The 59,353-nt window shown below is 46.3% G+C and overlaps 1 protein-coding gene, 1 non-coding gene and 1 pseudogene across 4 annotated transcripts; 2 read left to right on the forward strand and 1 right to left on the reverse strand.

The window, feature by feature from the left end:
• Positions 1–389: 389 nt before the first annotated feature.
• On the forward strand, positions 390–581 carry LOC113186991 (translation machinery-associated protein 7 pseudogene; annotated as a pseudogene).
• A 1,064-nt stretch (positions 582–1,645) lies between these two features.
• Positions 1,646–1,718, reverse strand: Trnaa-cgc (transfer RNA alanine (anticodon CGC)). The gene has a single exon. It is a non-coding gene; the product is annotated as a tRNA-Ala (tRNA).
• A 6,190-nt stretch (positions 1,719–7,908) lies between these two features.
• Positions 7,909–56,432, forward strand: Hkdc1 (hexokinase domain containing 1). 3 transcript variants are annotated; one of them, XM_026394650.2, is made up of 18 exons: positions 7,909–7,971; positions 13,815–13,977; positions 20,639–20,787; positions 20,872–20,991; positions 27,122–27,217; positions 28,294–28,393; positions 30,383–30,566; positions 35,400–35,555; positions 36,206–36,439; positions 37,311–37,615; positions 39,880–40,025; positions 40,114–40,233; positions 42,753–42,848; positions 42,970–43,069; positions 44,767–44,950; positions 47,086–47,241; positions 50,566–50,799; positions 56,285–56,432. In XM_026394650.2, exons 1-18 carry the CDS (start codon positions 7,909–7,911, stop codon positions 56,430–56,432), a joined length of 2,754 nt encoding a protein of 917 aa, XP_026250435.2. The 3 variants fall into 3 exon arrangements, with proteins under 3 accessions (XP_026250435.2, XP_026250436.2, XP_077654487.1); XM_026394651.2 differs by lacking the exon at positions 27,122–27,217; XM_077798361.1 differs by lacking the exon at positions 20,872–20,991.
• Positions 56,433–59,353: the final 2,921 nt, after the last annotated feature.

Raw genomic sequence — 59,353 nt, forward strand, 5'->3', positions numbered from 1 at the left:
TGCTACCAATGTCATTGCATCTACGGCCTCTCAGATGACAAAGCTAGGCAACACACGTGTGCCTGCTTTCCTATGTATGGACACATGTCTATAAATATTTATATAACACAAAACATCTGTGGCTATATTAAGCTAAACAGGAGTCTTGCCGATGTCCAGTAACAGGAATGGGTTTAGCCTTCTCCTTTGCTTGATTGAAACCTCTCCCTTCAATGGTGAGAAACCACCTTTACCATCCACCATCCATTTACTTAATTTAATTAATCAGTTCCAGTATGCATGGGCAGTGGTTTCAGAACTGCTAAGCCATGCTCTTGGGCATGTCCCCTGAGCCCAGCTGGGAATGACTTTTTAAAATACATTAACTTGGGGTCGGGGCTACAGTCACCATGTCCGGCCAGGAAGGTGGCAAGAAGCAGCCCCTGAGCAGCCTAAGGAGCAGGCCAAGGAGAGGATGAGGGAGAGAAGACTTTCAAACAAAACACAGAGAGGAGTAGAAGAAGCTTGAGGAGCTAAAAGTGAAGCCCGCAGGGAAGGGCCCCCTGCCCACGGGTGGAATTAAGAAATCTGGCAAAGAGTAAGCCTCTTCTTGTGCCTGAAATGGTGGTGACTGTTGATGCCATTCCTATTAAATATTAGATTCCCTGCTGTAACATCTTTTGCCACCTATAGCTAAAATCAAGTGTTGTGTTGGAGTCTGTTGTAAACTTAATAAACTTTTGTAAAATAATAATACACACACACACACACACACACACACACACGCATGCACGCACACACACACACACACACACGGGCTCATTGTCTCTTGAGTCTCATTCAGCCATTCCTACCTCAGCTGTGAATTTCAAGTAGACCCATCCTAGAATCTCGCCAGAATTTGGATTCTGTATCACTTGGAATTAAACTAGTTCACCTGAAAAAAAAAAATACATTGACTCAACTTTAGTACATTAAAGTTCATCCTTTGCTCTGAGAATTTCTGTGGGTTCTGGTGGGAGTGTTATGCCAGGTTTTCACCTTAAGGTGGAATAACACTCCCTCAGAAGGCCCCTGTGCTTTGCTTATTTGATTCTCTCCAAATGGTTCTCTCCCTGGCAAGCATTACTTTGTTTGCTGCCTCTGATTTTTGCCTTTTCTTTCTTTCCTTCCTTCCTTCCTTCTTTCTTTTTTTTTTTTTTTTGGTTGTTTTTTTTTTGGCAGGGGGCAGGGGCAGGGGTACCAGGGATTGAACTCAGGGGCACTCAGGCACTGAGCCACACCCCCAGCCCTATTTTGTATTTTACATAGAAACAGGGTCTCACTGAGTTGCTTGATGCCTCATTTTTTTTTTTTTTTTTTGAGGCTGGTTTTGAATTAACAATCCTCCTGTTTCAGCCTCCGAGCAGCAGGGATTACAGGCGTGTGCCACTGAGCCTCGCCTGGTTCTGACTATTCCACATGTGTGGTTTTTTTTTTTTTCTCTTCTTTTTTTTTGGTGCTGGGGATCGAACTCAGGGCCTTGTGAACTGAGCTACATCCCAGCCCCAGCATGTGTGGGTTTTAAATGTTTCCTCTGAGGCCATTTAGTTTTACCAGAGGGAATTCGAGGTTCCCCATCTCCTCCAAGTGAGGAGGAAAGGAGCACACATGGGTCGGTGTCTTGCGGTGGTGCTGGGGATTGAACCCAGGGCCTTGTGCCTGCGAGGCAAGCACTCTACCCACTGAGCTACACCCCCAGCCCCTATAATATAGATTTTTAACCATTGTATTCAACTCCATGTCCTGCCCCCTGTTTTTCTGAAGTAGCTGGACCTCAGATCCTGAGTATTTCTAGAATTTTACAAGTGTCATTAGTTCACGTAGCAGAATCAACCTGTGCAAGCACCTAGGTTTCAATGTCTCATCTGTGAAGCTATTACTTTTCTTTTTTTGGGGGGTGGTACAAAGGATTAAGCTCAGGGGCACTCAACCACTGAGCCACATCCCCAGCCCTTTTTTGTATTTTATTTAGAGACAGGGTCTCACTGAGTTGCTTAGCCCCTGACCGTTACTGAGGCTGGCTCCAAACTGGTGATCCTTCTGTCTCAGCCTCCTGAGCCGCTGGGATTACAGACATGTGTTACTGTGCCCCATGAAGCTATTACTTTTCTGTGTCCAAAATTATGTTAATGACTCTTATTGACCACTATTTATTTCCCTTTTTCATCTCCAGCCCTTTTTATGTTTAATTTGATACAGAAAACCTCACTTGTTAAGTTGCTGAGGCGGGTCTTGAACTTGAAATCCTCCTACCTAAGCCTCCTGAGCTGCTGGAATTACAGGTGTGTACCACCAAACCCAGTTATTTCCTTTCATTTTTGTGTCCTCTTGAATTTATGCCATGTTTAACCAAAAGTCTCGTACACTTTCTGAAGTTGGTTATTTTGTGCAGTTGAGATTGAAATTATGCTGAGAATTATTAAAAGCCATCTGAATTACATTTCCTTGTCTCTTATCTTTCTAAATATGTGTTTTGAAAATAGGGCTTTTAATGTACAGTTGTGATTAAAAAATAGTCCTGTCATAGTTTCTTTGTGAGCATTCCCTGTCTTCCCTGGGCATGCAACAAACCTATAAAAAGATCAGTAGTATTCTTTTGAAACTTGCTGAGGCTGACATTTCTGTTTCATTTGTGGTTGCTCCATGGAGACTCCATAGTAACTGTAACCAGTGGCAGAGTTTGGAAGTTTTTACATTGATTTTCTTTTTATGGACATTTGTTCTCACTCACTTTTACTCTTTTACAGCAAATGGAATGCCAGCAGGTCAGACTGATTTATGTTTTGGACAACTTAAATTTGGACTTGCCATTTAAAAGAACACAGGGCACAACTCAAGATCTGTTTTCTTAAGTAACAGGAGTACAATTAAAAAAAAAAATTCCTAACTGCTCCTATAATACCCGTAAATAAAATTGGTGCCTAAAAGGACTACACTTTATCTTTTTGGTGTCAGAGAGTGAATTCAGGGGCATTCGACCACTGAGCCACATCCCTATTTTGTATTTTATTTAGAGACAGGGTCTCGCTGAGCTACCTAGTGCTTTGAACTTGAGATCCTCCTGTCTCAGCCTCCTGAGCTGCTGGGATTACAGGTGACACTGCGCCCAGCTACATTTTCTTAGCCTAAGTGACCAAGTGGGATGAGATGAAATACAGGTTTTTAGGAAGGGTCCCTGGCCTGGTGAAGGCTTAGATTCAGGAGATGCATTTAGTGTGCCTTCCCTTGGGTGATCTCAGTAACTTACCCTTCACATAGTGACCAACAAGGTGGCCACAAACTCTTTACAGAGATGAACTTGCCTGTCACCTTCAGGGAGAGCAGAGTTGAGGTAACCCAGGGCCTCCGCACTTTCCACTGTGCTACCTGGGGCTTTGGGCCAGTTTTCTAGCCTAAGTCCCCTGTCTCCCTGTGCTTGGCCTCCAGATCAGGGACAGCCAGTGCAGCCCAATTAAGTGCGGACTCCAGAGCCAGAACACCTGCATTCACATCTCTAGTCCACCAGGTGCCAGGGCCAGTGCTCTGGGCCTCTGCTTCTCCATTCGTAGATCAGGAGAATGGAAGTGGCTGCAGGAGTTAATCTTAAACACCTAGTTAACACCATATATGTGCTTGCTGAATGAACAGGTCAATTTTTCTGGACTTCTGGTGCTCCTACAAGCTTGGTCCTTAAAGGAAAGCAGATATTATCTTTGGGCCTAGCTGGAAAACCAGGCCAAATTTGAGTGTGGTATTATGTGTGGGTACACTGCATGCTTTTAAATATAATGTATTTATGTATATATGTATAAATGTCATATTCATTTATATACATATGTTTACCACTGATATGTATGTATGTATGTATGTATGTGTGTGTGTGTATTTCAAATTGAATATATATATAGACACACACACACAGATTTTTACCAATGGTTCTTAGATTTGTAGAATTTACTTGGAACCTACTTATGTGGTGTACATTTCACTATTAATTTTCTGTTCTTTTCAATAATATTGTATTCCCTTGAAGGCAGGAACTATCTTAAGCTTATTGGATTGACTGAGTCAGCAACATTTGTCAAAATTTTTTGATGCTAAAGATAAATTACATACACACACACACATATACTTATATATAATTAATACATATATATTGTACTAAGCTAATGTCAGACATAAATTAGAAAACTCCAATTTGAATTAAGACTATACCTTTGATTTAGTGTTTGTAGCTTTTATAATTTAACCTGATAAATCATTTTCACTCCTCTTATATGGTTCACAGTATATATAAATCATATCATTAATGCACATGAATTTATATACTCAGTCTTAATATTTCTCAAGGGATGTGATGACACAGTGGCATAGCGACTGTATTTAAAATTGAATTTTTATTAAGATTATTGTTGATTTTTTTTTATTGGTTGTTCACAACATTACAAAGCTCTTGACCTATCATATTTCATACATTAGAATCAAGGGATTATTGTTGATTCACATGAAGTTGTAAGAAATAATAGATTGCTGTCTTTTAGCTGTGGGAAAAAAAGGATAAATATTGTTTGTGCATGTTTTTGCCCATCTTTAGGGTCTCCAAAAGGTAACAAAACTTAGAAATTAAAGTTCTGCTTCCTCCTTTCAATTAATATGTTTGGGTCAGTTGAATGAGGGGGAAGATTGTATTATACACATATATGCATATCATTCACATTCACTGTATATGTGCATGCCTTTGTATGAAAGAAAATCATGCTTCTTTTCACCCCACTTTTTATTGATCAAAGTAGTAAAAATCCATGTGGTTTAAAGTAGGGCTCAGTGGAAACAGAGATCTGTATCAAGATGAGTCTCTTTCCTTAGAGGGAAGATTGGGCCAGATGGGTATTATATTTCAACCAAAATGTCACTTGTCAGTAACAACTTCAGTAATAATAATAATATTGATTAACAGTTATTAATAATATTATTTATTAATAATAATAATTATTATTATCATTTTTGGTACTAGGGTCTAACCCAGGGGCACTTTATCATTGAGCTATATCCTCAGGCCTTTTTTTATTTTGTATTTTGAGACAGGGTTTCACTAAGTTGCTGAGGGTCTTGCTAAGTTGCTAAGGGTGGCCTCAAACTTGTGATCCTCCTGTCTCAGCCTCCCAAGTCTCTAAGATTACAGGCATGCACCATTGTGCCTGGCACACACATCTGTTCTTAAGCAAAATCCAAGATTTTCTAAGGCTTACACTCAGATATCATTGAATAGCTACATAGAGCTTAAAGAGGGTGAAACATTCCAAGGATTGGATTGGAATAATCAGATGAGGAATGGTAAAGAAATCTAATTATTTTATCTTGATTCTATAAAATGAGGAGGCCAGGGCTGGGGATGTGGCTCAAGCGGTAGCGCGCTCGCCTGGTATGCGTGCGACCCGGGTTCGATCCTCAGCATCACATACCAACAAAGATGTTGTGTCTGCCGGGAACTGAAAAATAAATATTAAAAATTCTCTCTCTCTCCTCTCTCCTCTCTCACTCTCTCTTAAAAAAAAAAAAATTAAAAAAAAAAATGAGGAGGCCTGGCTAAATGACTCCAAATGCACATGATCTTTAATAATCATGAAACTTCTTGGTTTAGTCACCAGCCCAGACCTAGAACATAGGTGCTCATGTGCTTAGATTAAAAATGAAATGATGTAACAAGTAAAAATCCTCTAGTGCCTGATGAAAATCCAAAGTCTGCCTGTCTGACTCACACAGGCGACTGGGAGACTTCCAAGACCTTTGGTGATGGTTCTGTTTCCTTTTGCCCACTGGACATTGTAACCTCTTATCTTTGTGGTGAATAAATCAGCAATAGCAGGTGCCATACGCACTGCCGAGGTTACTTTTTAAATGGGGGAAAAAGATAGGTAATGTTGTCATTCGAGGTCACTTGACCTGCCCCAGGTGTTATCCTTGGAGGTCCGGAGGGCATTAGCATGTGTATTTCAGACACAAATTCTACTGAGTTTGGGGAACTGATTGGCTTTGGGAACTGAAAATTAACCTTTGTTTGCTTGTATAATTAAAATAGAGGACTTAAAAGTCATAGTTTGAGGAGTAAACACACTGAAAGGACGGAGGTTATCAGTCTGGGAGACTCTTGGGTCAATTTGGCTGAGAAAAGCATCCGGATTGTTTTAACCAAGCAGCCCCTGCTCTGCAGGCCCAGGCAGACTCCCCCCTGGCTCATCTGCATGATGGTCAGGTAGAGATCAGTGGCTTCCTGAGAGGCAGCTGTTGGAGGTCCCCTGACCAGGCCATCGTCAGTCATTGTTTTGGTTAATAAGATTGTACAGGAGAAAAGCAGATGGAGCCCAGGCTGGTGAGCTGACCAGGACAGCACGCTTTAATCAGAGGCCCCTTGTCACTGAAGAGCAGGCGCCACGTAGGAGCAAGAAACACTGGAGCGCCCTGTGTTAACATGTGGTCACTGGCTGGTTTTACAAAGCATTTGATTAATATTTGGGGACATTAGCGCCAAGAATATCTTTATCTGCTTTTTTCCCCTCAAGGAAGACTGGGTTGGAGTGACATCTTTGTACTTCGTTTTCCAAGTAGTTGAAATTCTTTTTTTTTTTTTTAAATATTTTTTAATTGTCAATGGATCTTTATTTTATTTATTTACACTCAGTGCTGAGACTTGAACCCAATGCCTCACACATGCTAGGCAAGCACTCTATCACTGAGCCACAAACCCAGCCCACAGAATGCTGCTAATAACTATCAACTGAGTATCCCATGAAGAAAGTGGAATTTGAGAACCAGAAGGACAGATCAGTTAAAAGCTGGAGCCTGGAGTCCAACTCCTGGGCTAGATCACTGGCTGAAGCATTTACAAGCTTTGTGATTTTGAATAAGTCATTTAACCTCTCTGAGCCTCAGTTTTTCTCATCTATAAAATGGGGCCACAGAGTGTTCCATTCGTATTAGCTGCTGTTTAACCCTGTGAATGATTTTACTAGCCAGCCAATGACCACAGCCGTAGTGTGGAGTTTATCATTCCTTCATCTTGGTGCCTTTCTTGGTCCTTCTCACATCAAGTATGATGAGTGAGATAAGCTGATCAAATAAATATCTCTGGGGAAAGAAAACTTTTCCCATCTGTGATTTCAATTTTCCTCTGGCAGCAGCTTCCCAAAGAGTCATGGCGACTTCATTCTCAAGCATATTTTTTTCCTGGGTCACTACCTGGGAAACAAAGGGTGTCTGCCTTTACATCAGGAATAGATAAACCTTTATCGATCGTTTTCCATTAACCGTGGGCTGTTAGCTAAGAGACTGGATCTTTCACAAATGGAGGAATTTGCTTCAACATTTTTGGTAACTCCCTGACCAATTAAGACAGTCCTTCAGGGGACCAAGGAGGGGGACCAATGAGTCATGGAGTTTTGATACCAGGTAGAGGAGAAAGGGATTAAAGAGGAAAACCCGGGGCTGGACATTTGCAGGCAGCTCCACTGGAAGTTGGCTTTGTTTAGTGCCCAACTTCTTAAAAGATTTTCCTCGGCTGAGTGGGCTTGGTGGAGCCCTGGCCTGAGAGCGTTGCTCAGCAACGAGATTTTGTGGCACTCGCTACTCAAATAGTCAAGCAACCCATCCGTTCCCGGCCTCCCCCTCTACTGGCCCTCAGCTACCACCAGAGCCTCTGTTAGACAATGAAGTGTGTGGCAGAGGGAGGGACCGAGACAGGGGGCGAAGTTTAATCATTGAACCAGGCGGACTGGAAGTATTTAGGCGGCAGCACCCAGCTCAAGGCCTGGACAAGAGGTGTGCAGCGCCCTGAAGTCGTGGGAAAAACACTGCCCTATTCTTTGGTCTTTAGTCTTCGCCTAAATCAGGAGAAACCAAACTTGGGGAAACATGTTTGCGGTGCATTTGCTGGCATTTTACTTCACCAAGCTGAAAGAGGATCAGATCAAGAAGGTAAGGACTCACAAAGCCAAGAGATGTGGGGGCCTTCTGCAGATCTCCTCCTGCATCAGAAAAGGACTCAGGAGCTGGGGGTGTCGCTCAGGAGCAGTGCTGCTTGCCTAGCCCGGGGGAGACCCTGGGTTCCATTCCTAGTTTCAGAGAGCTTATGAAGAACAGCTCTGCGAGCCTCTGACAAGTAAAAACTCAGAGGGGGCAGGAGAGGTACGTCTGCACACCCCTGGGCAGTGCCTTACTGTCCTGAACCCTGAATTTCAGTGGAACTTTCTGGCAGATATCACAAAGCAAGGAGCTGAGGAGAAAGTGTAGGGAATGCTTGAAGGGGTTTGTCTCAGGAATGTAGGAGGAGGCTTGATTCAGGGATGCTTTGGGGGAAAGGCCACATGGAAGAGTCATTTGTAAAGAAGTTTTAAGAACTTCTGAAGAAGATCTGATTATGTATATAAAATATAAGACCCTCAAGAGGAATGTAAAACTTATTTGTTTGCAGTAGCTGGGGATGGAACCTGGGGCCTTGCTCTCTACCACTGAGCTATATCCCCAGTCCCTTTTGTTTTATTGAGACAGCATCTCGATAGGTTGTCCTGGCTGGCCTCAAACTTATGATCCTCCTGCCTCAGCCCCCTACGTAGCTGGGATTATAGTGTTTGCCACTGTGTCTGGCTATATAATTTGCTTATATTATAATGTATATAGTTTACATATATATGTTTGTGTGTATATATATATATATTTTTTTTTTTGAGGGCTCCATATATAGTTCATGCTAGCCTTGAATTTCTGGCCTCAAGCCATTCTCCTGTCTCAGTCTCCCAAATAGCTGAGACTACAGGTGCATACCACTGTGCTTCGTAGTTTTAATGTGTGCTAATTGAAATGTTTATCATTAGCACATGCTATTTGCCAACAGTGCACTATTAAAGGTGTGCATTATTTGGTCACTTTGCCCCAGGAACTAGATTGCAAAATTCATTCCAAATTTGGCTAGTTAAAGGTTGCCAAGGTCAACTGCGGGTAATCAGATCCTCTCCAGGCAGCTGAAACAAGCCTGCCTTTCGGGCTGCAGTGGGCCAACTGGCTGTCAGCAGCAGCAGGGCCACCGAGTGGCATGACTCAATTTATAGATAACAGATGGACTCAGCCAAGGTCACCCAGGTATTTAAGGTGAAATCCAACTAAACCTACATCTGAGATTGCCAATCCCAGCTATCTCTCTATTTACTATGATGTCTTCCTGCTTTTCCAAATAAGAGGATGAAGCCCTCACAGCCTTAGTGTGTTTGGTGAGATAAACTTCCACTAAATTCTATTCATGAGGAAGTTAGGTGAGAGGTACAGCAAACTTAGAAATATAAAGCAGTGAGTTTAACCTTTTAATTTGTATTTGTTGGTTAGACTCACAGAGCCCCCTACTGGAGACTGGAGGAGGTGAACGAATCCTCCGCAGCCCTGCTTGGGATTCCCTTCCTGTTATTACCTTTGCTTGGGAAAGATGCAACTCCCACTCCCAAGAGGGAGTCTTGGAACCCTGAGATCTTTGGTTCTGCAAAGTTCTTTCATTTCCTTGGGCCCTCTGTGGTGGCTGACCTTTTGTTCCACCTTAGGTTAAGGCGAGACATGTTTGTCCACCAGCCCAGGTACAGGATCGGATGGCCTCTGTGGAAATGCAGGCTCCCGGGTCTTTTTGCAAGAAGGATCAGTCTTTGTAAATACCTGGAGTCCACCTGCCCCCTCCCTGTGGGAGGTAAGAAAGTGGAGCATTTTGCAGTTAACCTGGGAACCTAAGCGTTTCTGGGGGAGCCTGCTTTGTGGCTCTTGGGCTGAGTCATAGATTCTGAGAACATTCCTCCATGTGAATGTTCTCAGAAACACATCTGGTCAAAAGGCACCCAGTGGTCCTGTAGCCAGTCCTGTCTTAGCTTGTGCCTCTAGAACGTCTGAGCTCACACATGCCGGCAAGGGTTACTGTTCAGACCCTGGAACGGGTTTTTTTGTTTGTTTGTTTTAAATCTCCTCATTCCAACATTAAAGACAAAAGTAAAACAAAACAAATAAGAAGAATGGAAAAGAGGAACCCTCTGACAGCTTCTTTTCCAATTCAGTATGTTGACATTATTGACCTGTCGATAGCACTGGCCGGGCCTGGTCACTGACCTGCCGACTGCTCTTCCATAAGAACAGGACTGGTCAGGTTTTCAGTGAGTCTTTTTTATGGTTTAGTAAGTGAACATTATGAAAATGTGGAAATGTTGCCTTTATTTTTTATTTTATTTATTTATTTGGTACCAGGGGGATTGAACCTGGAGGGGTTTAACCACTGAGCCACATCCCCAGCCCTTTTAAAATATTTTATTTAGAGACAGGGTCTCACTGAGTTGCTTAGGGCCTTGCTAAGTTGCTGAGGCTGGCTTTGAACTCAAAATTCTCCTGCCTCAGCCTCCCAAGCCACTGGGATTACAGGTGTGTGCCATGGTGCCTAGTGAAATGTTACCTTTAATCTCACCTTTAATTTATCTTTAATAACAAACACGGTCATGTTTGCTATGTGGGTACCCTTGTGGCCATTTTTTCTCCATGATTATAATGATAATGTGCTGTATGTACAGTTCTGCATCTTTCTTTTTTCTTTTTGGTACTGGGGATTGAACCCAGGGGCAATCACTGAGTCACATCCCCAGCCCTTATTTATATTTTATTTATTATTTATATTTTGTTTAGAGACAGGGTCTGACTGAGTTGCTTAGGGTCTCACTAAATTGCTGAGACTGGCTTTGAACTCGAGATCTTCCCGCCTCAGCCTCCCGAGCCTCTGGGATTACAGGCATGCGCCACTGTGCCTGGCTCAGTTCTGCATCTTGATTTTAGCACTTATTATTTTGTTGTAAATGCTTATATCCACTCCTCCACTATCTGAATAATTATTAATTTAATGTCTTCCTAATATTTATTAAGTAGGTATGTCGCATCTTATTTAAACTTTGCCTTATCAATGACATTTGGATCCTCAAAAATATTCTTCTTTAGTAACTAAAATATGGTTACATATGTGAGATCATTTGAGTTCTCTGTTCAAAAATTTTTCCTAATTTGACTCAGAATGAAAGTCGGATTCCTTACAATGAAAAATATATTGCCATGACAAAGATGGGCCTGTGATTATTTTTCTCCATATTTAGCATTATTTAAAAGGTTAAATCTGACTGCTTTATATTTTTAAGTTTGCTGTACCTCTCACCTAACTTTCTCATTTAATAAATAGAATTTGGTGGAAGTTTCTCTCACTGGCTGTCAGCAGCAGCAGCAGCAGCAGGATAGATTCCTGAAGTGAAACCCGTAGGTCAAAGAGCAGAACCTCTTTATGACTCTTGTTTCGTCCCAGGAGACCTCTGGACTAAGTGATCCCTAAGGCCCCATCCAGCTTCTACATTTTGCAGTTCACCAGTTCTGAGCTTCAAGGATTGTTAACAACCCTTGCTGTTTGTGAATTTGCTTTTTCCAAGATAAACGCGATGGTTGCTGGCTCTCCTGTTTAGGTGACATTTCCTATTACAGTTTGTGAGCCCCTCCAAAAGTGGGCTTGCTGCTCTGCAACCCCAGCTCCCTCCTTTGGTGCCTGGGACACGTGTCCCTGGTTACACATGCCCCAGATCACCTGCATGGGTTAAAAAGATAGCTTTTTTTTTTTTTTTCTTCCTGTCCTAACATACATTTCATTCTTCCTGTTTAGCTACTGGGCCAGGGACATAAAGAATAGATAAGAAACTGCTGGGTTGACATTCTTTCCACCATAACTTTGACTTATTGAAAGCAGACGCCACCCATGGGCTAAATGACACTGGCAGGATGCAGTTCACAATGGCCCCCAAAGGGCCTCGTCTTATGGACGAGGATGTCGTTCTGTGGATGCCTGAGAAACTCTATACTCTCAGGCGGAGCAAAAATGATCAGCAGGTTGAGGGGGGCACAGTCTGAGGGGCTTTGATAAAGGACCAAGCTTGGTTCCCACATGGGGCATTCCCACTCTTTCTTCTCCAACCCCAATTACGTGGGTCACGTTCGGTCCGTGCGGTGTTCTGTGATTGTGTGTGGCTGTGCCACCAATTAATCCTCAATGGACGCGGGTGAGTAGGAGGCTCCTAATGAAGCCTGACCTGGTTATCGTCTTTCTTCTCAGACCCTCGGAAAGCTCAGTGCTCCTTTATTGTTAACAACCTCTAATGGTTTTCTGGCCTCTCTCTGGTCCCCAAGTCCCCAGAGCCATGGGGCCCTTTCACTGGATTGGGTCATTCTGTCCCTCTGAGGCCTGGCTGACGGCTGGGCACCCTCCTAGGATAAAGAGGGGAGCCCTGTGCTTCTGGTGTCATTTGTCTGTTGGGCACATGGATCCCCCATGGAGCTGTGAGCCAAAACCCGGCTGCGGAGTGGTCCCGGTGCTGTCCCTAATCTACAGCTCTATGAGTGGTCCTCCATGGCTCCAAGCCTTGTTTCCTCATCTCTCAGTTAGGGACAATAACTGTGGCCTCATCTGGCTGCCTCAAAGGGGTATCATAGGGTTTTCATTTTTTATTTTTTGGTAATGGGAATTGAACCCAGGGGCGCTTAACCTCTGAGCCACATCCCCAGCCCAGGAGCAAACTTTTCTCTAAGGACACGTACTTTTCTCTAAGTACACAGAGTACTTTTGTGTACGTCACCTCATCAAATCTCTATGACAGCTGGGTGCGCTGGCACATGCCTATAATCCCAGAGGCTAGGGAAGCTTTTCTGCCCTTCCTGATGTGGACCTTAACACCAAGTGGACTGAACACACCCGTGCTTTTTATCGCTTCCTTCCTTGGGGGTAGGGTTCCTTTGCCTCAATTTCTTGGTTACTTGAATGACATCCGCTCATTTCCAATAGCAATTTGAGGTGAGTTTTTAAACTTCATTTTAATTAGGACAGCCAGTTAAATCAAAATGGAAATATGTAGGACTAGATTTATTTATTTATTTATTTATTTATTAATTTATTAAGGACTAGTTTATTTTTAAAGGAAATTCTTTTTTTTTTTTGGTGCCAAGGATTGAACCCAGGGGTACTCAACAACTGAGCCATATCCCCAGCCCTTACTATTTAATTTATTTATTTATTGACTTTTTGATACAGGGGATTGAACCCAGGGGTGCTGAATCACATCCCCAGCCCTTTATAATTTTTTATTTTGAGAAAGGGTTTTGCTACATTGCTGAGGCTGGCCTCAAACGTGCAATCCTCCTGCTTCAGTCTCCCCAGTCGCTGGGATTATAGGCATGTGCCACTGCACCCATAAGGACTAGGTTTTAAAGATTGCGGTTGGAAACTAAATTTAGTTCTGAGCTTCCTAACAGCCAATAAACAAAGGGAAATGTTTCTGGATATGTCTGTAATCATAATCGGATCAAAGGAAGTTGCCCTGTTTAGGAATTGAAGATTCAGGCTATCGACTGTCCTTGCCGGTGGAGAGGAAATGGTCCCACAGGGGAGGCCTCGAAGTGGGAACTGGAAGCCCTGCATGCTCCAGGAGGTCCCCACCCCCTGGCTACTGTCCGGTCAGAATAGCAGGAAGTCGATTCTTCCCCAGAGCTTGCCCTTTAGAGGAATAAGCGGGCACCTCTCAGTCTTCCGTTTCATCTGCTCCCCCAGCTCCCCACTTGGTCCCTGGCTGGTGGAGGGCCAGCTAAGGAGACCGTGGGAGAGCCCATCACAAAGCTGTCCCTCAGGTGGGACGCAGCCTCAGGGTGGGAGTGGGAGTTTACAGCCTTGGCTGGAGGGCAAGCACCGCCACCTGCCAACCCTGTCGCCCCAACATCTGTTCCAGGTGGACCGATTCCTGTATCATATGCGGCTCTCTGATGAGACCCTTCTGGACATCATGGCCCGGTTCCAGGTTGAGATGGAGAAGGGCCTGGGGAAGGACACCAACCCCACGGCCTCGGTGAAGATGCTGCCCACCTTTGTCAGGGCCATTCCAGACGGCTCAGGTGAGTGGGGCTGGGGCTCCCGGACCTGGTCCCTGGCTCCTCCTGACTGATGAGTCCCTGATGTTTGCTTTTATATCCATCTTCTCTCCCCACAACCCTTCTCCCTGACCCTCTTGGCTTCAGTGCTGCTGACCGCCTTTGGGTTCCACAATCAAGACACCCTGCATTCTCGCTGCCCATGTTGGCCTCACACATTCTGTCCTCTGTCTCTTTCTCTTTTTGGTACCATGGATTGAACCCAGGGGTGCTTAACCGTTGAGCCACATCCCCAACCCTTTTTATATTTTATTTTGAGGTAGGGTCTCATCTCACCAAGTTGCTTAGGGCCTCGCTGTTGCTGAGACTGGCTTTGAACTTGCAGTCCTCCTGTCTCAGCCTCCTGAGTCGCTGAGATTGCAGGTGTGCACCACTGCACCCGACCTGTCTCCTGTACTGCTGCAGCATCCCACCATTCTCGCCCTGGTGAGCATCACCTTAGCTCTCCAAGAGTAGTCTAGAAAGATCACTCTCTGCCTCAGATGGGAAGCATCCTTGTACTGGGTCAGGTGCTTATCAGAATCCTGGTCACCATGGTGGATGAGCGTCTCCCCTGGACTAATGGCTCCATGAGGCCTGGCACTTATTCACCGCAGTGTTCGGAGCATCTAATGCACTGTGGGCCTGACACAGGAGTTGAAAGAACAATAAATGGCATTCATTCCTAGGTGCCTAGATTCTAGGCTAGAGAAATAATGAAAGGAAGCATGTTGCAATGGAAAGAGAATTAAATGACAATTAAAGAAAATTGGATTGTAGGCCCAGCTCTGTCCCTCCTTGGTGACTTTGGGCAAGTGATGAGCCTTGGTTTCTCCATCTGTAGAATGAGAGCATTGGCCTAGGTATTGGTTTCTATTGTTGTGTTTTATTTTGATCTCACTTAGTTGCTTAGGGCCTTGCTGTTGCTGAGGCTGGCTTTGAACTTGCCTTTGTAGGGGTGAGTGGGAGCAGGCTGGCTGGCCCAGGGGTCTGCATTAGGACTAGGCTCCATATTTGCCTGGGCATAAGATTTAGATTCACCCCGGGCAATTCCTAAACATGTGGTTTCCCAGGTCTTTCCCTGGAGGTCTAGTAAAATTTAGTGGATTCACACGACACAAATGTACGCTCTTACAGTCTGGCGATCAGAACTCTGAAATGGTTCTCGTTGGGCTAAAATCAAAGGGTTGGCAGGGCTGCCTTCCCTCTGGAGGCTCCAGGGAGCACATCTCCCTGCCTTTTCCAGCTTCTTGGAGCCACCGCAATCCTTGCCTTATACTCCCTTCTGTCTTCAAAGCCAGCAGTGTCGCGTCATCAAATCTTTCTCTGGAAGCTGGGTGTGGTGGCTCCTGCCTGTAATTCCAGCAACTTGAGAGGCTGAGACAGGAGGATAGTGAGTTCAAAGCCAGCCTCAGAAACTCAGCAAGGACCTCAGCAATTTAGCAAGATCCTGTCTCTAAATAAAAATAAAAAAGGACTGGATTGTGCCTTGGTACAAAAAACAAAATCAAGCTGGGTACGGTGGCACATGCCTGTAATTCCAGCAACTGGGAGGCGGAGGCAGGAGGAGTTTGAGTTCAAAGCCAGCCTCAGCAAAAAGTGAGGCGCTAAGCAAGTTGGTGAGACCCTGTCTCTAGATAAAATATAAAATAGGACTGGGGATGTGGTTCGGTAGTCGAGTGCCCTGAGTTCAATCCCCTGTACCAAAGGGGGAAAAGAAATCAAATCTTTCCCTATCTCTGACCCTCTGCCTCCCTCTTCCACATTTAGAGACCCTCTGATGACATTAGGCCCATTCAGATTATCCAAGACCATCTCTCAGGCTCAAGGTCCATCGATGATCAATTTTGATTCTATTTAGTTCCCCTTTGCCATTTGCTCTAACATAATCAGGGATTGGGACATGAGGGGATGGGGGCATTATTTGACTACCACAGCCTAGGGCTCTCTAGATGGGATCTGGGAGTTCCTACCTGACTGGTAATTGCTGAGCATCTCCTGCGGTCACGAAACACTAGGACCTCACTGCCCGAGCTCCGCCTAGAACCCTGTGGAGAAGCCGCAGGTCAGATGGGAGCACTGAGGAGCCAGACCCCCCCCATTTTCAAGGCCCCAGTGCTCAGAGCCTCAGGGCCCCAGAAGGAGCAGGGGCTGAGCTTGGGGAGTTCTCGGGGGGCCTTTGATTTGATGAGTTGAATTCTGGGTCACTCTGGGGCAAGGCTGGGGTCAAAGTAGCTTGGCTCTGTGGGTTGAGAGGCCCGGCCTCCTCGCTGGCAGATGTGTGATCGTGATGGGCAGAACACCCCCCTTGAGGAACAGGAGCTTTGGAGGGAGACACCCGTACTTTGAAATCTCAGCCCCACCTCTGGCAGGACTCGATGAGAGTGCGAAGGGGCCTGTGGTCCTTGATGGGTCCTTCCGAGCCATTCTGCAGAAGCCTCTGAGTCACAGGGTGTGCGTGGGGTCCGCGAGGAGCACGAGGGCGAAGTCCTCACTGCTTCCTGAGCTGTGGCCCCACCTCCAGATACCAAGAAGGTGTGGCCCCAACAAGCAAAGAGAGTGGCCTTGGATGATCTGGAGATCTGGGGCTGGCTGCTGCAGATGGTTTGGAAGTGAGGTTGATCATGTTCCAGAAACTCCACCTTCCCTGGGTTTTTCACTGTTCACTTAGAACCTCTCACCTACCACATGGCGCCCAGTGGTTCTGTGGCAGAGAGGTCCCTGGGCCCAAGTATCTCATGAGCCCTTGCAAACCGACCACTGCGTTCCTGTCCTCCTCCGTGCAAGGGGATGGCCAGCATGCCAGTCCAACAGTGGGACTGTCAATGGGGGGGCCACAGGAGTTTCTCCCTTCCTCTCTGAAGGCTTGAATCTTTTCATTTTGTGCAATGAAATGACAATAGAAAGATCCACAGGAGAACTATGTGCAAATTTATTAATGTTCACGGACACACAGGAGCCACACATAATGGGAAACTTGAAGAAGAGCGGGGGTGGCTGTTGTGGCTTAAATACCCTCTTCATAAGGGAGAGGGAAGTGGGGGGTAAGGCAATTTCAGAGGGTAGTAAATGATTTTTTAGGGCCAAAGAGCCCAGAGAGCAGACAATGGCCTGGGACAAAGTTCTTCCAGGCTCTAGGTAGGGTGTTTGGCTTTCGGTCTCCTTGGTGATAAGAGGTAACCTTCCTTGGTTAATGACATCTCGGTAGAGGACTGAAGGCAGACGTGTTCCTTCTCGGCAGATGGGGTCCCTAGGCAGAGGAGGGGACTCCAGGGAAGGCCCTTCCTGAATTTGCTGCTCTCCAGGTGCTCCAGAGTGGCGCATTTGGGGGTCTTGTTTTCTAAGCTGACATTAGGATCTAGTGTGGTTTTGTGAATGAAGTGCTTTAAAATCTCCCAGATGTTGTCCCCAGTCTTCTGTGACTCTTGTGAGCTGATGGTGTCATTTCGTGATTACTGACAAAATCAAATAACCCATTCAGAAATGTATGCAATGTCCCTCGAGCTCCTTCTGCATCTGCTCGCCTCCATAGCTTCCCCTCTCCTGAGGGTGTCAACTGTCTCCTGAGGCCGACTCACCTCCTAGCCTTTTAAATATCTGCCAGGGACCATTCTTAGGACCAAGAGTCTTCACAGTGTTTTATCATCCTCCGCCTCTAGCAGGTGTGGAAGGAGGGGCCCCAGAAGCCCCCAGCCTGGGGTGGGGTGAAGGTGGTTAGAGGGCCTCAGCAGGACCCCAGCTGGCTTCTGCCTCCACGTGCTTCCTAGGCCTGCACGTAGGCCTGGGATGAGCCCGGGGGGCTCTGAGGTTACCTGCCAGCATGGCTGATGGTCCCAGAGGGTTTGTAGTTGTCTGAGAATAAGAATCAGATTCACCTGGAACGATTCCCAAACCCGGTTTTCCTAGCCTCTCCCTCTGGAGATGGAATGTCCAGAATCTCTAAGGCGAGTCACTGTGAGCCTTCAGGAGACACGGCACTGGGGAGTACAGAGGGAAGGAAGGCACGAACCCTGGCATGGCTTAGGAGAAAGGACCCCTGTCTCTGAGGATCATCAGCAGCCAACAGATGATGGAAAAAAGTCTGCACAATTGGGAGGCCCTGAAGGTCCCCCGCTGTCCTGGCCCCCCTCCTCTGCCTGGGCAGGGCCTCCCTCCCTCAGGCTCCAGTGAGTTCTTCCTGTGGGGTTAGAGTCACATCACAGAAGGGATCACACCACGTGGTTTCCATGAAACAGCACCTTGAGTCACCAGAGGAGTGACATGTTTGCACAGTGATAACAGCACTCTGTGTGGTGTGGGGGGTAGGGAGAGGAAGATCTCCGCACTAGCCAGGTCTCACACTCCGGCTGCCATTTGTGCAGCTCCATAGCCTCCTCTTTTGCTAAACCCTCGGGCTGCCCTGATTGGTGCCAGAGGTTTTTTGTTTGCTTTTTTCCCCTCAAAATATCAATCAGACCTTGGCATTCCCTTGCTCAAAATCTGTGAGCCAGGTGCCATGGTGCACACCTGTAGTCCCAGCGGCTCAGGAGGCCAAGGCAGGAGGATCATGAGTTCAAAGCCAGTCCTCAGCAATGCAGTGAGGCCCTCAGCAACTCAGTGAGACCCTGTCTCTAAATAAAATATAAAAAGGGCTGGGGATGGGGCTCAGAGTTTAAGTGCCCCTGGGTTTAATCCTCTGTACCAAAACAACAACAACAACAAAAAACCAAGCAAACAACAACAACAAAACTTTCTGTGGCTCCTGCTCACCTTCTGGATAAAGCCCTAACTCTCTGGGGTAGGGTGACTTTTCTAGATCCTCCTGATTTACCCCAGACTACCTTCCAGGCCCATTTCTGCTTCAGAACCACAGGCGCCCATTCCTTTGCTCATGGTCTCCTCTCCCTGGAACATGGCTGTCCCCTGCCTGGATACCTAACTTGCTCTCGTCCCCACACTCAGCTGTGTCTGCCCCCTCCCAGCTCTGATTTGGGCACCTCTCCCTGTACTTTCCACCCTTAGAGTCCCTGTCCTCCTGATGGAAATGGCTTCCTTCTGCACCTGCACTGCTGATAAACTCCCCAAGGCAGCTGCAGCCTTTCATCTTTGCATTCCTAGCACCAGGCCTGGGACATGGCACTGACAGGTGCCCCATAAATGTTTGTACATGGTGATCTGCTGATTTCCACACCAAGGAAACGTCTGGGTGAGTGTCTCTAGCTGCTGCATGAGACGTGCTCATAAGAGATGGATAAGGTTTGCTCCCTGGAGTCCCCAGCCAGGTATCATGGCTTCACCTGGCTCATTTCAGAGCTGATCTGGGAAGATAATCTCCAGATGTTTCCACAGAAACAAAAGATGAAACTGGCTGAGTCTATCAATGAGGGTTTTCCACCCTGGCAACCCGGGCGCTTGTTTAGAAGTGCAGAATCTCCACCCACTGGATCACTAGCTGTGGGCTAAGGAGCTCTGAGCCAGCTGAGGCTCTACCTCCAGCTCGTTGACTGCCCAGATTGGAGAAACCCACCGGAAAACACGATGTGTGAGGTCATGACACGAGGGACACAAGATCATGTGGGAATCCAAGGGCAGGAGTGGTGGTGTACTCAGGCCTCGAGGGAACTGGGCCTTGTATGCTTTCTGCCTGTGATTGCTACTTGCAGGTGACCCCGTTGGCTTCCTGCCTGACCTCAAGGGTCAGAAGTACTGACGGTTTGGTTTCTACCATCTACTAGCGACTTCCTCTGTGTTTTATTTCATGCTTTACAAGGAGTGACTCTGGCCAGCTGGCTCCTGAGATCCAGGCAGGTGTGACAGCCGTCATGTAGCAGGACACAGGCCTGTGGGTGCTGGGTTTGTGAGTTGGAAGTTTCACTGACCTGTGCTGTGGGCATGTATCCTGAAGCACACCTGGTACTGGAACCTACCCTTCAGGCATGAATAATATGTACAAAGGCTTGTTGTCAAACGAGTACATGCCTGAGTTTGCATTCCATCTCTGGCTGATGCCAAAGGCACTGGCAGGGATCCTGAGTCGATGTGGCCAGGGCAGCCACACCAGCATGTGCGTCATTTCTACCGTTTTGGTAATGGGCGTCTTTCTTGGACCAGGCTGTGTAGCGTTCCATTTTCTCCTTTTGGAATGGCTCTGGCCTGAAACTTAAGCATCCAGTTGGGTGTGGTGGCACATGCCTATAATCCCAGTGACTTGGGAGGCTGAGGCAAGAGGATTGCAAGTTCGAGGCCAGCCTCAGCAACTTAGTGAGGCCCTCAGCATCATAGCAAGACCCTGTCTCAAAATAAAAAATAGAAAGGGCTGGGGATGTGGCTCAGTGGTTGAGCACCCCAGGGTTCAATCCCTGGCACCAAAAATCAAGGGTTCACATGTGTCTTCCCCAAATGAACATTCTCATTTCCTGCAGCTTGGCTGAGTGGGGTGAACTCAGGCTGCAGAGTCGGACATACCTGGGCTCACACCTCACTTCTGTCCCCTGCTGCAGTGGCTCAGACACATGCCACACTCCTCAAGCCCCCCCAAGTGAGCATGCTGACACTCGCCCAGGGGGTGGTCGTGAGCACTAATGGCATTTCCATGTCCACCTTCCAACACTGAGCTCACCACAGCGCAGACCTCAGTGAACGGTGCCTGTCTTTTGTTTCTTAATAGAAAATGGGGAATTCCTTTCCCTGGATCTTGGAGGATCCAAGTTTCGAGTCTTGAAGGTGCAAGTCTCTGAGGAAGGGAAACGAAATGTCCAGATGGAGAGTCAGTTCTACCCAATGCCCAATGAAATCATCCGGGGAAATGGCTCAGAGGTACGGGGCAGGCGGGGAAGTCCTTGTCACCAGGGGTGAGAAGCTGTGCCTTGGGCCCATGTCCTGTGCGTTTTCTTTCTGCAGCTGTTTGACTACGTGGCTGACTGCCTGGCAGATTTCATGAAGACCAAAGACTTGCAGCATAAGAAACTGCCCCTTGGCTTTACTTTTTCTTTTCCCTGCAAACAGACTAAGTTGGAAGAGGTAAGCCTGCAGGGGTGGAGAAGGTGCACTTGCGCAGGAGCCCGGCTGGGCACAGTGGGGACAGCAGGAGCTTTCTGATTTATCTTTCCCTCCACTGTTTGCTAGTGATGAGATGGCACAGACTTGGTTAACACCGTGGCCTTGACTCTGCTCTTAACACGAGCAAAGCTCAAAGGAGGGAGTGGAATGGTTTCCAGTGGCTCTCAAACCTTGGGATGCAGTTTAAGCCCCTGGAGGGCTTGGGACCTAGGTTGCTGGGCTCCACAGAATCACTGGGTCTGCAGACAGGCCCTACATTTGCATTTTTAACAGGTAATAGGAGACACGGAGCTGCTGGTTTGAGGACCAGAGTTAGGACCACTGACACGGCTGCCTAGCATTGGAGTGGGAAGCCTCCGGCATAATCTGTGAAAATAAGTTAAGGGCCAGGGACAATGAGCTTTCTGGGGGCTCAGGGGTTACCGTCAAGAGTGAAGTCTCTCCAGGCCATTCCTGTTTGTGGGGTGGTGGCCTCTGAATCTCCTACTGCACATTCTGGCTAGGACACCCAATGGTTCATCATAAGTGGCTTGGGCCGCTTACTGCTTGGTGCTGGTAGTAGAGCTTCCATATCCCCCAGACCTGGCCTTGAATCACGGTGTCTCCTTGAACAAGTTACTTAACTTCCGAGCCTTTTGTTGTTCATTCATAAAACAAGGGTGAAAATATTTACTTGCTGGTTAAAGGGAAGCTTGACAGATTATTTGTAAAGAGCTTAACGTGGTGCATAAGCCGTAGCCACTGGGTCTCCGTGCTTTTGTGCCGCATTCCAAAGTCAACAGGTGTCTCTGGAGGGCAGGTGCTGTTTGTCTGATTCTCTACCCCCCACCCCCACCTTCACAGGTGTTTGATAACTATCTTACAATTCAAAGGTGCCGTCAATCATGTGATTCCAGTGAGTAGGAACTTGCCCTCCTCTCTGCAGCACAGCAAGGCTGAGGTTTTCTTTCTTTCTTTCATAAATAAAAGGATTGGGGGAAAATAACAGAAAGAAGGTTATGCTTAGATGAGACCTTGATGAACTTGGCTCTGAGCTTCACTGTCCTTGCTGTGTGGAAGAGCAGAGGCGGGCAGTTGGGAATCAGGTGTTCAAGTCAGTCCCAGAGGCTTTGAGCCAAAGATGAATCACCTGTCACCTGGGGCCCAGGAAGCAGGGGGTTTCTCAGGCTTTGTGGGGGTCAGTTTACCCTCAGGATGTGTGATTAAGGGAGCTTCTTTGAGAAATTGAAAGTGATTAAAGAAGATAAGGGCTTGAGAATTAAAAGGCATCTACTGGGTTTGGGGGGTCTATTTGCTTAATTTTTTTGGTGCTGGGGACTGAACCCAGGGCTTCTCTCACTCTAAGCATTTGCTCTGCTACTGAGCTACAGCCTTGATTTTGTGTGTGTCTGAGTATGTTCGGGGTAGGTACTGGGAATTGAACCCAGGGGCCACTGAGCTATACCCCAAACTTTTGTTTTGTTTTGTTTTTGAGATATAGTCTTGCTAAGTTGCTAGACCATAAACTTGCATCCTCCTGCCTCAGCCTCCTAAGTACCTGGGGTTACAGGCATGTGCCACTGTGCCCAGCAATCATTGTTTTCTTTCTCTCTTTCTTTTATTTTTTTAAATGAGAGAGCAGAAAAGCCAAGCCAAAGATAAATTTTTCTGTGTGTTCTCATGATAAAATAGTCATTTTTTTTTGAGAGAGAGAGAGAGAGAGAGAGGGAGGGAATTTTTTTTTAATATTTATTTTTTAGTTTTCGGTGGACACAACATCTTCATTTTATTTTTATGTGGTGCTGAGGATCGAACCCAGCGCCCCACACATGCCAGGCAAGCTCGATACCTCTTGAGCCACATCCCCAGCCCGGTCGTACATTTTTAAAATTTAAAAAAAATGAGGGTTGCCGGGTGCAGTGGTACACACCTGTAAGCCCAGAATTCTTGGGATGCTGAGGCAGGAAGATTAAGAGCTCAAAGCCAATCTCAGTAACTTAGTGAGACCCTAAGCAACTCAGTTAGAGACAGACTAACTTAGAGACAGACTTAAAGAAGAAAATAGAAATCACCTCCAATCCCGGAATTCAGAAATATCTGTTTCTAGAACTGCAGGATTTCTCATCTAGTCACATCTACATTAAATACTAATGTCATGCTGTGAATAGTTTTAAAATAAATAGTTGTATGTTATTATTTATTTTTCCACAAGTTAACATTATACCACAAGCCTTTATCCCTCAGTTTCCCATACACTTTTTCCCTAACGGATCCCACATTTTCCCTGGTATCCTTTGGAGGGAGAAGCCACTCTACCTCACTCTCTCAGATGAACCTGGATCATGAAAAGCCTATGGAGGGAAAAAAAAAAAAGCCTATAAAAAAATAAGTTAGAGAGAGCTACCGCGGGGTGGCGCTGTGGTGCAGCATAGAAACCTGGCGGCGGACGGGAGTCAGAGACCTTGCAAATGAATGGGCTCTGGGTGTCACTCACTGTGAGAACTAGAGCAGTTCCCTGTCTCTAAATAGCAGTTCTTTTTTCTTTTTCTTTTTTCCTCCTCTTCCTCCTCTTTCCCCTCCTCCTCTTCCTGCTTCCCCAACCCTCCCCCTCCCCCTTAACCCCCCTTTCCTCCCTCTCTCCTTCCCCCTCCTTCTTTTTTACTGGATACTGAACCTTTGAGTCACGTCCCCAGTCCCCTTTTTATATTTTATTTAGAATCAGGATCTCACTAAGTTGCCCAGGGCCTTGCTCTGTTGCTGAGGCTGGCTTTGAACTCATGATCCTCCTGCCTCAGCTTCCCCAGCCGCTGGGATTACAAGTGTGTGCCATAGCACCTGGCCTAAATCGAAGTTTCTTTATCCATAAACTGAGGGGATAAGAAGTGTGGTTGGGAGTTTATGAGCTTAGTCACTCTTGACTGGGTGGACTTGGGAGATTCTTTCAACCTCCAGGTTCTCTTCTAGTCTGAAAAATTATATGATTATTTGTGATTTCAGACATGAAACACCTGGGAAACATCATTTGTAAAGAAATTATTGATAATCAGGTGTTGTAACTTATTCCTATAATCCCAGCATCTGGGGAAGCTGAGGCAGGAGGATTGAAATTTGGAAGCCAGCCTGGGCAACCTCGTGAAACTAGTTTCAAGATAAAATTGATGGTACAGAATAGAGGACACAGTAACCAATCCACAAAACTACAACTATCTTATATTTGATAAAGGGGCTAAAAGCATGCAATGGAGGAAGGATAGCATCTTCAACAAATGGTGCTGGGAAAACTGGAAATTCATTTGCACCAAAATGAATCTGAATCCCTATCTCTCGCCGTGCACAAAAGTTAACTCAAAATGGATCAAGGAGCTTGATATTAAATCAGAGACACGGCATCTGATAGAAGAAAAAGTTGGTTATGATCTACACGCTGTGGGATCGGGCTCCAAATTCCTCAATAGGACACCCATAGCGCTAGAGTTAACAAATAGAATCAACAAATGGGACTTACTCAAACTAAAAAGTTTTTTCTCAGCAAAAGAAACAATAAGAGAGATAAACAGGGAGCCTACATCCTGGGAACAAATCTTTACTCCACACACTTCAGATAGAGCCCTAATAACCAGAATATACAAAGAACTCAAAAAATTAGACAATAAGATAACAAATAACCCAATCAATAAATGGGCCAAGGACCTGAACAGACACTTCTCAGAGGAGGACATACAATCAATCAACAAGTACATGAAAAAATGCTCACCATCGCTAGCAGTCAGAGAAATGCAAATCAAAACTACCCTAAGATACCATCTCACTCCAGTAAGACTGGCAGCCATTAGGAAGTCAAACAACAATAAGTGCTGGAGAGGATGCGGGGAAAAGGGCACTCTTGTTCATTGCTGGTGGGACTGCAAATTGGTGCAGCCAATTTGGAAAGCAGTATGGAGATTTCTCGGAAAGCTGGGAATGGAACCACCATTTGACCCAGCTATTCCCCTTCTCGGTCTATTCCCTAAAGCCCTAACAAGAGCATGCTACAGGGACACTGCTACATCGATGTTCATAGCAGCTCAATTCACGATAGCAAGACTGTGGAACCAGCCTAGATGCCCTTCAATAGATGAATGGATAAAAAAAATGTGGCAGTTATACACTATGGAGTATTACTCTGCATTAAAAAATGACAAAATCATAGAATTTGGAGGGAAATGGATGGCATTAGAGCAGATTATGCTAAGTGAAGCTAGTCAATCTTTAAAAAACAAATACCAAATGACTCCTTTGATATAAGGGGTGTAAACAAGGACAGGGTAGGGACGAAGAGCTTGAGAAGAATATTTACAGTAAACAGGGATGAGAGGTGGGAGGGAAAGGGAGTGAGAAGGGAAATTGCATGGAAATGGAAGGCGATCCTCAGGGTTATACAAAATGTCATATAAGAGGAAAGGAGGGGTAAGTCAAGAGAATACAAATGGAAGAAATGATTTACAGTAGAAGGGGTAGAGAGAGAAAAGGGGAGGGGAGGGGAGGGGAGGGGAGGGGGGATAGTAGACAATAGGACAGACAGCAGAATACATCAGACACTAGAAAGGCAATATGTCAATCAATGGAAGGGTAACTGATGTGATACAGCAATTTGTATACGGGGTAAAAGCGGGAGTTCATAATCCACTTGAATCAAACCGTGTAATATGATGTATTAAGAACTATGTAATGTTATGAACGACCAATAAAAAAAAAAAAAAAAAAGATAAAATTGAAAGGGCTGGGAATGTAGCTCAGTAGTAAAGTGCCCTGGGTCCAAAAAAAGAAAAAAGAAAAAAGATTGATACAACTTGAGAACTATTTTTCCAAGTGGAATTAAGTTTTTGAGGGAGTCCTACAAGGTAATACCTTGCCAGTTTTTGTTTTGGGGACCTGCAAATCATACAACATGTAGATACCGTATGCCAGATATTTTCATCAGAGCATGCCTGAGAGAGAGAGAGAGAGAGAGAGAGAGAGAGAGAGAGAGAGAGAGAGAGAAGTGCTATTTCTTCACATCCTCCATAGGAAAGAGATATTCCAGTTATACAGTTGAATAAACGAAGGCTTCAATGTCTCAGGAATCCAAGTGTTCTGTTTTTTTTTTTTTTTTTTGGTACCAGTGATTGAACTCAGGGGCACTTAACCACTGAGCCACATCCTCAGCCCTTTTTTTGTATTTTATTTAGCGATAGGGTCTCACTTGCTAAATTGCTGAGGCTGGCTTTGAACTCTCGATTCTCCTGCCTCAGCCTCCTGAGCCATTGGGATTACAGGCATGCCCCACCACACCCAGTTCTAACTCTTCTGTAATTGCTCTGTTACTATATATCAAGTCTCAGTCTACTCAAATGAGAGGAATAAATACTAAAAAAGTACTCTGAAGTGATATTAGAAGGATCTGTCCTCAATAGCCAAGCTATGGACTCAACTGCAATGTCCACCAACAGATGAATGGATAAAGTGTGTCCCCTGTGCACAATACGATACAGTTCAGCCAAGAAAGGATGAAATCCTATAATGTACAGCAAAGTGGATGAAGCTGAAGGATGTTCAGTGAAATAAGCCAGGCACAGAAGGACAAATACCACACGATCTCACTCATTTTTTTGGAATCTGCAAAAGTTGATCTTGTGGAAGTAGAAAGTAGGATGGTGGTTTCCATCAGCTGGGAAGGGTTAAAAGGAGGGAAGGCTGAGGAGAGAAGGGCCAGTGGGTACAAATTCCCAGCCAAATAGGAGAAATAAATTCTGGTGTTCTATTGCACATACTATTGCACAGTAGGGCAAATATAGTGGATGAAATTATATTATACATTTCAAAAGGACTACAAGACTGAATATTCTAACCACAAAGAAGTGCTCAATGTTTGAGGTGATGGATTTGTTAATTTTCCTGATTGATAATTACACATTAGATACATGCATTCAAACCGTACCCCGTGATCTGAATAGTTTTTATGCATCAATTGGAAACAAAATGAGAGAAAATATTGGGGGTGCTTCAGCCTAGAGAAGAGAAGCCCGTAGGGGGTGTTCTGTGCACTTGATGTTTCTGCTGCTCCGTTGGGACTGGATCTGATGTCTCCCCACAGGGTGTCCTGCTTTCATGGACCAAGAAGTTCAAGGCACGGGGTGTTCAGGACACGGACGTAGTGAGCCGTCTGACCAGAGCCATGAAAAAACACAAGGTGAGGTATTGACTTTGACATGAGGACCTCTCCCAGTCCCAGCCCCTTTCTCTTGGGGGTCTTGTACTGTGCCTGCCCGGAAGGAGAATCAGAGAAGGAACTTCTTCAGGGACATCCCACTGTAGCACAGATGTGGCCATTTTGGATCAACCCACTGGGGACCCTTTGTATGTGGGGTGGCTCCCATCACTGTTGAAAGGCAGCCCAGCACCTCCCTGCACTTCCCTGAGTCCCCCACTGGCCGCAGCCCTTCGGGGGACTTAGTTAAACCCCTCCTCTCTCAGGCTCCACAGATGGCTTGCTCCTTGATGAGCTGGAAAGTGCAGCACAAATAAATCCCAACTGCTTGTTACCTCGAAGGAAAGAGTACACACATATGTGGGTCTGGGTGTGAATGTGTGTGTGTGTGTGTGTGTGTGTGTGTGTGTATTTTTGCTGTGCCAGGGATTGCACCAGGGCCTCTCCAGTGCTAGCTGAGTGCTCTGCCACCGAGCTGCGTCCCCAGAGCAGAGGGCTGTTGTGCTGTGCAGCCTTCTGGTCTTTTTCCTCTTTAAGGCTGGGCTTCTATTCCTTGGTAGCCTTCATTTTTCTCTTAACATTTTCAGTTTATTTAAAAATGTTCCTCCAACCCTGGAGAACCCTGTGCAATGACCCAAGTTGACTTGGCAGAACAGGAAACCATGGCTTGACCCCTGGAGGGGGGCTTGCTAGGGACCAGGTTCCTGTGGCGAGACTTTGGCTTTCTTCCCTAGAGACACCTTTGCGCCCAGCATGGGTGTGCTTTCCTCTGTGCGCTCTCAGGCTTCCTCACACAAGGGTGTGGGAACAGCCCTCCTGATGGCTGTCCCTCCTGATGGGCTGGCTTCATATTCCCTCTGCACAGAGGCCTTCACCCTCAGAGGAGGAGCACAGGTCCCCTCTCCCTCTCCCGGCCCCTGGCCTTCATACACCCCACTTCTCCCCGCAGGCCAGCAGGCGGAATCTAGTGATGTCTCAACTAACTGCTTTCCTAGGGAAGGGGAAGGGTCCTACCTCCTTCCCACCCACTGATGCTCTCGGGGCCTTGTGTTCAACAGGACCTGGATGTGGATATCCTGGCCTTGGTCAATGACACCGTGGGGACCATGATGACATGTGCCTACGATGATCCCTACTGTGAAGTCGGTGTGATCATTGGTAACTCATTTGAACTTATTTTTCGGAGGTGGGAGAAAGGGGCTTGTTTGGAGCTTAGTTTCAGCAAAACCTGAGTAAATGGTGGGGGGCTGACCCTGTCCATTTAGGAGAAGCGACTTAGGGAGGTGGGAAATTGACTCATTCATTCACAAGTGTTTCCTGCCGGCTGTGGTATGTGGGCCCTGGGCTGGGCCCTGGGCTCGCAGCCGCAGCCGGCTCCTGTGCTCTTCTGGAGCTTGCAGAGGGGAGGTGGGGAAGGTCAGGGAGATGGACACTCACCAGGTAATTTCTGGTGGTGGTGAGCATGACGAAGACATTAACACAGGCTGCCACGACAGAGTGAGGGGTGAGGAGGAGAGGAGGACGACAGGGCAGGGTGGAGGCAGAGGGAGAGGTGTCCCTGGCAGGGAGGAGCCTCTGACCTCAGAGATGGGAATGAGTCCAGGCTGCTCGAGGAAGCTCAGAGGCTGAGGGTGCTGCATCAAGCAGGAGAAGGCTGGTGGGGCTGGGGGGAGGGGGAAAGGCCACCAGCTTCTACCCAAGGGGGATGAGAAGCCCTGGAGGACTTTGAGTGGGGGTTGGATAAGTGGAAAAGTATTTTAAAAAGCTTTCCTTGGCTGCTGCATGGAGAATCAATTCCTGGGGACAAGGGTGATCAATCAAGAGGCTGTGCTGTCAGGGGACGTCAGAAGCCCCAGAGATGTCCAGCAGGTGGGAGGGGCTCTGCAGGAGGGCCCATGAGAAGGCAGGAGGGACTGGTCTCTAGGTTGTTCTTGAAGAGCTGCTTCTCCCCTTCCCATCTCTCTACCACGACTGGGAGAGTTTTCTGAATGGATCTGTCTTAATCTCCAAAAGCACCTCCTCGACCTGACTGTCTGGAAGGGCCAGGTCTTTAAACCTGAGCAGCTTCCTGTGCCTTTCCATTTCCAGGAGCCCCACACCTCAGAATGACTGGAAGTCTTTAAACCTGAGCAGCTTCCTGTGCCTTTCCATTTCCAGGAGCCCCACACCTCAGAATGAGGTGGCCTCCACCCATGACATCCAGCTGCTGTCCTGTGGACAGGCTCTCACGGAGTTGCTTAGGGCCTGGCTTTTGCTGAGGCTGGCTTTGAACTCGTGATCCTCCTGCCTCAGCCTCCCAAGCCGCTGGGATTAAGGCATGCGCCACTGAGCCTGGCCACGTTCTGCTTTCTTACATTTCCCATTTTTTCATGTTGGCATTTCAGATACTCAGTCCAGCATATCAGAGAAATAGAAAAAAATATTTTAAAGGCATCTAAAGCAGCTTGTCTGAGGCATATCAATTCTCATGCTACAGGTGTGCCAGTTGAATGGCTTTTCGTAAACTCACAGAGCTTCATCAATGTCCTTTGTAATTTTAGAACATTTCCATCAACCTAAAAGACTCCAAAAAGACTCCCCTTGCAGGGTTCTCCAATACTGAAGTATTTGAGGGACTTTCCTGTAGTGATCTTGTATTTGGATATGAATCGTTACTTTCTTAGGTGCTAGTTAATCACTGTCACAGATAAGATAGTGCGTATGCTAGAGCCACTTATAGCAGGGGGTAAGTAGAGTATTTTTAGTGTCAAATAAAAAGGAATGTCAGTAGCTTACAGAGCAGCTTGCTCTGGGTTGGGTGAGTGGGCTTCTCCCCCAATATTTACAAGATTAGCTTAACTCAGCCTTCTCTTCTAAGTGCGCTTTGTCAGCTTTCATGCATATTCATAAGGGACGGCTTCATAATTGACTCCATTCATAACCGCCATCCATTAACACACTGAGAAGCACGGGCTCGGCATGTCAGCTCTATTCCTCATGAGCTTGAGGCTTGCCAAAGCTGCTCTCCTCTGCCAGCATTAGCCCTGGGGAGTGGATCAAAAGCACTTTGTGTGCATTCTTCAGGACTCCAGGCAGCTGGGTTCTCCATGTCCTGCCCCAGCCGGGCGCCCTTTCCTCTTTGCATATTCTCTCTGATCCCTTTTCCAGGAACTGGCACCAACGCATGTTACATGGAGGACATGAGCAACATTGACCTTGTGGAAGGCGACGAGGGGAGGATGTGCATCAACACAGAGTGGGGGGCCTTCGGGGACGATGGGGCCTTGGAGGACATCCGCACCGAGTTTGACAGGGAGCTGGACCTTGGCTCGCTCAACCCGGGGAAACAACTGTGAGTGCCCACGCGCTCTGATCTGGGCATCGGCACCAGGCACTGCCTGATCCCTGGTGCCCTTGTACCTGGGAGGCTCTCCACGTGTGACTAATCATCTGTCTCAATGAGTTTATAAGGCAAGGCTTGTATTTCAGGTTTATTTGGCAGATGAACAGATGGAAGCCAAGGAAGTGGACTGGCTGTCTCCTAGGTCATATCCCTAGCTCTAGTTCCGCCCGTATTTCTGGAGTAGGATGTGCATCAAGGCATTGGAGATGAGGCCATGAACCAAACCACATGTCTGGCCTTCTTGGAGCACATAGGCAAGCAGCCACAGAAGGAACCCAGGCATGCCAGGTGCGGTGGCACACGCCTGTCATCCCAGAGGCTTGGGAGGCTGAGGCAGGAGGATTGAGAGTTCAAAGCCAGCCTCAGCAACTTAGTGAGACCCCAAGCAACTCAGTGAGACCCTGTCTGTAAATAAAGTACAGAAAAGGGCCTGGCCAGGCCTTCCTTCTGTCCACACCCTTCCCAGCCGTATCCCATACACGTTTCTATACTTAGGTGTCTGCCGCAGCTCTTCATCTACACGCTGAGCTCCCTGAAGGCAGCTTACACAGTTGACCTTCCTTTCCTTTCTACACACTGAGTCTTACACATTATTGAACTTCATTGAGAGTTTGTTAAATGAAAGAATGTTTAAATTAAGAAAAAACCGGGGCTGGGGATGTGGCTCAAGCGGTAGCGCGCTCGCCTGGCATGCGTGCGGCCCGGGTTCGATCCTCAGCACCACAAACAAACAAAGATGTTGTGTCCGCCAAGAACTAAAAATAAATAAATATTAAAAAAAAAAAAGAGTCTCCTCTACAAACTTCAAAAATATTAAAAAAAAAAGAAAAAACATATATATATATATATATATATATATATATATATATATATATATATATTCATTCCCATAGTACCATATATATATATATTTTTTTTCATTCCCCTTGTACCATATATATATGGTACTAGGGGGATGAACCCAGGCTGCTTAACCACTGAGCCACTTTCCTAGCCTTTTTTAAAATTTTATTTTGAGACAAAGTCTTGCTAAGTTCCTTAGGGCCTTGCTAAATTGCTGAGGCTGGCTTTGAACTTGTGATTTTCACCCTCCCAAGTTGCTGGGATTAGAGGTGTGTGCTGCCACACCCCATAAAAATTAATTTTGAATTACAGAAAAGTTGTGAAAGTAGTTTGTTTCCCCATACCCATTCACTCAAATTCCCCAAATAGTAATATTCTCTCTGTATGTATGTATGTCTATGTTTATACACACACATAAAATACACTTACATATGTATGTATAAGATTATTTTTTCTGAGCCAGGTGCAGTGGCACATGCCTATAATTGCAGCAACTTGGGAAGCTGAAGCAAGAGGATTGCAAGTTCAAGGCCAACCTCAGCAACTTATAAATATATATATATTTTTTTGGTATTGGTGATTGGATTCATAGTCTAGCAAAGCTATCACTCTGCCACTGAGCTACATTCTCCACTTTAAAAAAATATTTTTTAAATCAATTTTTTTTATCCCCACTCTTTTTAAAAATTTTTTCTTTGTTGTGGATGGACATAATAAGTTTATTTTATTTATTTATTTTTATGTGGTGCTGAGGATCGAACCCAGTGCCTCACATGTGCTAGGCAAGCGCTCCACCACTGAGCTACCACCCCAGCTTATCCCCACCCTTTTTATTTTTTATTTTGAGACAGAGTCCTGCTAAACTGTTCAGGCGGGCCTTCTATGTGTGATCCTCCTGCCTCTGCCTCCCAAGTAGCTGAGATTACGGTTATGCACCACCGTGCCTGGCCCCCACCAAGGTCTTTTTTTTTTTTTTTCTTTCTGAGCTTTGTAGTTATACATAGTAGTTGGGCTCATCCTGACCAACAAACACATGCAAAGAAATCGATTTCAGTTCATGATCCTCCCTTTCCCTCCCATCCTCCCTCCCCTCTCCCATGCTCCTTCTACTCTACTTCCTTTTGCTTGTCTATTCACCAATGTCTTTTTAAAATATGTTTATCTTAGTTGCAGATAGACACAATACCTTTATTTTATTTATTTTTAAATATTTATTTTTTAGTTTTAGGTGGACACAATATCTTTATTTTACATTTATGTGGTTCTGAGGATTGAACCCAGTGCCTCATGCATGCTAGGCGAGCACTCGACCGCTGAGCCACAACCCCAGCCCCACCAATGTCTTTTATAAGAAAGGAAAGAAATGCCGTGGTCTGGGCTCTCATCCAGAATTGCAGGTTACATTTTACAGTGATGTCTCTTTAGCCTCTTTGAGCCTGGAGCACTTCCTCAGTATCTTCCTTAGTATCTGAGATACTTCTTTAGTATCTGTTTTTTTTTTTTTGTGACTTTGAAGAACAGAGGCTAATATTTTGCAGAATCAATCAATAGCTTTTGGATTTTTATGATGTTTCCTAATGATTAGATTCAGGTGAATTTTTTAAAATTTTTTTTTTTTTTTTTTTTTTTTTTTTTTTTTTAGGTACTGGGGACTGAACTCAGGGGCACTCAGCTGCTGAGCCAAAACCTCAGCCCTATTTTGTATTTTATTTAGAGACAGGTCTCACTGAGTTGCTTAGTGCCTTGCTGTTGCTGAGGCTGGCTTTGAACTCACGATTCTCCTGCCTCAGCCTCCTGAGCTGCTGGGATTACAGGTGTGCCCTACCACACCCTGCCAAGTGCATTTTTCTGCAGGAGTATCCTGCAGGTGGTGCGTGTCTTTCCCAGTGCCCTGTATGTACCAGGAGGCTTGTGGAGTCTGTTCCAAGCCTCCGCTAACCCAAGTCACCGGGTTGAGGGATACCGGCAGGGTTCTCCAGTGTGAGGTCACTCTCATGCCTGTGCGGTGAGCAAGTGTCTGATGGAGAGATTATTGTCAAGCTTTAGCTTCCTACTTTCATATCCACTGATGAATTTCTAAACCCATCATTCCTTCTATGTTTATTAGTAGTTATTCTACTGAAAGGAAGAGCTTTCCTGTCTCCTTCATTTATTTATACTAGTATGGACTCTTGGATTCCTTTTATTTTTTAATATTTGTTTAGTTGTAGATGGACACAATATCTTTATTTATTTATTTACTTTTATGTGGTGCTGAGGGTCGAACCCAGTGCCTCACACGTGCGAAGCAGGCACTCTACCACTGAGCTACAGCCGCAGCCCTCTTCTTTTTTTTTAAATTATGTTTCAATTTCTTCCTATTGTTGTTTATTTTGATGCTCCAAGTTTTTTTCTTCAGATTTAGCCAAAGGAAGCCCCTTCAAGCTGACTCCTGAGTCCTTGTGACATATTTTCATTGCTCTTAAGTAGCTTGTCCTTTAGTGCAGAGAACATGTCCCAGGTTCATTTCCCACTTTCCCAGCCCCAGGCGCCTTGGTGAATGAATATTTAGGCACTTCCTAGAAATCATTCAAACGCTAGAAATGCAAACCCTCACAGCACATTCCTGCCTTGGCTGTACCCACACCCAGCATACCCCGGCTTCCCTGGGGACCCCGGGCAGTCATGTTCCAAGGAAGTGATGCCCATTTTTTTTTTACTTTTATCATTTTTATCCGTTTCCATTTCACTTAAGATAAATTCTATTCTCTCGAATCCAACTTAAATTTTATTTGATTGTCTTCTGTTTCTTCAGTGTTCTAAGATTTTTATTTAATTAATTAATTTATTTATTTTTGGTAGTACTGGAGATTGAACCCAGGGCCTTGTGCATGCAAGGCAAGCACTCTACCAACTGAGCTATCTCCCCAGCCCTTCTAAGATTTTTAAACAGTGAAATATTCAAGGTAGATTATGAAACAGATTGTCCTTGACTTTGTGTCATATCATGCTTGGAAAATGAAACTTGTAGCTCACCTGGTGGGGGGCTGAGGATTATCAGTTGTCTGGTGTGCAGACTCAGAGGTACAGGTGGCCTTCCAGATACTGCATTCGCCTTGTGGTAGATCCTCTGTCTCACAGACAGCACAGTGGTAGCTTCCCATCTCCGTCACAAATACCTGAGACAATTTACTTATGAGGAGAAAAGTTTACTTTGGCTTGCAGTTTGGGAGATTCCAGTCCATGACTGGTTGGCCCCTCTGCTTTTGGGCCCCTGGTGGGCCAGCACATCATGGCGGGAGCATGTGGCAGAGGAGGCCCATTCACCCCCTGGCTGGGTGTGAGAAAGAGAGAGGAAGAGGAAGGGACTAGAATCCCAACATCCCCTCCAAGAGCACTCTGCCAGTGACTGGACGACCCCCCACAAGGTCCTGTTTCTTAAAATCCCACGATTTCCCATCAGCATTACACAGATTGAGCACCAAGCTTATCACACCTGAGCCTTTGGGGGACACGCCAGGACCAAATGACGGCAGCATCTTTTCATGTTTGGATAAAAGCTCAATGTAAGAGATGGAAGTACCTGGAATGTGATTTGTCGTGCAATGGTTATGTGATTCCTAGGAAAGTATCTGAAGCCTATGATGTTGAGTTTCCTTATGCCCAAAGTAAGCATGGCACCCCACAGCCAGGGTGGTTTGAGATAAATATTCTTGGAGCCCAGCATTTTGTGAAGAGGTAGGAATCTTAGATCTTCTCCAACTCAGCCCTTTCCTTGATGAAGAGTGTCGAGAAGAGGATGGTGCTCTTCTGCCAACCGCATGCTTCACCTGGGCTGGGCTGAGGCCTCCTGACCCACAGAGCTCTTATCCTGCTCTTGACCTTGAGCCATGGCTCTTTGGGATATGATGCTGCATAACCAAAGACATGGCTTCCACTGTTGTGTTCACCAAATTGCAGGTTTGAGAAGATGATCAGTGGCTTGTACCTGGGGGAGCTTGTCAGACTCATCTTGCTGAAGATGGCTAAGGCTGGCCTCCTGTTTGGTGGTGTGAAATCCTCTGCTCTCCACACTAAGGGCAAGATCGAGACACAACACGTGGCTGCCATGGAGAAGTAAGTCACTGAGTGTGTCCCTCCCGCCTTGCCTCTGTGAGAGTGGGGTGGCCAGTGGAGCTGCCTTTGGGTTTGGTGATTTGAGTTCTTACACTCAGATCCCTGCAATGGGCTGCTGGTGGAGATGGCTGGCCTTAGTCATCTCAGTGTCCTGTTCCTCAGGCTGAGAATCCCTGGCATTGCCATGGGCTTTGTAATCAGTTTTGATTCAGCAGACTGGCACTCACCCGGAGTCTGGGACTGTGCAGATTTGGGCTATATAGCACAGCGTAGTTAAAAGTATGGGCCATAATCTAATTACCTGAGTTCAAATCTTGGGTCTAGCACTTATTAACTGTGCCACCAGGGACAAGTTACCCTTCTTGTGACTCACCCTTCTCATCTGTACAATTTGGTAGTGATAGTACTTTTCCTTAGTATTTTTGTGGAGATTAAATGTGTTAATACATATAAAATCTTCAGACAAGTACCTGGCATAGAGTAAGTGCTCAATAGATAGTAACTGCTCTTATCAATGTTGATATTGTCATTCCTCTGTCACCATGAACCAGTCTATTTGTATAATCCTGAAAGGTGGGAGAGCTGGTTCCCCCAGGAGGATGTCTGTGGCATGGGGAAGTGTGGTCCTCTCATTCCTGTCCCCTGGACAGGTACAAAGAAGGCCTTGCTAATACAAGAGAGATCCTGGTGGATCTGGGCCTGGAGCCCTCTGAGGCCGACTGCATTGCTGTCCAGCATGTCTGCACCATCGTCTCCTTCCGTTCCGCCAACCTCTGTGCAGCAGCGTTGGCGGCCATCCTGACGCGCCTCCGGGAGAACAAGAAGCTGGCGAGGCTCCGGACCACGGTGGGCATGGATGGCACACTCTACAAGATACACCCCCAGTGAGTGCCTCCTGCCCGCCTACAACCCCTCCAACAGGCCTCTCCTGGGGCCGGGTTCCAGTGTTCTCAATGAACGATGCTGTGTATCTGGGCAGCTGGAACCGAACACCACTGTATAGTCTAAGATTAAAAGGAAAGGTTGAATCCAAAGCCTACTTTCCCCTAAATGGTTGGGTTGCTTTTGGGAATCACTCGCAAAGATATAGTCTGCTCAAGCCAATTGCCTAATTAGGAAGGCCATCTATCCATCTACCCATCCATCTGTATGGGTGTCTGTCCACCCATATAGCCATCCATCCATCCATCTACCCATCCATCCATCCATCCACCATCCATCCATCCATCTACCCATCCATCCATCCATCCACCATCCATCCATTATCCATCTACCCATCCATCCATCTATCTACCCATCCATCCATCCATCTATCCATCCATCCATCCATCCATCCATCATTCATTCATTATTTATTGAAACCTACTAGGTGGTAAGATTGGAAAATAAGATACACCCAGTTAGAGATGGGAAAAAACAGAAGTGGCAGAAAAACAGAATGGAATCCCCTTTGACTAATGGAGGTCAGGCTGGAAGTCGAGTGGGAACACTCTAGAAAGGGCTAAGCAAGAAGATCCTTCTTTAGACGGAGAAGATGCCCAGCTAATACATTATGCATGGATGTACCCCACTGGTGGAATATTAGCTGATCAAATGGGCATTTCCTTGAGCCTCCCGAGTGTCCTCCCACTGTCCCAGCTGTCCTCGTCACCCTCCATAACATTTAGCAACTGCAGATGCAGTCCCCACTCCACCTGGGTCTCTTCCCATTAGTCAGACCTGACTGTTGATATTTTGCATCACCCCTGCCTCCAGGTACCCCAAACGCCTGCACAAGGTGGTGAGGAGACTGGTCCCAAACTGTGATGTCCGCTTCCTCCTGTCAGAGAGTGGCAGCACCAAGGGGGCCGCCATGGTGACGGCGGTGGCTTCCCGTGTGCAGGCCCAGAGGAAACAGATTGATGAGGTGCTGGCCTTGTTCCAGCTGACCCCAGAGCAGCTGGTGGGCGTGCAGCACAAGATGCGGACTGAGTTCGAGTACGGGCTGAAGAGGAAGACGCAGGCGCTGGCCACAGTCAAGATGCTGCCCACCTACGTCTGCGGGATGCCCGACGGCACAGGTGGGTCCGCCAGCCCCCTGCTCTGAAGGGCCGCCCAGAGCTCCCATCAAAACTCCCTAAGCCGGGTGTGGTAGTGTACATCTGGAATCCCAGCAGCTCAGGAGGCTGAGGCAGGAGGATTGTGAGTTCAAAGCCAGCCTCAGCAACTTAGCGAGGACCTAAGCAACTCAGTGAGACCCTGTCTCTAAATAAAATACAGAAGAAGGCTGGGGATATGGCTCAATGAGTAAGTGCCCCTGAGTTCAATCCCCAGCACACACTGTGCCCCCGAAAAAAAACCCTAAATCCAGGGAGGTATTTGGTTTTTAGATCGTTGGATTCATGTCTGTAATGAAAGGAGGAGATGGGGGTTCACTCTCCTTCTGAACTGTGTGCCTCGGTTGACCCAAGGGTGTGTGTGTGTGTGAGCATGTGTGCACGTGTGTCTATGTGTGTAGGTAAAGACGTGAGCAGACAGAAGGCCCAGGTCCTCCTGTCCCTGAGCGTCTGTCTGGGTCACTGGGCTGGTCATCCTGCCGGTCCTCTCCTGGGGCTTGGACTGCTCTCCTTCCTCTCATTGGTTTCTGCTCTGGACTTTTTCAACTCTTGATCCTGGTCCTGCGCCTTGGGCTCAGGGGATAGAAGCCTCTGAAGAGGACAGTAAGTTCTTTAGAAAAAATCTTTTACCTCTTCGAATCTCACGGACTTCTTACTGAAATAACGACCTTTGTGAGATGATTCACATCTTATAATTTGCATTTGAACCTTTACTTCCATTTCATCTCCAAAAACACTTTGTATGTTTCTCAAAGAGGAAATGGTTCCCATTTTATGGATACCCAAACTGAGACTTAGGGGTTTAGTGACCTGCTGAGGTTACCTGTTCTGGATCTCTAAACAACCAAGATCTTTCCGAAGCCCAAATCCTTTGAGTTTACATGAGAAACACAGCCACACATACACATACACACCCACCCACACCAAAACCCCAAATCCAGCTGGGGGTGGTGATGCACACTTAAGATCCTGATGACTCAGAAGGCTTAGGCAGGAGGATCACAAATTTGAGGCCAACCTTCGCCACTTAGAATCTGTGTCAAAATAAAAAGGACTGAGGATGTAGCTCAGTGGCTCAGTGGTAAGTGCCCCTGGGTTCAAGGTTCAATGCATCAAAACAAACAACTCCCCAAAATAAAAACAAAGCAAAATCAAATATATAAAAAAATCTCATAATTACTTAATTATTCATATTCTTCATTTCTTTCATCCTTCTGCCTTCACTCCTCAAAGCTCTGTTACCAACCTACTGCTCTATTCCAGGCACAGTAACAGAGCAGTGAAGTATAGCCCCTGCCCTTGTGGGTGGGGCTCACAGCTGCTAGGCAATGAGGATGGAGAGTTCAAAACCAGCCTCAGCAAAAGAGGCGCAGTAAGCAACTCAGTGAGTCCCCGTCTCTAAATAAAATACAAAAAAGGGCCGAGGATGTGGCTCAGTAGTCGGGTGCCTCTGAGTTCAATCCCCAGTACCCCTGCCCCCCACCAAAAAAAAAAAAGTGAGTGACACTGAGCTCAGGGAGAAGGTTCTCTGGTTAGGAGGCAGATGATGCGGGCAGCAGGGAAGCCCAAGGCTCTGACTGCACATGGGGCCCACAGGTACCGAGGGAGAAGGACTTGACACGGTTTTTCATTAGTCAGACTGGGGTGTGTGGGGATCAGGGGAAGGAGAGGGAGCAAGAAAAATCATCCCATGCTGTGACAAGGACCCCTCTAGGCTGCACAGACAGGATGGAAGCACCTTCCGGAGTCCTTGCGGTCAGGGTCACCTGGCCCAGAGTCACCCTCAGAGGCCTCTTGCAAGTCAGTTTCAGTGTGTCCTTTACCAACGCCCTGTTCCTAGAACACGGCACCTTGGGGCTTCCTAACAGGCCACCGCGGGGTGGAACTCAGAGCCTGAAAGGCCCTCAGAGGCCCAACCTCTTATTCTGCAGGTGTGGAAAGGTAGGGCCTGGCCACCCTTGCTTAAGGCGAAAAGCCATCTTTCAGAACCACTAGGTCCCTTTCCTGCAGTTCAGGGCTCTTTTTGTGGCACCTCACCAGGGATAGCTTAGGGACACCTGGCCTTTGCAGTCTGGCCTCAGACAGGTGCAACCTCCCTGTGCAGGACCCTGACCCTCTGGTCTGGAGCCCAGGTCTGCTGGGCTTGGGCCTCTCCTCCTCCCCCCAGTGCCCTGACACCAGTCCCTGAGTGCATCCTGGAGAACGCAGCCTTCACTTTCTCCCCACAGAGAAAGGAAAGTTCCTGGCCCTGGATTTAGGGGGGACTAACTTCCGGGTCCTCCTGGTGAAGATCAGAAGTGGACGGAGGTCAGTGCGAATGTACAACAAGATCTTTGCCATCCCCCTGGAGATCATGCAGGGCACTGGCGAGGAGGTGAGTGTCGGGAGGGAGTTTCGTGCCCCGTGGGCGCCGCTCGCACCCTGATGGGTGCCCAGTGGCATGGATGTGTCTCTCCCCGCAGCTGTTCGACCACATCGTGCAGTGCATCGCCGACTTCCTGGACTACATGGGCCTCAAGGGAGCCCGGCTGCCTTTGGGCTTCACCTTCTCCTTTCCCTGCAGGCAAATGAGCATTGACAAGGTGAGGCAGCTTGCGGTGGGGGGTTGGGGGGGTGCTCTTCTCCTCTGGGGCAGCTCAGGTTTCCTCCCAGGCACTCTTGACTTGGTTGAGGAGTCGTAATTCAGAGCAGCTAGAAACACATGGTGGAATTTTTTTCTTTTTTTGTACTGGGGATTGAAGTCAGGGACATTCGATCACTGAGCCACATCCCCAGCCCTATTTTGTATTTGATTTAGAGACAAGGTCTCACTGAGTTGCTTAGTGCCTCACTGTGGCTGAGGCTGGCTTTGAACATGGGATCCTCCTGTTTTAGTCTCCTGAGCTGCTGGGATTACAGTTGTGCGTCACTAAGCTGGGCCATGGTGGAATATTTTAACGATTAAAAAAAATGTGTGTGTTTTTTCTTGTTGTTGTTGTTCAAATCCAGAACTTGCTATTTATTAGCCATGTGACTTTGGATGATTTATTTAACTCTCTGTACTTTAATTTCCTCACTTAAACATGAGGAGAGCTGGGCATGGTAGTACACAATTGTAATCCCAGGGTTTGGGAGGTTGAGGCAGGAGGATGAAGAGTTCAAGCCAGCCTCTGCAAAAAATGAGGCCCTAAGCAACTCAGTGAGACCCTGTCTCTAAATAAAATACAAAATAGGGCTGGGGTTGTAGCTCAGTGATCAAGTACCTCTGAGTTCAATCCCTTGTTCCCTTTCCCCTACAAAAATGAGGATAAATATACACCCCTTTTTAAAGGTATGTTTTATGGATTCCAAAATTTATCTGCAATTATATTTGAGGAATATTTTGTTCAGTGAAGGAATGTAACAGATCCCTGTCAAGTGATTTAGAAAGGTCTAGAAGGAGCATCATTGAAGAAGAAAACAAATAGCAATCGTTTATAGTGTATGAATTATTTATTTAAAAACATACATAGGCATAGAGAAAAAGATCTGGAAGGATTCCTACTGGACTAATAGTAGAGGTGACCTCCTATAGTAGAGGTGATGGGGAGTCAGAAGGGAATGCATTCTTGTCGGTCGTGTTTTAGTTCTTTAAAGAGGATCCTATCCCTGTGTCACTGTGGCCCTAGGAATCAATACACTGTGGGGGAGGGGGAGCTGTGTGCAGCTGTCCACGGTCCTGAAGGGCTGATGGGCTCCAGGACACAGTTGTGCTTCTGACCTGGGGCACTGGGTTTCTAGGGCCTCTTCTTCCAGCTGTTCTGACGAGTTTGTTCTGACAAGATGAGCAAGTGGGCAGCCGGGAACAAAACCGCCCAGGGCTGGAGGAAAAATGAGATTAAAAGTAGATAACATTTTTGTGTAACTGCAGTTTACAAGAGAGAGGTATTTCAGTTGGGCTGTCTCTCTGATTTGTCTACACATGTCAAGCAGGAAAGGAGCAAAGTGGCCCAGTTTCTTGAGGACTGAGGAGAAAAGGAGGGAGACCGGGGCTTGCTGGCCGAGGGCCTCAGGGTGAGGTGGCATCGAGCCACAGGGGTGGGGCACTCCCGCCGGGTTTGCTGGCCATGTCTCCTTCCCAAGACCTCTCTTGGCCCAGACACCCCAACTCTGCCAGCTGTCCCCTCTCCTAACTTTCTGGGCTGCAGAGCTAGGGCTAGAGTGCCGTCTGCTTCAGGTGAACAGGACAACCTTGGGCTTCTCTTTAAAATTAAATACTTCTCAAAATTGTAAAATAGCTGGGCATGGTGGCGCATGCCTGTAATCCCAGCTCCGGAGGCTGAGGCAGGAGGATCACCAGTTCAAAGCCAGTCTCAGCAACTTAGCAAGGGCCTAAGCATTTCAGTGAGATCCTGTATCTAAATAAAATATAAAAAAGGGCTGTGGATGTGTCTCAGTGGTTAAGCACCCCTGGGTTCAATCCCTGGTACCAAAACAAAAAACAAACAAACAAACAAATCTAAAATAGTGTTTCAGATCTTTTTCCAGGTTCATGTGCATATGTAATTTTTCAAAATAAAAACAGAATGATTCACTATCTGTATTTGTTTACTGAGCTTTCACTTAACAGTGCCTAAGGGACATTGTTCTCAAACATCCAGTGTTCTCCTGCAGCATACTTTAAGTGGCAGAATGACATTTTTTATATTCCTGCATAAGATGATAGGTCTCCTGGATATTGTTGCAATCATAGGATGCCTCTAGTTTCTTTGTTCTTGTGGAACAATGCTTTGTCAAACATGTTATAACTGCACCTTTGATCCCATCTCAATCCATCCTAGGGTGAATTAGAAGTGGGACTTCTTCTCTGATCCTGGGCTTTGATTCTGTGCAGTAATGGCAGGGAACATGGCTGACCCTTGAAGAACAGGAATCGTGGCAGTGACTCCACACAGTGCTAGACCTTGTCCGGGCATCCTGCTCAGTGACACCTCCGTGCTGTGTTAGGGCTGCAGAGGCAGAAACACAATCAAAAGCTCGCCTGCTTGGCTCGCCATCAAATTGTCAGTGTCTAGTAGAAGTCAAAGTTCGTGGTGGTCCTTGTGAACTATGGCTCAGATGAATTTCCCCTCCTTTCTTTCAGGGAACACTCATAGGGTGGACCAAAGGCTTCAAGGCCACCGACTGTGAAGGGGAGGATGTGGTGGACATGCTCAGAGAAGCCATCAAGAGGAGAAATGTAGGCCATGTGTGGAGTCTCATGCCTGACCTTGCCCCCTTCCCCCAGGCCCTCTGCTCTGCCACCCTAGTCCCCGTGACTCCTCCACATCCTGCTTCCAGTAGAACTTCCTCCTTTGCAGGAGTTCGACCTGGACATAGTTGCGGTTGTGAATGACACAGTGGGGACCATGATGACCTGTGGCTATGAAGATCCTAACTGTGAGATTGGCTTGATTGCAGGTAAGTGGTTAGACAATTGCCTGGACCACTATGTTGAGAGCAGTTCTGAGGCCAGGTCCTAGGCAAGGGAAAAAAATGGTAGTTTACAGATGTCACATGTTTGCTAACCCCATCCCAGTCCTTAAGAGATTCTCACATAGCAAGAGGCGGTGCGGGTGGGGCAACTCACTATTTCTCCATTATGCAGAGGCTCTGTCCAAGGCAGAGAAGAAATTAATTAAGATTGGGATTCCAGGTTGCCTGATTTTGAAATCTCCACTTAGTAGCTTCTTCCATTAAGGGTTCTAAATCAGGTTGATCCTTTTTGTTGAGGAAGGAGATGACATAGAAAGAAGGGACTTTTCAAATGATGGCTTTGGGACAAGACTTTCTTAGGAAGAAAGAGACCAGCATTGAATCACTCTGGACCCCATGTGCACCACCTTGTTTCTCTGGTTCTTAGGGTACGTAGGAAGGAGATGATTTGGAAAGAAAATGAGAAGACGGGAAGAGAGTGGCCTGAAACCATACAGACGTTTTAGGGACCTTTGGAAGAAGTTTGGCAGTGATTAAGGCCCAGGGTAGATTCCAAATAGGAACGACCTTCTCTAAGAGGTTGAGGGACACGTGGGATTTGAACAGGTGAAGATGTGAACAAACGTCACTCCAGGTGACAGGCACAGACTGAGTAGTGACAGAACCTGGGAAGTTGTTCCAGAGGGTTGTTTGGGCATCTTGAACATGAGCAGCAGGCAGAACAAAGAGAGGCAGATTGGCTTCACCTCCCTCAAACCCTTACCTAGTTTGCTTATCCAAGACTAGCTGATTCCTCCTGCTCCCTTCCAGCTTTGGCTTCTAATTCTATGACTCCGGGGAAGCTCTGTGGTTTTGATAAAGATGATGAAAATAAGCCGGGCACGGTGGATCATGCCTGTAATTCCTGTAATCTCCTGTGGCTCAGGCGGCTGAGGCAGGAGGATCATGTGTTCAAAGCCAGCCAAGCACTAAGCAACTCAGTGAGACCCTGACTCTAAATAAAATACAAAAGAGGGCTGGGGATGTGGCTCAGTGGTCGAGTGCCCCTGAGTTCAATCCCTGGTACCAAAAAAAAAAAAAAAAAAAAAAACAGAGAGAGAAATGATGACGACGTCAGGTACCATTTATACTGAATACTTATAAATATCACCTCATTTTTTATTTATAAAAAATTCATAAGTCAGGCCTTATTTCTTTTATTTTTACTTTTTGGGAGGGAGGGTACTGGGGATATACAATATTCAAACAGGCCTTGTCTCGTGGCCCCCTAGATCTAGCTCATCCCTCCTGCAGATGAGAAAACTCAGTCAGACAGAATAAGCAACCTGCCCAGCTCCCAAAGTAGGTAAGGATTTGAGTGAAGTGAGGCCTCTACCTGGCATTGAAGCCATCTCAGCAGATCTGCATCTTTTTGTTCTGCCTGCTGCTTATATTCAAGGTGCCCAGACAACCCTCTGGAACAACTTCCCAGGCCAGCCAGCTGAGTACAGAGCTGGATTCATCCAGTCCTGTGGTGCTGGGGATTGAACCCAGGGCCTTGTGCACTTGTGCATGGGAAACAAGCACTCTACCAACTGAGCTGTATCCCCAGCCCTCCAATCCTGATTCTTATTCACTGTCCCACGCTGCCCAAGACCTCATGGTGTCTTAGAGAATTAAATTCCCTTCACAATTTCTTCTAGGGACAGGAAGCAACATGTGCTACATGGAGGAGTTGCGGAACATCGAGCTGGTGGACGGGGATGAGGGCAAGATGTGTATCAACACAGAGTGGGGAGGATTTGGAGACAATGGCTGCATAGATGACATCCGGACCCAGTACGACAAGGAGGTGGATGAGGGGTCCTTGAATCCTGGCAAACAGAGGTGAAGAGGGCTGATGTGGACACTTATACAGGGTGTGCAGGGAGCAACTTTACAGGGCCTAAGGGCGGGTGCTATTTCTGTATCGTTGACATGATAGCTTTGCATGTTTATTATAGCTCTCCATCAGCTGTCAAAGCAATGAAAGAAAAATATGATGTTTCCCACAGGTAGAAGGAAGGGGTCTCCTTTTCTAATTTCCAGAAGGAACCATAAGGGCTAGTCTTGGCTCTGGAAGCAAGGGAGAGCTGTCAGAGGTCTACTCACTGGGGCTGGGGCCAGAGCAGGGGTGTGCTGGCTTAATGAGCTCTCTGGGACGGACGCTTAATCAGTCCACTTTAGAAATCGACATCCTTGGTCTTTTAAGATCTGCTACCAGGTTGGTGATCTCTGGACTAGGGGACGGGAAAGCGGGCCCCTGTGGTGGATGGGGAGGGAGGGCTTGTTCTCAAGGGCAACAGCATGTCATATCATGGGTCACCATCCATGGCAAGGTATATACCAATTACTCATCACACTAAAAACACTAGAAAAAATGACTTTTAAAAATTGGGACTAGATTTTCTCTTGCACGGTGATATGCCTGCTGGAGTGGGGGAGAGAGTGGTAGATTGGGCTGTTATATGAGGCTTTGATGATTGACGTGGGCCCACAAACTGGAACAGGGGGTGGCAAACCCCTTCTGCAGAGCACCAGGTGGTAACTGTTTTTGCAGGCCAAAGGGTCTTTATTACAATCAAGACTCAGTATCTGCATACCAAATTAAGGGGAAATGCAGATATATTGACACTGGGAGGGTGGGCAGGTAGGACGTGATGAGATGCCTGGGCCAGGGACACCTTCGAGACTGTTCCTAGAATGTTGTCTAGAGGAGGCTCAGGCAAGGCTAGGACCAGCCCTTATGGCCCCTTGCCTGCCTCTGGCATCAGTCTTTGTCCCTGGAAGGTAGGTGAGCTTTGGTAAGGCCGGCTAAACAGGAATTGCTCCAAAAAGAAGGGACTTTCTTCATTTTGGATTTTGTTTTTGGTACCAGGGTTTAAATCCAGGGGTGCTTTACTACTGAGTCACATCCCCAGCCCTTTTGATTTTTTATTTTGAGACAGGGTCTCACTAAGTTGCTGAGGCTGGCTTTGAACTTGCGATCCTCCTACCTCAGCCTCTGGAACTGCTGGGATTACAGGCATGCGCCTCTGCACCTGGTGGGACCTTATCTCTGCATCCCCCAAGTATCAAGGCTCTTCTTGATACTTGGGGCAGATACAAGGGGCAGAGTCCTTGTGTCATAATTTTGTGTTTGTATCCACTGGGGCCCGTGTTTTGGGACTGACAGTTTAAGGGCCGAACACTTGAATTGGCCTCGCCATCACCATTCTTCTTCTGTCCTGGTGTTGGTTTCTTAGGCTGAAAGATCCCGTATCCTTTAGAGAGCAGGAGCCCAGCATGGAAGTCTCAGGCGTGCTCCTATCTCCATTGGCCTCTGCAGCCAATGAGAGCCCAGCTCTGCATGGTTGTTGGGATACCCTGCAGCCATCGTTCACCTACCTGGGCAGAGTGTCTTCCGGGTGCCTCGCTGCTTCCCAAGCCCCCTTTCCCCTTGCTATTTGCCCTCCAGGAGCTCACACTCTGGTGGAAAGAGAGAAGAACTAACATTTTTTGTGCACATTTTATGTGAAGGTAGTTTCAATGTACGTGCAGGTAGATGAATTCTAGTGGAATAAATGGCTTCATACAAAGCCAAGGAGACCCTCTAATAGATCCGATTTGCAGCAAAGCCAGAGAGAATGGGCTTTGGGGCCAAGAGCAGGACTAGGTTTTGCTCAGTGCACCCAGATGCTTGCCTTCTGTTATTCTCTGGGTCCCTGATTGGCAGGAGGGCTCCCAGTCCTTGCTTACCTCTCAGCGGGATGCGGGAGAGCTGGCCTGGTTCCTGGTGCACGTGGTGGAAGCCTGCCTTCCCACAGCACACTCTTTTCTGCCTTGCATCTGGAGAGAGCCTCTCCAGGCCTCCACTGCCCCAGGCCCACCCTGAACCATTGGCAACGGCATGCCTTCCACACCGGGCCCAGGGTGCATTTTCAAAGCCACTTGCCATCACTGATTTTCCTGTCCTTACCCACTTATCCCTGTTCTCCAAACAGATATGAGAAAATGACCAGTGGCATGTACCTGGGGGAGATCGTGCGGCAGATCCTGATTGACCTGACCAAACAGGGTCTCCTCTTCCGAGGGCAGATTTCAGAGCGACTCCGGACCAGGGGCATCTTTGAAACCAAGTTCCTGTCCCAGATTGAAAGGTGACATGTGATCAGGTTTACCTGCTGTGTGTGAAATGTTCCAAATGGGATGTGATGTTATCATGCCAGGCTCCAGTAGGGTTCAGAATTTAAAATTAAAACAGGATGGCCCTATTTGGGTGGGGGCTGATGCCTGGGCTGCTCCCTCTCCCCAGCTGTGTAAGATCACAGTCCCAAGGTCCCTGAGTGTGGCCGAGAGGCCGGCGGATGGCTTGAGTGGGCCTCAGAGTCCTTAGCAGAAATGACCAACTCCAGGAGTTAGATTAAGGCCAAAAAGTAATCTTCTTTTATTCCTGAAATGATGATCTGTCCATAATACAAAAGTCTTACCAAAAAATCACCCATATGTTCACTACCAAATAATGCTATTTTGCTGGGTGTGGTGGTGCATGCCTATAATCCCAACATCTTGGGAAGCTGAGGCAGGAGGATTGCAAGTTCAAAGTCATCTCAGCAACTTAGTGAGGCCCCTAAGCAACTTAGTGAGACCCTGTCTCTAAATAAAATATAAAAAAAGGTTGGGGATGTGGCTCAGGGGTTAAGCACCCCTGAGTTCAATCCCTGGTACCCCAAACAACAACAATAAACAAAAAATAAAAACAAAAAACCAAATATAGTTTTGATTTTTATATATTGTATTTCCTTTTAAGTTCTTGACTACATATAAAGATGTTTTCACAATTGCAGTCATATTATATATATCAGAGGTAGAGGAAATAATAAAATGAACTCAGTGTTTCCATCACCACCATCATTGATGATCAATTCATGGCTGAACTGGGTTCATCTGTACAATTTTGTACCCACCTCTGGGTTAGCTTAATTTGAAATAAATCCCATATTTTATGTCATCTCAAATATAAATATTTCAAAATGTATTTCTAAAATATGAGTTCACTACAAAAGCATGACCACAGCACCTTTATCATGCCTGAATAGAAAATGATAAGCCTTAATCTCAAAATATCTTCTAGTGTTCCCACTTCCTGAATTGCCCAAAGATAGTGATTTAAACAGTTGTTTGCATCTGTAACAAGGTCCATGCATGGCATTTGGCTGATGTTTCTAAAATCTGTTTTCATCTACAGCTTTCCCACCCTCTCTTGTTTCTCTTTAAAACATATTTGTTGAGGAAGCTATCATCTTATGTTTCCTATATTCTAGACTTTTCTGATTATAGCAATTAGCATTTTTCTCTGTCTCTTGTATTTTCTGAAAAACTTACAGCTAGATCGAGATGCTTGGTTAATTCAGTGTTGAATTTTGGACAAGCGTATTTCATAGGTGGTACTGAGCTGTCTTTCTTCTGTGATATCACCAGTCGTTGATGTTCATTGCTCCAACCTCCTGAGTAGCTGGGATTATAGGCATGCGCCACCACACACAGCTAATTTTTTTTTAACCATACAAATGTTACTCACTTATTTTTTTAAAATTTTCTATTTATTTTTTAGTTTTCGGCAGACACATCATCTTTGTATGTGGTGCTGAGGATCGAACCCGGGCCACATGCGTGTCAGGCGAGCGCGCTACCGCTTGAGCCACATTCGCAGCCCCTTCACTTATTTTTTTAAAAAAAGTTTTAAGTACATGGGTAAGCAAAAGGAAGAAAATAAGATGACGGTAATCCTACCAACATATGAATAGCTTTCCTTCTGTTTTCTTGTTTTTGAGTGTGTGGTGGTTTTTTGTTTTATTTTGGCCTGTGCATGACATTAAAACAAACCAAAAACCAAGGGCAAACATAATATTTTATAATCTATTCTTTACTATGTCATGAATATTTTCCATGGCATTAAATATTCTCAAAAACTTAGCAATCTTGGGCTGGGGATGTGGCTCAAGCGGTAGCGCGCTCGCCTGGCATGTGTGCGGCCCGGGTTCGATCCTCAGCACCACATACCAACAAAAGATGTTGTGTCTGCCGAAAACTGGGAAATAAATATTAAAAAGTTCTCTTTCTTCTGTCTCTCTCTCTCTCTCTCTCTCTCTCTCTCTCTCTCTCTCTCTCTCTCTCTCCTCTCTCACTCTCTCTTTAAAAAAAAAAAAAAAAAAAAAAACTTAGCAATCTTGTTAAGTTTCTGAGGCTGGCCTCAAACTTGTAATCCTCCTGCCTCGGCCTCCTGAGTTGCTGGGATTATAGGTACGTACCTGCTCAATCCTTTTTTCTGGCCACGTAAGTTATATCACAGTTATTCTTTCTTGACAACACACATCTTCCCTGAGTATCTCTGAGACAGTCAAGGATTAACTTCACATTGTTTAGGTTGATATTCAGAGCTCTGTGTAAGTATCACCTGTTACCACTAGTTTCCTGGGAAATAATTAGGGTCTAGACTTGAGGCCAGTCTGTCCTATGATGACAGTTTCTCTGCATAAATTTACAGTTCTTTTTGGTGCCCACGCCTTTTCTTATTTGGTACCAGGGATTGAAACCAGGAGTGCTTAACCACTGAGCTATTCCCCAGCTCTTTTTTAATATTTAGAGACTGGGTCTCGCTGAGTTTCTTAGGGCCTCGCTAAGTTGCAGAGACTGGCTTTGAACTTGCAATCCTCCTGCCTCAGCCTGCTGAGCTGCTGAGATGACAGGCTTGCACTACCACACCCAGCTAAATATTTTATCTTCATTTGTTCCCTTACTCATTGAATGTACTCAGCCCTGTGCTGGCTTCGGCTAAGAATATAGCTCTATTGTAGTTAGGAAGAGAAAGCAGATAATCAGAAAAAGTTAAGCAGAGGGACTGGAGTTGTGGCTCAGTGGTACAGCACTTGCCTAGCATGTGTGAAGCACCGGGTTTGATATAAATGAATAAAATAAAGGTCTGTCAACAACTAAAAAATTTTAAAAAAAAGTTAAGCATAAAGAAAATTTGGCTCCCAATGAATGGGGGCAGAGTCCTGGAGCTGGCCCTTGGGAGAGTGCTAGAGTTGGTGGGAGGGGGCTTGTGTTTGAACCTCTCTTCTCTGTTGTCTGAGAAGGCAGGTCTCCAGCACTCTGAACCCCAGACTCTTCTTCTAAAAAATGGGCGTCTGGTATATTGGTTGCTGACTCTAACATTAGTGCCTAGTGAGATGAGGGTTGTGAGCATGCCTCACACCAGAGGTGCTCACGCTTTGCTCTTTAAAGATGATGGAACTTCTTGGGCTGGTGGAGCCTCTTGAGTCTCAGCTTCTAAGCATTCTGTTCCAGCTTCGCCTTTGCCTGGATCATTTTCTCTTTCTTCCTGCCAGGACATGCATGGGGGGCAGGGGAGTATGGTCAAGCTGCCCAGGTTCCAGAGCCCCAGCAAACGGGGGCTGACATCCTCCTCTGCTTGCCCACAGCGACCGGCTGGCCCTCCTCCAGGTCCGGAGGATCCTGCAGCAGCTGGGCCTGGACAGCACATGTGAGGACAGCATCGTGGTGAAGGAGGTGTGTGGAGCCGTGTCCCGCAGGGCGGCCCAGCTCTGTGGCGCAGGCCTGGCTGCCATCGTGGAAAAGAGGAGAGAAGACCAGGGGCTGGAGCACCTGAAGATCACCGTGGGCGTGGACGGCACCCTGTACAAGCTGCACCCTCAGTGAGTGGCCCTGGGAGCCGGGAAGGGGGTGGGGCAGGAGCTGTGCTGGTGGTCAACGTAGGAGAGGTGCCCCCGCCCTTGGCTGGCAGGGGGCTGGCACGGGTAGGAAGGACAGGGTGTCAAATCAGAGACAAGAGGGGAGTCTGGGTGCCTCTGCTTCTTGGTGTCACCGTGTGGGAATATTAGCCAACCTCTCCAAACCCCAGGCTTCTCCTCTGTGACAGGCCAGCCCCAGTGGTCCCTACCTCTCAGGGCAAAATGCACGTGGATTAAATGAATTAATTTGTGTCAAGTGCTCTCTGCATCGTACTTGAAAACCACGTTATTATATTCCCACTTGACCCCACAGGGTAGTAAAGAGACCTGATTATTTTGCAGGGCTCAGAGCTCTTGTCCAATATGAGCTGGTGATAATTTTCTTAGCTCAGAGTCCTGGGACAGAAGGACGAAAAGCCCCTGTTGCAAAACGTGGGTTTGACCCTTGGCTCCACCCAGTGGAGGCTGGGAGGCCTCCGGCTGCTTCGCACCCTCTTTGAGCCTCAGTTCTTTCTGTGGAATGAGGACCGAAATCTTACCCACCTCATCCGTTGTTGTGGGGATTAGTTTTAAATAGCTTTAATAATGAAAGCTATTATTTTATTTAGTGTTTTGCATTTATTTGGCAAAAAATGTGATGAAATAGCTAGCTTCTAAAATTTCCATTTGTGTTGAACTGTATTCACGGAGATATTGATGTTATGGTGAGCCTGAACCCCTAGCCCTTGCTCTGCTGTGGGTAATTGACGGGCATCTTCTCTTGGTGTTCCCTTGGGGGTCACAGAGTTTTGGTCTGGTCCCTTGAATCAAAACTTGAACAAGGGATAGGGACCATATGATTATTTCAATGGGTGCAAAGAACTTGATAAAATCTAACACTCATCATAATAAAAGCCCTCCACAAATTAGGAATAAAGAAATTTCCTTAACCTGGTAAAAAGCATCTGTGTAAACCCACAGCTAACGTCTGTCATGGTAAAAGAGTGGGAGATTTAGCCAGGCACCGTGGCGATCGCCTGTAACCCTAGCAGCTTGGGAGGCTGAGGCAGGAGGATCGCGAGTTCAAAGCCAGCCTCAACAACTGAGGGAGGCCCTAAGCAACTCAGTGAGACCCTATCTCTAAATAAAATACATAATGGCGCTGGGGATGTGGCACAGTGGTCGAGGGCCCCTGAATTCAATCCCAGGTCCCTGCCCTCCAAAAAAGAGCTGGTGTTTTGCTTTTAAGCTCAGGGACAAGTCAAAGAAATACACTCTCACCACTGTTGCTCAGCAATGTCCTGTCTCGAGTGTGGCCACCAGCTGATCACATGGCTTTTTATCTCTCAGACAAGGATTGATTCATGGATGAGGCTTTCAGAATCCAGACTAAACATATGTGACCCTCAAGGGGAAAATCAATATCGAATCTAGCCATGGCAGTTAGGGAAGAAAAGTTTCCAAAGAACATTCTATTGGAAAGGCCAAGGGAAAACTGTCTTTATTTGCAAATGACATGATTTCATATAGAGAAAGTCCTAAGGAATCCACACACACACTCAAAAATAATACTCAAGCTAGTAGACAAGTTCAGCAAAGTTCAGGATGCAAAATGGATACCCAAAAGTCAACTGTAGCTGGATATGGTGGCACATGTAAATCCAGCTCCTCAGCAGGCTGAGACAGGAGGCTCCCACGTTTGAGGCCAGCCTGGGCAATTTGGTGACACCCTGCCTCATAAAATAAAATAAAATGAAGAGGGCTGGGGATGTAGATCAGTGATAGAGCACCCCGGGTTTAGTCCCTGGTACAACAATAAGAACAGTGAAAAAGTCAATCGTACTTTATATACTTTCAATGAACAGCCTAAAAATGAAACTAAGACAGCAATTCCTGGGACTGGGGTTGTGGCTCAGTGGTAGAGTGCTTGCCTAGCACATGTGAGGTACTGGGGTTCGATCCTAAGCATCACATAAAAATAAATAAATAGGGCTGGGGATATAGCTCAGTTGGTAGAGTGCTTGCCTCGCATGCACAAGGCCCTGGGTTCAATCCTCAGCACCACACACACAAAATAATAAATAAAATAAAAATAAAAATAAAAAAAAAAGAAAGCAATTCCACTTACAATAGCATCAAAAGAACAGAATACTTAGGAATACACTTAACCAAAGAAGTATAAGATTTTTACTCTGAAAATTGCAAAACATCTAAAGACAATAAAGAAGAAATAATATAGGTAAATGGAGAGACATCTCATGTTCATGGACTGAAGGACTTAATATTACTATGAGAGCAATAATACCCAAATTGATCTACAGATTCCACATAATCCCTATCAAAATCCCATCTGGGTTGGGTTTGCAGCTCAGTGGTGAAGCACTTGCCCAACATGTGTGAGGCCCTGGGCTCCATCCCCAGCACTGGGGGGAAAAATCCAATTGGTTTTTTTGGAGAAATTGTCAAGCTGCTCCTAAAATTCATATGTATTCAATGTAAGGCCCCAGAACAGCCCCAACAATCTTGAATAATAAGAAAGTTGTAGGGCTGGGGTCATAGTTCAGTGATAAAGCGCTTGCCTAGGATGGTGTGAGCCGCTGGGTTTTATTCTCAGTACTACATGTAAATAAATAAATTAATTAAAGGTCCATTGACAACTAAAAAAAAATATTTTTTAAAGTTTTCAAACTCACATTTCCTGATTTTAAAATCAGTGATTAAGTCAGTATGGTACTGGCATAAATACAGACATATAAATCAATGGAATGTAATTGACAATCCAGAAATAAACCCTTATATATAGGTCAATTGATTTTTGATAAAGGCACCAAAGCCATTCAATGGCAAAAGCCCAGTCTTTTCAACCCACGGTGTGACAACTGGGTAGACACCAACAAGAATACAGAGTAGGACACCTGCCTCCCACCACACATGGCAGTTAACTCAAAATGAATCGAAGCCCTAATGGAGGAGCTAAAACTGAAAAATCTTAGAGGAAAACGTATGTAAATCTTTGTGACCTTGGATGAGATAATGGTTTCTTAAATCTGACATAAAAAGAAAAAAGAAATAAGCAACAATAACCAAAAAAAAAGACAAATTGTACTTTATCAAAAATTAAAAATGGGACTGGGGTTGTGGCTCAGGGGTAGAGCGCTCGCCTAGCATGCATGAGGCATGGGGTTCAACCCTCAGCACCACATAAAAATAAAATAAAGGTAATGTGTCCACCTACAACTTAAAAAAAAATTTAAAATGTGCCAGGTGAGATGGCACATGCCTGTAATCCCAGCGGCTTGGGAGTTTGAGACAGGAGGATCAGGAGTTCAAAGCCAGCCTCAGCAACAGCAAGTTGCTAAGCAATTCAGTGAGACCCTGTCTCTAAATAAAATGCAAAATAGGGCTGGGGGTGTGGCTCAGTGGTTAAGTGCACCTGAGTTCAATCCCTGGTACCCCGCCCCCTGCCCCGCCCCCCAAATTTAAAAATGTTGCTGGGAGCAGTGGCGTATGCCTGTAATCCCAGTGGCTTGAGAGTCTGAGACAGGAGGATTGTGAGTTCAAGGCCAACCTCAGCAACTTAGTGAGGCCCTGAGCAACCCAATGAGGCCCTGTCTCTAAATAAAATACAAAAAATGGGCTGGGGATGTGGTTCAGTGGTTAAGTGACTCTGGGTTCAATCCACTGTACCTAAATAAATAAACAAATAAGAAGAAATGTTGTGCTTCAGAGGGCACCACAAAGAAGAGACAACCCACAAAATAAGAGAAAATATTTGTAAATCATATATCTGACAAGAGACTTATATCTAGAAAAGATTATTTAGGACTCAACTTAAAAAGACAAATTACCCAAATAGCAAATGGATGAAGGCTGTGCAGTCATCTCTAAAGAAGATACACAAATGGCTATGAGCACAGGAAAAGGTGCACAATATCTTAGTCCCTAGGAAAATGCAAATTGGCCATAAGATAACATCTCCCCCCCTGGGGTGTCTATTAGGTGACAGACACAATGGCAACTGTTGCTGAGGATGTGATCCAGTTGGAACCCCCATACACTGAGGAGGGAACACAAACTGATGTGACTACTCTGGGAAACAATTTGACAGTTCCTAAAAGAGATAAACATAGAATCACTCTGTAACCCAGCACAGAATCACTCTATGACCCAGCAATCCTATTCCTAGGTGTACCCAAGAAAACTGAAATCCTATTTCCACAAAAGAACCCATAGCAAGATGATTCGTAAGAGCTAAAAAGTGGAAACAACCCAAGTGTCTATCAGCTGATAAGTCAATAAACAAAATATCATATGGTTATATAATGGAATATTATTGTGCCATAAAAAAAGAGAGTGAAGTACGGACACATGGACAATATTGGTGCCCCTTGAAAATATGTTCAATGACCAAAGTCAGACAGTAAAGGCTACCTAATGAAATTTTGTACAATTTTATTATATGAAATGCCCAGAATAATCAGATCTATTTCGATAGAACATAAATTGGTGGTTGCTAGGGGGGGTCCTGTGGATATGAATGGAGATGACCACTAATAGGTATGGAGTTCTCTTTTAGGCTAATGGAGATAATTGCACAACTTGGTGACAATACTAAAAATTATTGAATTGTGGACTTAAGTGTGTGTGGGGGGCACAAAATGGCTTGACTGCCAAGCCCTTTTCTCCTCTGTCCCTGGCAGTTTGGGGCTCACCACCCCTAAGACCCCAGGGAGCTGCAGTGGTTTCCCCAGGCTGCCCTCTGGCTGGGCGTCTGAGTTGGTTCAGAGCAGGCTGGCCCTCTGAGATGACCAGCACCTGTACCATTCAGGAAACCCAGGGTTCTCTAGCTAGGTGCCCGGGGCCTCTGTTAAACACACCTTGACCCCACACACGAGCCTGACGACTCTAACCCTGAACATGCCCGTTCAGATGGATCTAATACCTCGAAAGACAGCCGAGAAAGGCCAGGGGTCACTGTGACGCAGATGGCGTGACTTACGGAAAATGAGAGGGGGATGGGTGGGTGTCAGTGGATAGAGCAACAGTTTTAACTTGTTGGGTCTGAGTGGAGGGTCACAGGTGTCCACTGGACTATTTTTTTCACTTTTCTGAAAGCCTAAAAATTTTTGAAGTAAAAAGTTGGGGGGAAATTTTAAACCCCAAATTAAAAAATGAATGAAAGTTTTGGAAAAAGGCCAATCTTGATAAACTGATGAGTTGTACAAATTCAGACACATCTCTCAACTGTATCTTTATGTTGTAGAGAGAGTCGTAATTATATCTGAGCGCTATTTGTCATTCTTCGTTACTCTGTAGGTAAGACACCTGGAACGATCCCTGGCAAATTAGTAGTTGCTCAATAAAAGGCACGACTTGAGAAATGAGCTGGGAGGACAAAACTCGATCAGAAGAGTTATAAATGTGCGTCTCCCATCTGCAAGGGCTGACGACGTTTCTCTCCTTTTTACAGCTTTTCCCGGGTGCTGCAGGAAACAGTGAGAGCACTAGCCCCCCAGAGTGACGTGGCGTTCATGCTGTCAGAAGACGGCAGTGGAAAGGGAGCAGCTCTCATCACTGCGGTGGCCAAGAGGACACAGCAGTCACAGAAGGAGAACTAGGAGTCCCCAAGGTCGGGCCTGACACACCTCGGATACTCACCAGCCCTTCCTCTGGCAGATGAGTGGGTCAGGGACCAGAAGGCCACCTCCCGACGGACTTCACCTTCTTGGTGGCTGAAAGAGGACCCAGGTTCTCGGGTACTCTTAGCATCTTGTTACTGGTTTTGCAGTGGCATTATATGACATCTCCATTCGGTATATGTTAGGGCCAACAAGAGCCCAAATTGTGAAATCGAAGTCTCTGGCCTGAGAGATCCGCTTTCTGTGGCTTTGGGTCCGGTGGCTGCTGGGCTTGGGAACACAGTCAGTCTGCCCCCATGGCCCGAGTGACTGAGTTGCTCCCCGAGATGCTCCAGGAGTACCCTGGGTCGTCCACTTGTGGAGGAACAATTCAGAGGATGAGAGACTCATGCACTAAACCAGGGGATTATAATCTAACTTGTGCTCAGCTCATCACGTTGACTTCAAATGTGAGGCAAGAACAAAGACTTTGGAGTGTTCAGCCCGAGAGGCAGAGGGGCTGGTTGGCCAGTGCCCCACGGGAGTCATTCTGTGCTTGCAGGAAGCTGTACAAGCACCCTGTGGGATCTTGTTCCTCAGTGTGTGTCTCGGCATGTGCTTGAGGCATCTTTTTCATGGTTGCGTTGCTGCGTGGATGGCTTTTCAAGGTCTGCTAGTATATGAAATCCAGCCACTGAATAAAAAAATATTTGGTTTCCCAAGAAACTTGGCATGAGGTGTGGATCTTTGCTCTGGGAGGCTCCCTTGTATCTCCTTGTCCTGTTGGAAGGATAAGGAAGCCGTAGAGTCAGGAGGCGCTGAGGATCTCTTTAGTCCAAACTTCATGCCAGCTGGAGGAAATGTTTGGACCGACTGATACAATCCCCTTAGCAGAATAGGCAACCTTCACTTTTGAACTGGAGTTGACTGGGGTCCTCTTTCAACCTCCATGGTTACATTCCCCTCCCTGAACTGGCCCCTCCCCACCCCCATTTATCTCCATTCTGTTCTCCAGAACTGGCCTATCCTTGACTCTTTCTCCAGTGGACATCCCATTTCTCTCTCTCTCTCTTTCATTCTTCCCTCCTACTCTTTCTCTGAACTGTCTGTGACTTTCTTGTTACCTAGTTACATCCTTATCTGGCCTAGCAGATAATAATATCTTTTTCTTGAGCTGGGATTGTGGCTCAGTGGTAGAATGCGGCACTGGGTTCGATCCTCAGCACCACATAAAAATAAATACCATAAAAGTGTTGTGTCCACCTATAACAAAAAAATTAATAATAATAATATCTTTTTCTCCCCCGCCCCTTGGAACTGGGGATTGAATCCAGAGGTGCTCTACAACTGAGCTCTATCTCCAGCCCTTTTATTTTCATTTTGAGACAGGGTCTCATTAAGTTGCTGGGTCTGGCCTCAAACCTGCAATCCTCCTGCCTTAGCCTCCCAAGTTGCTGGGATTACAGGTGTGTGCCATCAGGGTCAGATTATTATAATGTCTTTCTCAGACATTTTTTTTCATCAATTTATTTTATTTTATTATTATTTTTTCTCAGACATTTTTTTAATTGCTCAAGTGTCCCTACTACTGAGTCATTCTTATTTATACTTACTGAAGAGAGGCATGAGGACAAACAAAAGTTTCTAGGAAATCTTCCTTGCAAAAATCGGAGGCTGTCATCCTAGGAAACAAAAAGGAGAAAAATAGTCTTGCAGATGGGCCAGGTTGATTTCAGTTTATGCACTAAATTACATGCTGACTTACTTACATAGTGCTTCAACTCCACAAAGAGTGGCGGTGTACCTCTGCATGAAGAGATGGTTCCCAGTGCCAAATGTCACCCACTGCTGAAGCAGGATGTTCAGACAGACAGAATGCAGGAGGCTGAATCCAAAACAGTGAGAGAGGCTGGGAACAGATGGGGGACCCTGAAGGATGATGTGTGGTGACTCTGCTGAGAGCAGGTCCTATTTAACTAAAATTAACCTAAAAATTTTATTTTGGGGGGCAGGTATCAGGGACCGATCTCAGGAGCACTCAGCCACTGAGCCACATCCCCAGCCCTTTTAAAATTTTATTTAGAGACAGGGTCTCATTGAGTTGCTTAGCGCCTCACTTTTGCTGAGGCTGGCTTTGAACTTGCAATCCTCCTGCCTCAGCCTTTCGAGCTGCTGGGATGACAGGCTTGTGCCACTGCATTGGCTTTTTAAAAAATACTTTAAGGTTACACATCCCTGGAGACATGTACAGATTTGTTCAATTTATCTTTTCATATTTTGAGGTTATTCCTCTTTGGAGAAATGATCACCTTTGAGATTTGTCTTACTGAACCAAGAACCTGTCCTTGTTATCCTTCCCCACTTCTCTCCTCCTTTGGTACCACACCCAGGTTTCCCGTCTTTCTTCCTCCTGGGGTTGAGAGGGTCTCTATTCAGCATCCTTCCTGGAGTGTTGATCTGTCCCAAAGATTCACCTCACTGTGCCACCAAGCCCTTCCGTGACCTGGTCTCCCAGCAAACTTTTGGTAGGTTAAAGGAGATCATCCAGTTTGTCTTCTGCTACACCTGGTCTCTTAGAAGCAAAAAAAAAAAAAAAAAAAAAAAGCCTGGGTTTCTAGGCAACATGGCACATTCTGACTAATTGATGGCATCATAGAATCCTTGAACCAGGACTGGAACTCTAGAGAACTCAGACATCCATCTTGCACCTTTACACCGGCCGGCCCCCGAAACACCTGGGGCGAAGCAGGCCAGCTGCTCAGTTTACTAAGCAAGACCAGCACCCATACAACAGGTGAGCAGGAACCCACACACTTTTCCTCTTAAAACGAGCTTCACGACCTCCTTCTGTTTGTCCTTCTTCAGAAATCTCGTTTTTGTCTTTTTCCCCATTGGCAGGAAAGGGTGCTCCAGGAGAATCA

The sequence above is a fragment of the Urocitellus parryii genome, chromosome 5 (genome assembly GCF_045843805.1).
Source record: "Urocitellus parryii isolate mUroPar1 chromosome 5, mUroPar1.hap1, whole genome shotgun sequence".
Taxonomy (NCBI): Eukaryota; Metazoa; Chordata; class Mammalia; order Rodentia; family Sciuridae; genus Urocitellus; species Urocitellus parryii.

Excerpts from the sequence above, each read along its gene's own strand:
- Hkdc1 (XM_026394650.2), top strand. The coding sequence starts at position 7,909 with ATGTTTGCGGTGCATTTGCTGGCATTTTACTTCACCAAGCTGAAAGAG. Across the intron at positions 40,234-42,752 it reads GGCAAATGAGCATTGACAAG|GGAACACTCATAGGGTGGAC; the intron begins GTGAGGCAGCTT and ends CCTTTCTTTCAG. Across the intron at positions 42,849-42,969 it reads AAGCCATCAAGAGGAGAAAT|GAGTTCGACCTGGACATAGT; the intron begins GTAGGCCATGTG and ends CCTCCTTTGCAG.